The 72,089-nt window shown below is 33.1% G+C and overlaps 2 protein-coding genes across 4 annotated transcripts; one reads left to right on the plus strand and one right to left on the minus strand.

Moving 5' to 3' along the window:
- Positions 1 to 12,186: 12,186 nt before the first annotated feature.
- Positions 12,187 to 21,352, minus strand: LOC126695265 (protein argonaute 16). 2 transcript variants are annotated; one of them, XM_050391941.1, is made up of 23 exons: positions 21,171 to 21,352; positions 19,076 to 19,313; positions 18,784 to 18,986; positions 18,475 to 18,693; positions 17,947 to 18,083; positions 17,748 to 17,845; positions 17,565 to 17,662; positions 17,306 to 17,474; positions 17,085 to 17,201; positions 16,900 to 17,007; positions 16,708 to 16,770; positions 16,441 to 16,554; positions 16,193 to 16,358; positions 15,997 to 16,109; positions 15,700 to 15,837; positions 15,474 to 15,604; positions 14,782 to 14,847; positions 14,157 to 14,220; positions 13,625 to 13,736; positions 13,467 to 13,540; positions 13,016 to 13,110; positions 12,891 to 12,922; positions 12,187 to 12,804 (listed from the first exon to the last, which is right to left on the minus strand). In XM_050391941.1, exons 2-23 carry the CDS (start codon positions 19,298 to 19,300, stop codon positions 12,623 to 12,625), a joined length of 2,724 nt encoding a protein of 907 aa, XP_050247898.1. In that variant the 5' UTR covers positions 19,301 to 19,313; positions 21,171 to 21,352; the 3' UTR covers positions 12,187 to 12,622. The 2 variants fall into 2 exon arrangements, with proteins under 2 accessions (XP_050247898.1, XP_050247901.1); XM_050391944.1 differs by lacking the exon at positions 21,171 to 21,352 and adding an exon at positions 20,085 to 20,164.
- Positions 21,353 to 33,929: 12,577 nt separating this feature from the next.
- On the plus strand, positions 33,930 to 45,856 carry LOC126695266 (E3 ubiquitin-protein ligase COP1). Of its 2 annotated transcripts, none has more exons than XM_050391946.1 (13): positions 33,930 to 34,383; positions 36,384 to 36,461; positions 37,214 to 37,369; positions 38,715 to 39,071; positions 40,239 to 40,396; positions 40,502 to 40,567; positions 41,666 to 41,744; positions 42,300 to 42,413; positions 42,515 to 42,613; positions 43,689 to 43,793; positions 44,373 to 44,552; positions 45,268 to 45,378; positions 45,455 to 45,856. In XM_050391946.1, the coding sequence occupies exons 1-13, from the start codon at positions 34,051 to 34,053 to the stop codon at positions 45,623 to 45,625; spliced, it is 2,007 nt and encodes a 668-aa protein (XP_050247903.1). In that variant the 5' UTR covers positions 33,930 to 34,050; the 3' UTR covers positions 45,626 to 45,856. The 2 variants fall into 2 exon arrangements, with proteins under 2 accessions (XP_050247903.1, XP_050247902.1); XM_050391945.1 differs by having other exon boundaries at positions 33,932 to 34,383; positions 42,258 to 42,413.
- Positions 45,857 to 72,089: the final 26,233 nt, after the last annotated feature.

Below are 72,089 nucleotides of genomic sequence, written 5' to 3' on the forward strand. Positions count from 1 at the left end.
TTTATTATTCATTTGACAGTAGTTAGGAGAATAATAAATCTCACAACGGTCCAGTTTGAAATGTCTTAACTCTTAAAGCATATCAATATATCAACTAGAAGTCTCCACTTCCATGATCAAGACAAATCATCTTAGTTGATATGTTATAGTCTTTGCAGATGAAATGCCTAATTTCATCACCGACTACGAACTAAAATTCCAAATTTACAAAGAATTTGTGATTTATATCTTCTGTGACTAAATTACATAAATCACATACTATGCATCTCATGGACTATATGATAATATCCAAATATCCATGTTACCATTATTTTAGATAATAATAAAACAACTTTATTAATCATAACATTAAATCATATATGATGTCATACAATAGGATTTAAGGGCACTAATCCTAACATATCTTTCAATAGTAAAACAAAAGGTAAAAACTAATGGTTCTATGGTGAAAAGGAAAGGGTTATTTGGCATGGTGTGAAGGGAGAGAGAGATTTCAGCTCAGTGTAGCAGATATTGAATTAAGATTCTTGGGAAATATATATGTGGGGCATGAATAAGATAGTACCTACCATCAACACCCAAAAAAAAAAAAAAAAAAAAAAAAAAAAAAAAAAACCCAGATAAGCAACAAACCATGCCAATCTTTAAAGTGATCGGACTTGCCACTACTGCCGAACCCCAACAAACCACCAATCATTACCACCACGCCACATGCCCACAGAAAAAAATCCATTAAATCATAAACCAACAAACCCATTAAATCAGAAAACCAACAAACCCATTATTTCGGCACCCACGCGATCAAAACCCCATCGGAACGGAGCCCACACCATTCAAAACATGATCCCCACAGAACATCGGAACCCACTCGATCAAAACCCCATCGAAACGAAACCCACGCAATCAAAACCTGATCTCCATATACGCCGATCAAAACTCCGATCACCACAGAACCCACACTAATCAAAACTCCATTGGAAACCACCCGATCTCCTTCCGCCGATCAAAACTCCATCTGAACCCACCCAAAATCAAAACCCACCTCGCCACACCAATCTCCATGCACGACTCGCCACGACCCACACACCCCACAATGAACTCCATGCAAAACAACCTAAGCAGCTCTGGTGGCAAGTCTTGAACAAGAGACAAATTAAGTATAGAGTCACACGGAGAAAGAACCAAAGTGAGAGTGCTGAGAGAGAGTGAAGAGAGAGCGCTGAATAAAAAAACAATATTTATTTGTAGAATTGAGCTACAGTACCATCTTACATTTAAGATGGTACTGTAGCACAATTGCAAATTTTTTTTACAATTTTACAATTTGACAAGTCCGGATGGAGCTCACTTTTCATGCCTTAATGCTAAATTATGTTTAGATATGGCATTTAGAAGCCCAGCTGCGGATGCTCTTATAATGGGAAATGCTAAAACTAAGTCTTTAATGGGGAAGAAGGTTGTTTATGGCTGATTAGGAAGCATTTATAAACTTAAAATATGCAAAAAAAAAGGGAAGGGAATGTCTGAAGCTAAGTGGGTATGAACAGAAGTGGCTTATTTGTGGGTTAGTGGGGCTAACTACAAGCTGAAATTTTGACAGAATAACAAGAATAATAGAGGGTTTTTGTGTGTGTTTTGTGGGCTGATGTGCTTATCCTTTTATAGTGGAGTTTAGGGAGGTATTAATTAGCAAAAGTCCAAAAACATAGGACTAATCAGAAGGCAGAATAGCAGACTTGATTATCCTAGGATTTGGCTATAAATGATGAATTCTCTTTTTGGTTGTCTTGCCTTTTTGGGCAATGTCACACATGGATAAAATTAGCATAATCTTGCATTAAATGCTTGGATCTCTAAGGTTATATTCAGCCAATGAGGTTAAGACAGGCATTAAGAAAGGATGCTAGTGCTACAATTGAGATTTGGACCCTAGGAAGTAGGATTCAACACCCCAAGCCAGGTATCAAAGTTTAAGTCCACCTCAAAGGGTTCTGTTGGAGATCCATTTTTGCCCTCCAAACCACATGTTCCCAAATTTTCCCCTTTAGGATTCATGGGCTTAGCACATGAACTAGTTCTTGAACGTTTTTGGCATTTATAGGCTTGATTTGTTGAAATCTAAGCGACTTGGTTATGGCACCCTTCCGCTAGAGATGGAGCCTTGAGGAAGATGATGAAATCTCATTACTTATTGGACTTTAGTTGCTAATACAACCTCTAAACATTATGCATGTGATGGGGGCAGTGGCAGAAAGCTGATGGAACACCTTTTAGTTCATTCTTAGGGATTTGGTTGTCTCTAGCGGAACCTTGATCAAAGATAAAGGAGCTGGCTAGCAAGTTCAGTTCTTTGCCCTCTTTGGTCTAGGCCTATTCACACATGTTGGGCCCGTTGGCTGGGCTATAGTCATGTCCCTTTTTACTTGAGCTTGTTCTTCCTTTGTCACATGTTTAGACCTACAAAATAGACATCAATGACACTTATTGCCATGAGTTTTCATTTCTCATGGACTCTCATTGTTAGTTGATATTCACATAGTTTGGGTTTTGATAAATATTTGTAATAGGCTTTTGAGCAATGATTTTGTATTATTCAAAATAATAGCATGAGCCTTCAAAATACTTTGTTATTTGATATTTTGAAATGATGGATTCCATTGCATAAGTAATTTTTATGGTTAATAATCACGTTATAATTTAAATGATGAACTTGAATAATTACCGTGAGTTTCGAAAATAAGTATTATGAATGTTGTGATGTAAGATAAATAGTGAACATGTGTTCTTATATAAATTTTGTACGTACCCAAGATTCCTCCTCCCTAACTGGGCCTACTGTTTTGGGCTTACAATTTACTTATATTGTGGGTATTGGGTTTCCTACCCTGGGTAGCTCCCGGGCAAGCTTCAAAAAGGAATTACCCTCTTATCGTGATGCTTTCCTCTCCCTTATACTCTCGTGCTAGTGCGTTTGTTCTCTCTTTCTCTCTCTTCTCTTACCTCCCAATTGTCTAACCTCTTTTTCCTCCTTGCCCTTCCTTATTTATAGCTTTAGGATAGTAGAGGGATCATCATTGCCCCCTGATCCCACTTGTGTGGAGGGGCCCAAGTTGACTATTTTTGACAAGGAATATGCTCCATCAAAAATGGGGTTGAAACCGTTGGGACTGGTGCTAGCCTCTAAAAACTGTTTGACAGTGTGGTTCCCTAGGGCAATCTCAAGATATCGGTGTATTGCCGAACAAGGTAAGGATACTCCCTAAGCACCTTTTGTGCAAGGTGCGTTTGTATACCAAGCTTATGAGTAATGGGCCGATCCTAACTTTGGTCTTGGGCTTGATGATATCCAAATTTCCTTGGGCCTGGGCCCAAGGTAAGTGGGCCTATGGTCGTACACCATACAAATTCCATGAGCTTATAATATGGTATAAAATAAGGAGATACCATGGTTCTAAGATAAATAATCATAACTTTCCATAGACTTTTATAAGATGATTGCCATGGGTTTTGGAAATAGATAATTGCCATAAATTTCATGGGCTTGTAATATTATAGTAATAGGTTTAAGGACTTAAAACATTGCTTATCATTGGACTTTAAATGAAATACGCATGATATAATATTTTGCCAAGAATTAATAACCTTGGGCTTTTAAAATAGTGCCAACATAAATTGGGCTTTTGATATTGCTAAAAATTGCGCTTTAAATATTGCCAGCAAGAACTGGGCTTTTGATGTTACCAATGAAAATTAGGTTTTTTGATATTGCCTACGAGAACTGGGCTTTTGATGTTACCAATGAAAATTGTGCTTTTTGATATTGCTAATGAGAATTGTGCTTTAAATACTGCCAATGAGAATTAGGCTTCTCGATAAATAAATTGCCATGGGTTTAAATCATCAGCTTTGGTCATGGATTTGAGTTCCATTGATAAAATTGCCATGGGTTTAAACCACGGGCTTTGGTCATGGATTTGAACTCCCCTGAAAAAATTGTTTTGTCATGTATTTGAATCATGGGCTTTTCAAATATTGCTAAGTATGAACATTCTTGGGTTTTTAAAAAAGAATGAGATTTTAACTTGCCCAATAAAATAAACAATTTGAGGATGAGTCTAAATGATTGGCTTTGCAAAAAAATATTGGGTTTTATAACGTTTTATATTTGTAGCCCAAATTTGTGGTGGAAAGAAGAATAATTGTGGGCTAGTATGATAATAGGAAAAAATATTTAGAAAAGTCCGATAATTTGTTGGTGATGTTTGAAAATAAATAGGTGTTTTTTAAATAATATTAGGTGTAAAATAAAATGTACCCTAACACCCTTCAAACCTCTTAAGATTGGATCTATTCAAGATTGGGTCCCACTATTGATGATTATATTCAAATAATATTAGTCTCATTCCAATGGATGTTATCCTTACCGATTCCCAAGATAAACCTTTGGAAAATTGCATGTAAAGGAATTACTGAACTTTACATAGACAATGGATATAATCTATCAACTATCACATGTTTTACATGCTCATGTTTTGAACTTATATGTCTAGAATTTTGGTCGTAAATATTGTTGCATGCTTTAGATACGGTGGCTTCACTATTACAATACAAGTAAAGCTATATTTGAAACACTGAGCGTAGATTACATTAGGAATAATAATCTTCATTACTGGGAATAAAAGACATTGTAATGGAATAACAATTACTATCCATAAGTTTGGTTGTTATATATGGAAAGCTTATAAAAGATTATGTATAAGGAAATTTTATATTTTTGGAAATATATTAATTTTAAAACCTATTATATGCACTAAGGAATATCTATTACATCTATTTTAAAGAGGAATAGCAATTCTTCAATTTAAAGAATAGTTATTCCAATTTAATAACCAATCCATATAATAAAGATGTAACCAAATGACCGAATTGCTATTACATATGAATAATTATTCCATTATAAGAGCTTTTACAACATAAAAAATGTACCCCAAATGTCTTGCCTCAGCTGTGGACATGGCTCTATATTCAATATCACAATTCTCAATCATTTATCTTCCTTGCTTTCTACTATCAAAGATATAAATTCTAACTCTATAATGGAGTAAGAAAATACACATTTTTTTCTTTAATGACCACAAATGACACTTTTGCCAATAATGAATATCCAACTAGATCTGGACTTGTTAACACTCGCACTAGTAATTCAATTAGCATCTGGATACATTTTCTTTAGAAATCCAATAATCCTTTCAACCACATTATAGTGCCTTCTTAAAAAAAATAAAAAAATAAAAAATTATAGTGATCTAATTCAGAATTATCAATATCTCAAAAGTCTACCATAAGAGACCTCCAAAAAAGTGTCCCTCAAAAAAGAGATTCGGGTACCTATAAGGGCACCTCTCTTTTTGGGTAAGTGGGGGTGGAGTCGTCACTTATTTTTTTATAAAAAATAAGAAAAACTAAATACGTGACTGAATTATTCTCTTCATTGATTGAATAAAAAAAATACACATTTGAAAAATTACATGGCTTTGGGTCCTAGTTACAAACTACCAAATAACTACATGGCTCTTTGTCCTAGTTACATTCTACCCAAAATAAAAGGTAAAGACAAGGCTAGATCTACTTAGCCAAACACATAAATCTGGAGGCTAGGTTACGGAATGGGAAGGTATTAGGCACCCATTCCGCCCAAACAGAGTCTGGTCTTCTAGACTCTGGTGACTAATGTACCTTTTTATGCATGTTATGAATGATATGTTGAACATGTGAAATAAAAATTAAATCACACAAATTTATTTATGAATGAAGTCTCTTCTTTTGAAAAGAATCAGATGTGTTTTTATTGGTAAAAAAATTGATTTTGATATGCCAAAATACTAGATCTGTTTTGTGATATGTGGAGAAAAGTGGTTTTTGGAGATAAAAATCCAGATCTATTTTTATTACATAAAACAAAGTCTTTTGATTTGAAAAATATCAGATCTGTTTTTAAGAACTAAAAAAAAAAAAAAAAAAATTTTTGGTTTGTAAAAGATCAGATCTGCTTTATGATAATAATAAAAAAATAAATAATTAAAAGGTTTTTGGCAATATAAAAATCAGATCTATTTTTTATATGTTTTAAAAGAATGAAAAAAAAAATTAAGAAGAGAGTTTCACTCATGATTTAAATTCATGCAACATAAATTAAATAAAATAAATACAAACACAATCATGTTTTATCTTTTTCTTTATTTCAAAAATTTGCATGCATTAAGAAAAATCAGATCTGTATCTAAGAAAGATACAAATAATTTTTTTGATAAAAAATGTTCAGATTTGCATCTAATGAAGATACAAACCAATTTTGATTAAGGAAAATCTAGATCTACATCTAAGGAAGATGCAAATCCGTTTTATTTTGAAGAAAAATACAAATCTACACCTAAAGAAGATGCAGATCTGTTTTATTGTGAAGAAAAATTCAGATCTACATCTAAGGAAGATGTAGATCTGTTTATTTGTGAAGAAAAATTCAGATCTACACCTAAGGAAGATGCAGATTTGTTTTATTTGTGAAAAAAAATCAGATCTACATCTAAGGAAGATGCAGATCTATTTTATTTTGAAGACAGAGAGTTAATTACATGCAAATCTTTAAAACTAAGAAACAGATTATAGTAACAATAAAGGAATCAAGAACATATTTTCATAAACTGAATTAACAAGGTAGAATTTGAATATTTGAAACAATTAAACACGCATCATCATGATAAGAGAAGCATAAAAACAAAAGGGTTAGGAAGCAACCTCTTGCATGAGCACTCTTCTACTTGAGAGGATGTTTTAGGGTTCAAAGAAATTTATACAATTATCTTTGAAACCTAAAAACCCTAACTTCAACATAAAATCAAAAAGAGGATCAGAAAATATGAGTAATTTGAAAGCCTATAACGTATGCTTCTCAGAGCGTAAAAAAAAGGTGCTGAATTATAAGGTTCAGTCTCTATTTATAAAGGCCAGAAGACTCTAGAAAATAGGCACGGACGATTAGGATGTGAATCCGGATGCATCCTTTTGCAAAAAGTTCGAAAAAGGTGTGCCTTATCGTCACCCGAAGGCCATTGGGCCAAAGCCCAAAAGGGGGAAATTCGACCCTTTTAGAGTACCGTTCAGCACTCCAAAAGTGCTGAATTTGCTCTTGGACACCGAATGCTCTTTCATGTTCAGGTGTCGTTTGGACTCCTCTTTTAGGGTTTTTTGACAAGTCCTTGCACCTAGATGCGTTTTCATCCTTCGTCTATGATTTTTTTTTTTTAATCTCTTTTCTGGATAATTCAAGCTTTTTTAAGAACAATAATCTTGTAGATAAATACCCTAAAATAAATCTTGATAAAGTTCAGATTATTCACAATTTTATTGTTATCCAATCATCCCTTTTATTCCTATGCATGCATTCCTATTTTAAAAACTAATTATCAACCAATCACAAAATTATTTAATTAATTTTAATTGTTTAACCAATCAAAATTAATTTAAATTAAACATGCGTGGTTGACTCTACCTAGACACAATGCATGTTGACCATACAAACTTGATCATGCGATATCTTTCAATCCAATAGTCCAATTTGGAACCGTTAGAACCTCAAGATCATTTTTATGATATGCAATGAATGAATTGATGCATGTAATGCAAAAAACAAATTGACGCAAGTAATGCAAGAACAAATGGATACATGTAATGCAATCATGATTTTTAGGGTACATGGATGGTCATTCAAGTCATACTCCTTGATTAAATCATGGGTGCAAAATTGCGTGTCTACAGAATGCCCCTCATTAACAGAGCTTGAAAGCTAATGTCAATGTAAAATAAAGACACTTATTTTAGTGACCATGATTTAATTGAGATTGAATTTTCAAAGATTACCTAACCCTCAAATCTAAAACCTTGGAACATAGAACTAGCCTTATCTTTGGACAAAAAGAATGAAAACGCCGGACTTAGCTGGTAATTGATGACTTTGGAAATGATTCTTGGCATTTGGGGTGACCAAGAGACTTTTCAATCCTGATCTTGAAACTGGAACTGTCTGCGACCGAAGAGCTTCTCTACCTCGATCTCAACAAAAGGCAACCAAAGGGCTTCTCTACCTTGAAACTGGAGCTGTTTGCGACCTAAGGGCTTCTCTACCTCGATATTGACAAAAGGCAATCAAAGGGCTTTTCTACCTCGATTTGGACGAAAGGCAACCAAAGGGCTTCTCTACCTTGAAATTGGAGCTATCTGCGACCCAAGGGCTTCTCTACCTCGATCTTAACAAAAGGCAACCGAAGGGCTTCTCTACCTCGATCTTAACAAAAGGCAACCGAAGGGCTTCTCTATCTTGAAACTGGAGCTATTTGTGACCCAAGGGCTTCTTTACCTCGATCTTAACGAAAGGCAACCAAAGGGCTTCTCTACCTTGAAACTGGAACTATCTGCGACCTAAGGGCTTCTCTACCTCAATCTTGACAAAAGGTAACCAAAGAGCTACTCTACCTTGAAACTAGAGCTGTCTGCGACCCAAAGGCTTCTCTACCTCGATCTTGACAAAAGGCAATCAAAGGGCTTCTCTACCTTGAAACTAGAGATGTTGAAATGTCGATTAAGGGTCTTCTCTACTTAGATCTGGAGTTGTTGAAATGTTGATCAAAGGTCTTCTCTACTTCAATCTGAAATTGCTAGAATATTGATCAAGGGACTTCTCTACTTCGATCTAGACTTGCTGAAATGTTAATCAAAGGTCTTCTCTACTTTGATCTGGAGTTGTTGAAATGTCGATCAAAGGACTTCTCTATCTCGATCTGAATTTTTGAAATGTTAATCAAAGGACTTCTCTATCTCGATCTGAATTGTTGAAATGTTAATCAAAGGACTTCTCTATCTCAATCTGAATTGTTGAAATGTTGATCAAAGGACTTCTCTACTTTGATCTAGAATTGTTTCCTGCAAAAAGTCAAAATTTGTAGCTAGACTTTTAAATTGTGAGTGCTTTTTGATCCCATTGTTTTCAAGATTTATGATTTTCATTTGTCCCTTCTTGATTTGAATTTTTATCAAGAAAAGTTTAATTGACAAAAGATTCTATTTTTGAGAAACATTTGATTTTCTTGGAATTTGGAAGTTTTGCAATTGACATTTAAAATTTTGAGATTTTGAAACCTTGAAGATTTTGATTTGAAATTTGGAACTTGAAATCTGAAATTTTGAGATTTAGAATTTTGAAAATTAAAGTTTGAAATTTTGATCATAAAACCTGAGGTTTGAATTTTTTTGAAAACTGAAGATTTGAGTTTAAATTTGGGCATTGAGAATATGGAATTGAAAATTTGGAGTTTGAAAGATACCTGAAAACTTTGAAAAAGTTTTTTCTTTTTCTTTTTGGGTTGACTAAGTTTTAAGTGTGGGGGCCGAAATGGACACACATTACCATGGGTTTTTTTATCCCTCATGGACTCTTATTGTTAGTGGATATTATGGGCTTTGGTAGATATTTGTTATGGATTTTTGGGCATTGAGTTTTTTTTTTTTTTTTTTTTTTTATATTGCCAGTGACAATTGGGCTGGCTTTTAATGTTACTAATGAGAATTAGGTTTTTTGATATTGCTAGTGAGAATTGAGTTTTTAATGTTACCAATGAGAATTTGGCTTTTTGATAATTTGCCATGAGATTGAATCATGGACTTTGATTATGGATTTGAATTTCATTGATAAAATTGTTTTGCCATGAATTTGAATCATGGACTTTTCAAATATTGCTAAGCATAAACATTCTTGGGCTTCAAAAAGAATGAGATTTTAACTTGCTCAATAAAATAAATAATTTGTGGATGAGTCTAAATTATAGGCTTTACAAAAATATTGGGTCTTATAACATTGTATATCTGTAGCCCAATTTTGTGGTGGAAGGAAGAATAGTTGTGGGCTAATAGCATAATAATAGGCAAAAATATTTTGAGAAACCCAATAATTTGTTGGTGATGTTTGAAAATAAATAGGTGGTATTTAAACCAAAATAGGTGTAAAAAAATATACCCTAACAGTAGTAAAGCCCCTGTTACTCGGTCTATCACTCCCTCTTGCCATGGTCCATGGACGAGCTTTCCACGTACATAGCCAAAGTTCAATAATCTTCAATGTAATTTTTTTTTTAAAATAAAATTATTCTTCCTCTGTGAGAGAGAATTCGTGCCACATTCTTTCCAGATCCTCATCCATCCTAAACAGGGCAGTTGGATGTTGGTAAAGTAAATTAAAAGCTCAATTATTGGACCCAGAGGTTAAGTGTAGCAGCAGTAGTTAGACAATACCAACAAGATCTTAATGTCTCCTTCACGCTAGATTTTTTTGCACTCAACTTAGGTTGCGATTGGGATAAACTTGTATGGGTGAAGGTTTTTTTTTTTTTTTTTTTTACTATTTAGCTTATTTTTGCTATTGTTTATAAGTTATATTGTATTTTTTTGGTACTATTCATGGGTCTTATTGTACTATTTCAGCTAACTTTTACCTTTATTTACAATAATTTCAACAAAAAGTTTTTAATTTCAGCAAAATAAGTTGTTCCCAAATAAACTATTTTGATTGGAGGAGTGAAAACAATGAGAGGATAGAAAAGTGGGAGAATAGAAGAGATTTAGTTTTCTCTCATTTGTGTTTGGTTGAGATGATGGAAAAGTTGAGAGATAAAAAACTTATTTATTTAGTTGAGAAAAAAAAATGATGGAAAATAAAGTTGGTATAAATTTATAATTATGTTCCTATTAAATATTAAATAAAACAAAAAAGTAACACATTTTTTATTAGAAAAATTGTCTATGGGCACCTCTCTTTTTTTTTCTTTTTTTTTTTAAATAGCACAAGCCAAAAGAAGATGAGCACCAAAAAAAAAAAAAAAGTATTGAAAACTGAGAACTACAAGAAAAGCCAAGGGGGTTGGGTGGGGGGGGAATGGCAACACAACTAAAAAAAAGAAGGAAAAAAATGGCAAAAAGTAAGAACACACCCAGAAGAAGAAAAAAAAAAAAACAAAACAAAACAAATGGCAAGAAGTAAGAACAAGCCCAAAAAAAATAAAATAAAAAAGGAAGAAGCAAATTGTCAAGAACAATGTGCATGTGCATGTGCCCATGGGCATTTTGGTCAGCTCAAATTGAGACTTTCTCCCCTCTAGTTTTCTCCTCATTTTAAGAAAAAAAAATTTTTGTTAGGTCCAAGGAGAAAGTACCTGGGTCTCATCACTTATTTTTTCTCCCCCCTCTCAACCAAACAACTACTTAAAATGCTCTCTCCACTTTTCTCTCATAAATTTTTCATCCTCCTAAAATCACTCCAAACAAACACACTCTTAATGTTGTTTAGAACTTACAAGTTTAGGCCACATATAGTAGGAACAATAACTATTAACATAGGTCAAAAAGAAGGGAAAAATTACCATATTTAATGGGTTTCCACATATGATGCTTTAACAAGTTCAATCCAACTATGAATGACCAATTTGGCCATATGTGCATTCAAATTATGATTTTTTTTTTTTTTGGGGTGCGTTGGGGGGGGGGGGGCACCAACTCAAAACCTGACCCAATCCCACAAGTTGGATAATGTTGGAGATTTCTCTGCCAAAAAAGATGGCTTTGATTGAAAAATACGCCAAAGCCAATCCAAACCAATTCATGCACACTCGACCAAATCTCTTGTGGGGATAATCCAATATGAAATGACACTTTAATATTATGGGGTCCTACATATTATAGCTTATTGACACAACATAATATTAAAAAAATAATAATATTTACCCCTATCAATTTTCACCTAGTCTATAGTCAACACCATAGCTATAACAGTAACCACAAAGAGCCACAAGAACTATACTTCAAAAGCATGGTATAAGATATTCGAAGGAGTTTGGCTCGCCGTGCACATGATGTGATGCACATTACTTTAATGTCACATTAAGGTATTTGCCATAAGTAATGTAAGATCGCCTCCATTTAAGAAGGTGATGTGATTAAAGTGATGTGTTATATTTTGTAATCTTAGATTACAATAATATTAGAAAAAATTAAATGAACCAAACACCTAATGTGACATTAAGGTAATGTGCATCACATCAAGGGTACATCACGGCAAACCAAAACACCCCTTAAGTGAGAACAAGAGAGAATATACCAGTGATATTGAGTTTGGAAAGTTAGAGTAATGAAGATCACGAGAACCAGATAATTACAGATTTCCAAAAGCGTAGTGGCTAAGCATTTCCAGGGTTCAGACATCTAATCCCAGACGGAATAGTGAAACAAAATAAGCCTAGGGTCTAGGTGAAAACACAAATGTCTTGGCAAGCACTAGTAGTCTAGTACCATTACAATGTAGAAAAAAAACATCTAAACGATGTAGAAAACATCTAAACATATCCATTAACTTAAACAAAAGGTTTGCTTCTGAGCTCAATTACCTATCATCTCTGCACTCCACCTGAATTAGGGTTGCCTGTCTATGCGTATACCCCTATGCCGCCCAAGTATGTACAGTAACAAAAACCATATGAGATTAGCAGTATCTACAAAATGCTGTTAGCAACTTAGCACAGACTCAACAGAAGAACATGGAACCCTGGACATTCTCATGCAACCTAGGGAGCTCTTGGACAGGCACACCCCCTACATTAGTGACACTTCCACTTCTTGGAGAGGAGGAGGCTTCTGGAATGTCTTCAAACTTAATGAACTGACCCATCTGTTGTGCAGCAAGGTGGGCATAACATATTGGTGCCACTGAAAAACGAAAATGACAGTGAGATGGAGAAATAAAAGAAAAGCAGCCACTAAACCAATTGAAAAGCATAAATTGATGAAATTACCAATTGAAATTGCAGTTGTACTCCTTTGGTACCTGAAATAAGTAAAGTGTGTTCAACTACTATTGATAGGTTATTGAAATTGACTCATATTAAAAGCAATTGGAGCTTGAAACTTGAAAGCTTACACATATGATAGTGAATGGATCAGATTTTGCAATTGATCAGGTGAGAAACCAATCTCATCAACCAAGACATGATAGTGTGCTGGCCTAGAAGTTCCCTGTTATTGACAAAAAAATATGGAGAGAATGGATGGATGCTTGAATGAGAATATGTGACTCATGTAGGAAGGAGAAAAAACAGATCATGTAAACCTTTTAACAATTAGCATTAAAACTATACTTTCCACTATCATGCCTATGTGTCCCATCAAATATCAATTTCTTTAAAAGATCTCAACATGGGACACCAAACATTTATCATAGACCAAAAAAAAAAAAAAAACGATAAAAGGTTGAGGTAAGACACTAAAATTTTTTTTATGATCTGCTGCATTCTGTGTTTAATGATTCCCTCAAATAGAAGAAAGTTGCTGACACATACTAATTGCTCTTATCAAAGCAAAAAACAACTTACAATCATCCCTGCTTGAGCACACATGTAGAAATCATAATTCCTTGGGTGCACAATTTTTGTGTCCACAACAGTCCCTGGAGAGAAATCGAGAGAGACTGTCAAGGCAGCTAGAGGTAAGAAGATCATAAGTACATAAAAAAATATAGAAATTAACAGACCAGGTGGAACATTATCAGGGGAACTAGCTTGAAATAGCTTTGTATGATGATTCTTCTGAGCCACGATCACTGTGAACTTGGGAATGTTTTCCTCCCCAAGATGCTGGTATGCCTGTTATTAAAGAAGAAAACTATGCTAATGTTGAAGATCAAGAACGAAACTCATATACCATAATCAGTAGGAAACTAAGACAACCTAATATCCGTAATCCCTTCATGAGCGCATGCGGGAATTGAGGCACAAACCATTAAAGTTCTTCAGAACTTCAAAATGATTAATTTATGATAAGCTTTTGGAGATTCAAACTCCAGACAATCAATTAGTCCTTCTAAGGTAATTGTTATCCATCATAAGCCCCCCTAACAATTTATGTTATAACATGGTAACAATCTGCGTGACAATATGGTGCAAAAATATTGAACTAATCATCTTAATATAAGAATCCACAAGGAGCACATCTATTTGCACTAGGAAATATTAAATATGAAAATTCATGTAAAAGAAAAGAATAGCTCATAGTTGTCAAAGAACCTTTATGATTTGATCCAGCTCAATGTTCAAAACCTGGTTAAATTGTGATTCACTCACTCCATCCCTAAAAGAAGAAAAAAAAAAAAAAAAAAAGATGTCTTCAGCAACAAGATATATCAAGAAAGGAAGAAGTAAATAACAGCACCGAAAGCAATTTAAACGTGTCATGCATTGGGTACAAAGCTAAGCCACAGGAAATTTACATCTTCACTATTGAACTTATGCATCCTAACATTTTTTTTTTGGATAGGTATGCATCCTAACATTAAAAGCAAACATAAATCACAGTTGCTCCTCTATTTCATTCTGAAACTAAAATGAATGAGGCATAAATAAAACAGTGTTCCCAAAATCTGCACCATCAACACCCCCCCCCCCAAAAAAAATAAAAAACTGTAGAATAAATAGATGAGGCTCAACAAAACAAATCAGATGTAGGAAAAAAAAATTCCAGGAAAATATTCTGATAGATTTAAACCTGACTTTAAACACTTCAAATGTTCAATATATCTGATATTTTAAATGTGATTCTGTAATATGACAATTAGTCGATAATAATTCAATATTAAACATTGGAAATGTTTCCAAGGGATAAACAAACCAAATCACTAGCAATCTGTAATACCTGAACACAATAATCTGAGTTGGTTTCCGCCCCTTGCTTGTTTTAAAGAAGTCCACAAGCAGTTCCCTGCAATGCAAGGAACATTTCTGTTTTAAGCAGTACAATGGAATTAACATATCCAAAAAAAAAAAGATCAAATGTCTTTGTCAATCTTTTTCTGAATACACATGAGATTTACAAATAAGGACTTAAAAACTTCAAAAGAGAGAAATGATCATGTAGAAGATTCAAAGCAAATCAAATGCAATGCAATAAAGCAGGCATCTAATATTTGGTGGACAGCAAGTAATCTGAAAGTAAAATAGAAATATAACATCATTTAGGCATGACCACAGTATGATGGCAACACTAATTTACCAAATGGGCATCAATGTTTATTTATCTAAGAATATATAAAATAAAACTATTGGTGTAGGAAATTAAGATGAGTAATAAGCATAAAAATATAATTTTTTTGATCTTGATCTCAATATTAACAATTTTTTTAATAAAACACTTTGAACATAAATTAAGCAATAACTTTTTTTTTATAAGTAAAGGAAATTTTATTCAAATATTTAATAATGAGTCACCCAAGTATACAAGAAGTATACAACAGGGGACCAAAATAATCAAATACATAAATTACAAGCATCCATCATCACTACCTGATGATACCATCTGGAGATAAATTAAGCAATAACTTGACATACCTGATGATACCATCATCACTACCGTCCTCTAAAGGCTTGTATAAAGCATCAATCATCTCCACTTTAGGTGACTGTGTTCTTACAGATGCTCTATACCTTGAAATCAGCGGCCAACTTCGAGAGCCAACAACCTTAAAGTTCCAACAAAGTGAAACAGAAAAAACATGATAAGCAGTAACCTAACAGACAAGTTAATATCTTATAAGAAAAATATACGAAAAATTACCGCAGCAACAGATGGGACATCTGATCGCCCAGGAGACCCATGCGAGACATCCATCCCCAAAATCAATGTAGGAGTATCATTTATCAGAGGAACACGTGAGGAGTGCTCTATTGCCAACAAAGAATTTATTCCTCCAAGCTATGATTAAAAAAAAACACACACACACACAAGGAATACATTTATTAGAATAATACATGAGGAGTGCTCTATTGCATACAAAAAATTTATTCCGCCAAGCTACGCAAATAAAAAACACAAGGAATCAATGATGTATAATATTACAGTTTCCATGTTTACCTTAGAATTGATCTTAAGAAGCAGATTAGTAAGGTACTGGTCGTTAACCTTAGCAGGGGAAATACATTGTGTGACTATACCAAAGTCGCTCAGACTTCTCTTCTTCCAAGGCCCTTAATGTAAACAAAATAGATTGATTGTAAGATTAAAGGAAGGGGATCCTCAAAGGAAATGGGGGCAGAGATCAAAGTAATACCATAAAGTTCAGAGTTTTTCCTCTCTGGCAATACACAAAGGATGAATTCAGGTGCGCCAGGAAGCTTTGCTTGTATCTGTTCAAACATCTTTTCAACTCTGACAACAGGGCTGGCCCTTCTAAATTGTGAATCTTCCTCAATTAGTGTATATGGTCGTTGAATAATCTGCGTTGATTAAAGAGATGATTAAATAAGAGTAAGGTTGATAAACATACGCAGTAAAAAACAATCATGTGGTGTAGCCTACAATGCCCTTATTCCTTCCGCAGTTGATAAGCTCCCGTGAAATATGACTAGTATCACAGCGTGCAGAGAAATTGACAACTACCCAGCGGTCAATTTGAGTAGGGTCCAAAAGTTTCTGCACAGCCAGGAGAAAAAGAGTATCATCAAGTACTAAATTAGCAAATCAAATTTAAAATTATGCACAGCGAAGGATAAAATAGGCTCTTTCTCTTAGACAATGCAATTTAATAATTTTCAATTTCAAATGCCATGGACATCAAAGCAATACCTTGTTATTGAAATTCCATCGCCCATTACGAGGGATGCAGTCATCGCTGTTACCAACCTTCAACTGTGAATCACAAAGACAAGTCCATCAGAGAGGATACTGATAGCTAAGTGAAGAAAAGACACTCCTTTGCATTGTCTCCTATCTCTCTCTGTCTGTCTCTCTCTCTCACACACACCAAGAAATTTATACCTTTGGAGTCTCAAGGATGCGACCCTCAACCTGAGTCAATTGTTTCTCTATAGAAATACCACACTCAGCAAGCACAGGATCATCGTCATATTTGTAGTTTGTCATAGCCTGCAAGATAAGTGAACACATGCATTGTATCATCCAAAACAATCAAAATAGGCTTTCAGGTCTTAAAGCAAACTTACATCAGTCAGAGTTCTAATTCTCTCCTGAGGCTTCTGCCTTGATTTTTCAACTAATGATGCCCTCTGCGTCGAAGATAATGCTTTCGTATAGCGTTGAAGGGAAATTAGTGTACAGAGCTAAAACAACCAAATAAAAAAGAAAAAAGATCTTAGAGAGTTGAACTAACATAAAGATAACACCAATAGTGTGTATACGTATATCATGCAAAATACTTGCAGACCTCCAGTGGCAGATAGTTGGGCCTTTTTGGCTTGCCGACATCAACACATGGCAGGTATGCAGAATATTTAAGTTCTATACCACAGTGTCTAGCGAAATAATCATAGACAGTGATATCCACAGTCTGCCCTTCACTTGCACCGTCCCCATTTTTCACTCTCATAGAAAAGCTTGGAGAAAAGCAAGACAAGAGTAAGCATTTCAGATTAAAAGAATAAGGACATTAGATTGGGGAAATATTTTCATTACAAAGCACATACTATTGCTGATTGCATGGTTTCTCACTCAGGCCAATTATTTTGAATTCCATGTTTCGGTGCAATGTCTTTATCCTAACATTTTTCAGCATTCTCTTAGCCTGTACATGAACAAAAGATTGAAATTTTGGATTAAAGCCAACACTAAAGCCAGAATCTTTTTCACAACAATTAGCTGATCCTTACCTTTACCCAGTCAATATAGCGAGCTTCCCGTACATTCTGGTTAGCTAATAGAAAATCAATCAGAGGTCCAGGTGTTAGGATCATTGTCGTAGACACATCTGCAGATTGAAATAAAGGAAGAAATGTTAACCAACTCAAGATATCTAAATAATATGAACTTGAAGCTTACAATAACCAAGAAGAAAAAAAAAAGTTATACCCATATTAAGAGACAAGCCACCCTGTGTTGGACGGAAGCTGGAATGGAAGCCCCGAACACCAGTAACACCTCCTCCAACACTTGTGAAGTTCCGTGTGTCGTCATGAAAGAAGGACTGCCTCACCAAAAGACAGCCCCTGTACACATTCAACAGAAAAAGTTCAAAAAATCAATCACAGTTATAAAAATTCCCTGTTCTTTCAAACAATCAACCATACAATAATTAGCCGAACAAAGACAGAGATAATGAGGAAATGAAAAGAAACAAGTTTTCAGTATAACACATTTCAAAAGTTTTTATTCACTACTTCTCTTAATATTAACCGTATCTCTTCCTTTTTCCAAGGCCAGTTGTGACCATAACAAACAACATAACAATCAAGTGAAAAGGGAAAAATAGTAATAACAATAGTCATTTTTAGAGCCCCCAAAGGCTATTGGCAGAGACAATTAACAGAATAGCATAAGAATATGCTTCAAAACAACGTAAAATGAAAATATATACCACAAATAAAAAGACAGAGGTACCTGTTAGCAGCTTGCTGCCTCAGTACAATATCAAGGACTCTCAAGGCATCCTGAGCATTAACATCAACATCAGCTCCTCTGAGAGCAAGAGCAACTGACTTCAATGGTATTTTTGCAGAATAACTAATGTCTACGTTGAAAGTCTTAGACTGAAACGTCCGTTTAGACCGCTTACTTGGCCCACTGGGGCTCCCACTGCCACCAGGACTCCCAATATCGCTACCACATATCAAGGAACAGCAATGTAAGTTTTGTAACAAAATAATTCCAATTCCAAATATTGGATGAAACAATGGCAAAGATATATACCGTTTTGCAACCTCATCAAGCACCACTTGGAACTCAAACTTGTTCTGTGGCAGAGGACCAACAGTGTACAGACTTTTCTCCCCGTCATAACCAAACCTTTTACCAGCAAGTTCAGAAGCATAGGTTTGGTAAACCCTATCAATTACTTTTCTCCCAATGCCTCTGCCTTCAACAACTCTCTTTTCTTCCCCAGTAATAGATACCTACAAAAGTATGGCATATAAAATTTAACACTGAAATGTAATAAGCTATCCTTTCAAGTAAACTGAAAAGAAAAACAAGACAAACATACACTATACTGGTAAAACACTGCATCTGGATTATCAACATGAACTTTAAAGTGGTTAGAGAGCAACTGTATGGGCCGACCAGTAGTCCCAACTCCACGCCTGCTGGTAATAGTATACTTAGTAGTGGTCACTCGTTCTGGCTTAACATTGGGAGGTATGGCTGGAGGCGGCGGGGGCAAAGGTGGTGGTGGCCCACCAGCTTCCTTAGAACCACCTGATTTCTCCATCTAGGCTAGGGTCCTGCAAATATGTTACGCCAATAACAAGAATTTGAGTAAATGGTCAAAATTCCCTTAATTGTAGACGCCAAAAGCTGCCTCCAGCACAAAAGCAAAACAAGGAAATAGCACCTAAAGAAGAATCATTAAGAAAGCTATTTTATGCTAAATTATGTGTTATTTTGGCTAGGATTTTTGAAGTACTTTTCTGGCTTGTGCCAAATCCGATTTTGGCTCCCGTGAACAATGAAAGTACTTACAAAATCCAAATCACAGCACTAGAATAAAGCAGTCTAAGAAGTTCACACATCAATTAAAGTCAAATAAACCATTGAAGAAAAATCAAGCAAATACACAAAACATCAATAACCAGAAAATTCCCTGTTCTTTCAAACAATCAGCCTAATACAATAATTAGTTGAACAAAGACCATGATAAAGAAGAAATGAAAAGGCATAAGTTTTAAGTATAACAAATTTCCACAGATTTATTCACACTTCTTAGTATTAACCATATCTTTTCCTTTTTCCAAGGCCGGTTGACCATAACAAACAGCACAACAATCAAGCATATCATCCTTTATCTGATGGCATTGTAAAATCAAAAACCCACATACACATGAAACAATTTCTATAGATTTTTTTCTTTTCTTTTTCAACATTAATAAGTTCTTAATGTGGAGGGCTATCATTTTTATTTTCAAACACCATAGTTTAATTCTCAAGCATAAAAATTATGAGATTATCACATAAGCTTATATCTAGTACAATGTATGAAACTATGAATAAAGTACCAAATAGATTTAAGAAGAGGCTAGTGAGCTAAATCCACAGACATGAATCAACATTAGACAATATTCATTTAAAACAAAAACAAAAACAAAAAAGAGAGAGGGAGAGAGAGAGAGAGAGAGAGAGCAACTAAAGGGGTTTAAGATTTTTTTTTTTTTTTATATGTCAAATGCTTTACGCAGAGTCAACAGGTTTATTTAATACAATTTGTAATAATAAATAAATAATATATAAAACATACGCTGCATTCAAAATATGGAGGAAAAAAAAAAAAAAAAAAAGAACAAAGAACAAATAACAGAATATTAGTTTTGGCCAACCACCTGAAAAACAACAATAGAAACAAGAAAAACATTTTTCCAGTACTACAGAGAAAACAAACAGACTACCTAAGAAATATGCTACATTATTATTTTTTTTTTTTAAGATAATTAATAAGTTGGATCATGAGAATAAGGTGTAGATTATCATAATAAATTTGTCTTAGAATAACAATGCACTAAAGTACACACAAAAAATCCACTCGTGATTTAAGTCTCCCTTAAACGGCTTTAAAACAAAAGAAGAGCCGTAATTTTCAAATCGAAAGAGATATTCATAAATTTCAAAGTCTTACCCATAACTTGAATTTCAAAAAAGAAAAGATAAAACTATACAACACTTGAAAATTTTTGTAAAGGTCTAGAGAGAGATATGAATAGCAGCAGTAGGACAGAAAATGAGCCATATTGGAGACCTCTAAAATTAGAAATACAACGAAACAAATTACAATTTATCCCAAAAAGTAGTAGGGAGCACCCAAAAAAAAAAACCAAAACCAAAAACACAAGATTCAAGTAATCAGTATTATAGAACAATCACGTTACATATAAAAAATGAAAGCAACAATGCAGAGCAACAAAGACAAATGCAGCAAAAAACAGAGAAATATCAGAAACAAAAATCACCGTATAACACTCATTGAAGCAGATTCAAGGCCAAAACAAACACCATAGAAGCAAGTCAAATGCTCCGAAGAAAATACAAGTATTAAGCCGACTTGTAAGTCGCCGAGTACAAAACAAACACCATAAAGCGAAGAATCGTACCGTGAAAGAGGTATTCGGAAACGCAGAATCAGAGTTCTAGGGTTTTTGCGGGAGAGAATTGAAGCGATTTATGGAAAGAAACGAAAACCAGAGCGCCACTATGCTATAGCCTCCTATGGAGACTCAATGTGGGAGGCTCTGGAGGGAAAGAGCCACTTGTTTTGGAAATATTATAATGACTACCACTTTTCTTGCTATTTATAAATTTGAATTTCACTATAAAACAAAACAAAACAAAATCATCCCCAATGCTATAATATTTTTTCGTCAAGATGTGCTCGCTCGGTTTTCACTCAATCACCACCGTTTATTTCTTTGATCAGCACCATCATGTGGACTAGTAGTGGCAGTACCTTTTCTTTTTCTGAAGTTGGAAATTGAAAATTGAAATCACCAGGTGGGACCCATCAAAATAATTCATTTTATCGGGAAGAGGGAGGGCTTAGAAATTTTAATTTTATTTACAAATCAATGATATTGATCGGAATGGGTGATTCATCAACGGTCCAGATCTTAACATTAATTATAGGTGTTATGTGGGAGTGGGAGCGATTGTAGTAGTAGTAGTGGTGCAGTGTGATAATGCTCCGCGATGCAGGATATTCTAGCTCTACAGAATCCCAAAAGGTTTCCAACTCTTTGAGCGTGAAATGCACGTGCAAGCTCAGCGCCTGAAGAGTGTGAATTCGAAAGGGTTTAACGAGGGTTTAATGGGCTGAAGAAGTCTATCACTTTTGTCCAAAAAATAAATGGGCTGAAGAAGTAAACACCGGTCGCGATCCTAGCCGGTTTCAGGATTAGGGGGGGCTTAGAAGTCAATGTCATTATGAAATTAATATAGGGCTATTTTGGTCATAAAATTAAAAAAAAAAAAAAAAAATAGCTCAGTGAGTCCATAGTTTGTTGCTTTCAAGTTTCAACCGTCTGGCTCCGCTCGCTGCTGAAATATCGGCTGTGTACTGATTTTGGTTGGTTAACTAACAGCCAAGCCATCAAAGTTTATGTGATGAGTCATGAGAGTGATGATCTGGATTTGTGAATTTTTTTTTCCCCTCTATGGTGACCCTCACTGTACTGTAGATCCCATGCATCTCTCTAGTAGCAATATTGTTTTCTTTGCTGAGTACCTACCCCAGTAGTAATTTTGTTTTAGTAATTTGAGTCTTGGTAGTATTCTATTATATCAAATAAATAATTATTAAAAAAAAAAAAAGACTATTAGTAATAGTATATGCTACTTTCTGCTTTTTTTTTTTTTTTTTTTGAGGGGTTTAGTATACTACTCTTGATCTTAACTATTAGTATACTACTACTCAGCAAAAAAAAAAAAAACTATTAGTATACTACTATGGTAAGGGCCGTATGGCATCATACATTTGGCAATGACGCACTTTTTTAAGGCACGATGTGGTGTACCAAAGAATTATTAAGGACAATTGGCGTGGCATAGAATTGTGGACAAAATGAGGAACAGGGTCGACACAGAATCGTCAGTAGGTGTGGTGGGGATAGCCTCAGGCCTCAAGAATCAAGCCAAGAAAATTGTACCAAATAAGGAGCACCACCACTACACCCTTTACACAATTGGTTGATTTCAGGGTAGTATAGTATGTCACTTTGTTCCTACTTGTAAAGTTGTACTTGTCTTGTATACATACTTCTTAATATAATAATGGTCAATATTTTTTTATATTTTTTTTATTTTTTAAGAATAATGATTAGGTCAATTTATGCGTCTAGACTCTAAGCGTGGGTTTGGATTCACATCCACCGATCCACGGTCACGTTTTGCTTCTTTGCGCGTTTTCATCTTTTTTTTTTTTTTTTTTTTGCGCGTTTTCAGCTTCTTTTTTTTCCTGAACGCGCGTTTGGCACTGTTCATTGTTCATGAACAGTGATTTTAGGCTTATGAACAGTAAAAAACAGAGTGTGCAGAGGGACCCTAAAGGTTTAGGTGGACTAAGAAGAAAACGGTTCTAAATCATCTTCTTCTTTTTTATTAATTTTTTGGTAATGCCGTAATTCTTGTTAAGCAGTTTCTACATCAAGATCAGATGATTATCTTGGTGTTTCTTCTCTCTCTCCAAAAAAGAGAGAAGATGAAGAGGACAGATAGATAGCACTAAAGTGTTACCAAGTGGAGCGATTTGCAAATTTTGGATAAGATAGTAAGATATGAGGCAACGAATTCTTTGCATTTATTATTATTATTATTATTTTGATAGGAAATTCTTTGCATTGTGTGTGTACTTTGTACTGTATGGGAAAGGCAGCGACAAGTACTGGTGAACCGTTAAAAATATCGGTCCTATCATTTTGCTGGAGTTTACATACATGCATCGGTAGCTAGATAATATTTACTGACTATAATAATGCAATTATTATTTTCCATTCCGAAATTGAAGAAATATCTCTTGTTCTTTGGACTTTAGTTTTGAAATTTGAGACAATAATTCATTCATTTTATGTGATTAACAAAGTAAACAGACTAATGTGAATGCACAACTATATTAAAACCTGACATGATAAAGCAGCTAGTTGAATAGCTCAGGGTTTTGGAATAATTCTTCTGTCTATCTAAGGAGGGGAAGGGCTTATGCTTGTAAAATGTGTACGGAGTACGCTGTTCTCAACTCCATCCTCCTAGCATCGATTAGTCAATAGGGGAGATGCTTAGGCTCATGTCCTTCATTAGTTCATTTTTTATGTAGATTTTAATACTTCTTAAATTAAATCTGTATCCAAACAAAAATTCCTAACTTATGATCATTAACTATAGATCTCAAAATCTAGTTAGGACAATTTTCTATTTCGAACATTTGGAGCTATTAATTCATATTCTTATTTTATCTTTCAAATTAAGACACTCAGTTTTTGTTTAAATATCTTTCTCCAAAAAAAAAAAAAAAGTTTTGTTTAAATATGCGTTGAGTGACCAGTAGCCAGTAGGATCATATTGGTAGCTAGGTTTGGCATTTTGACAGCTAAGTGACCAATTTAAGATCATTGGCATTTCAAATTGGATTTTTTGATCACTATATCTTTCATTTCTGAATTAATTATTCGACGTGTGTGCAAGATTATTGACACAACTATCTCATAGTAGTTGATGATGCAAATTATGGTGCAATTTTGACTTGAACAATGAACACCTTTAATGAGAACAACAATAGGAAGCACACTGGTGTTTTGGTAGCCTAAATGTCCCTGTTGCCTAAGTCAGAGATTACCATTTTTTTGGAAATTAACTTAGAGCATTTACCAGTGTTCAGTGTGTTACCTTGCTATGACATCCCGTTTATTGAATAATCGTGGCATTTTACCTGAGATTGTTAGTTTTTATTTTATTTTTTTTAGAAACAGGACTTTGAATTTCATTAAGGAAAATCAGCTGTGATCAGCAAAAAGAATAGAAAATAAGTGTGAAGGAACATTCTCCATCCACATCCAATGATTATATTTTCAAAATTTACATCTAATAAAAAAAATATAAGATGAGTTTAAATGGTTTTTTTTTTTTTCAAACTAATTTAGAGAGAAATATTTTCTATCATCTAAAGCCTTTTTGGTTATCTTTGCCATTATATAATTTATTAATTTATGTCATTTTGTCAACTTTGATCCTACTGATCAAATAAAGTGGCATATTTTTAATGGAAAGCAATAAATGTACTACACGTTTCACTATATAATACCTACAAACTAATGTGATAATAAATGTGATTGGTGAATTTTATATTTGTAATTGGTGACACATCAGTTTGTAATTTAATGCTATTCTCAAAAAAATTTGTAGTTTAAAAGAAGTAAAATTTGTAGTACCAAAGCACTACTCATTTTTAATATTAAATCATCTAACATGGACCAATTTTTTTTTAATTTCTTTAAAAAAAATATTTATCACAGCACACCCCTATCATGATAGTCATTCTACAAGTAAAATTTTTACCTTGTATAAAAAATAAAAAATAAAAATTGGGTGTGCATGTAACACCTCACCTCCCCTTTTTTTAGCTCTACCAATCATATATCAGATTCCTTCTCCCCCTCTCACTTTCTGCCTCATTTATTCTTTATATTCTCTCTTTCTTGCCTCCCTATGGCAGAAACCTCCATAAGATATTGCAACAAAACAATGAATCGTGTAAAAAAATAGCCTACTGTAATATGAAAATGGCGCTCGAGTTTTATGTGACTTTGAGCAAGAGTTGGCTAATTTATCATTGGATTTGTTGTCTCCTATTCATAGGAACCGAGCAAAGCAAGTAGCCTATCTCTTCCAAATTTGCTCACATCAGCATTGGTTGTTCATTTTTAAACAATCCAAGGAAGATCCCTCTAACCTCTTTATTGTTGTGTTCATTTCTTCGTGGTGAAGGCTTCTCAATTGAATAGTCTTTAGAAGTCTTATTAAAATAAGTCGATAGTCACAAAAAAATTGTCAAGATAACAAATTGTTATTAGTAGGTAAAAAAAAATAATATTTGTTTTTAAACCCAAACATTACTCATTAGATTTTGAATAACATTTTTAGTTTGGATTTCTTTCTTGGAGTTAGAAATAAACGACACCCCAAAAAGAATTTATTTTAGACTCAAATTCATTTTATTTTTAGGAGATAGAGGAGACATCTATCCAGTGTTTATTTTCTTTTATGATTTTGGGGTAAGCAACTCTCTAGGGTCATGATTAGAAATGCCCATTCATAGCTGTTGCGCTTGCGTAGCAACGGTCCAGAACTTATCATTATGTAAATTAAAGTTGCAAGGATACTCTTCTCAAAAAAAAAAAGAGTTGCAAGGATGTTCCTCTCAAAAAAAGAAAAAGAAAATATGTGTGGGAGGATGGAGATAAGATCTGGATTGGTAAAGGTAAAATAAAGGGTCATGATTTTGTAGCGGTGCCAATGTGATTATGGTCCTACTCCTATTCCTATTCCTATTCCTAGCCATCTCACCTATACCGGATAGGGACTTATACGTCATTATGAAAAATAGATAAGGTTGTTTTAGTCATAAAAAAAATACCACAGCAAATTGTTCCTATTTGCTGTGGAATAGTTATATAACAAACAGGCAAGAAAGGTGACGAATAGAGAGTGATGACCCGAATGTGAAGTTTCTGTTTTTCCTTGTGATGAGGCTCACGCAGTTACAGTGCATCTCTCTTCTAATGGTAATATATGGTATGGAACCATTGCATATTTTGTACTGCATTTGGCATGGAATGAAGCCTCGGATTTTGACAGGGTGTGGCATTGGCATGGCAAGGAACTGAATTATGGACAAAATAAGGAACTGACCATTGAATTGTTACTCAGATAGCCTCAGGCCCGTAGCCTTTAAGGCAAGAGAATTGTACCAAATTTGATCACCACTACACCCATTCATTAATTGACAGCTTGACACAGTTCCTGTTTTGGTATTATTTTTTTTTTTTTTCTGACACAGTTCTTGTTTTGGTTTATTCATAGCAACTTTAGCTGTCTGTGCTACGTGACTTCTGTGTTTGTGTGTGGGGGGTTTGGGGTTGCCTTTGCATTGTCTAACTTGTATTTTGGAAAAGTGATAAAAAGTAAGATTTTAAAATTTTTACATAAAAGCTAAATGTTTATTTGGTTTAAGTAGACTCCATAATTAACTATGTTCTAAATGTGGGGGGGGGGGGGGGGGGGGGGGGGGGGGTGGGGGATATTTCTTGGTAATTTTGGGGAAAAAAGATTTCTTGGTAATACTTGAGCATTTTCTACATCATAATCATATTATTATTGTTGTTGTTATTATTATTATTATTTGATGTTCCTACTCTCTGTTGTGGATGCTTGAAAATAGAACTACCAGCGAATTGCAAATTTGGATGAGATAGTACTATTTTAAGAGCACTAGTATTGTAGGGATTTTGTTAAAATGCTATATTTACCATCAAAATATAGCAAAAGTGGGCTGCATTAAATATTTTGGTAAAAGAAAAAATAATATTTTATTAAAAGATATATTATTTTATTATGTTGGTGGTGATGGTTGTTGTTTATTATAGTAGATATATTATTTTATTGTATTGTTTATATTATTTAAGGTGATAAAATAGATAAAATAGTTTTTTGTAGTACTAAATTACTAAATTTTTTCCGCCAAGAAATGCTATGCTCTAAGTTATGATGAAACCAATTGTTTGCATTGTGTGTACTGTGGGAAAAGGGAAGTCTTTTATTGAGAAGAGATGACAACTTTTTTTGTTGAGAAAGAGAGATAAGACATAAGAGATGACATCTTGACAAGCATGCAAGCTTTTTTTTTTTAGAAGACTTGCATGCAAGCGATGAAATGTTAAAGAAGTTAAAATGATTCTTAAAAAAAAAAAAAAAAAAAAGAGTTAAAAATCTCCGTAACAAAATACTCCTATCATTTCTTTTTTTAATTTCCTATGAAAATATCATTTTGCTGGAGTTTACATGCATTTGGTATGTAATATTTACTGACTAATTCAATTATTATTGTCCACTCCAATAATCAAGGGATATCTCATTATCTCTTGTTCTTTTTAGACTTTACCTTTGGGAAAATGCAGGAAAGAGGGAGTTATCCATTTATATGTGATTAGAAAAAAATTAAATGAAGTAAACTCCTAATAGCCAAAGCAACTAGCTGAATGGACTCAAATTTCTTGTAACATATCTGGGCTATTCTCATCTTCATCCCCAAGTTATAGACTCCTTCTGTTGATTAGTCAAGGGGTCGATGGTTAGGGTCTTGCCCTGTCATTTTTTTTATCCTCCCAGTATTGATAACTGAAGGGGATATGCTTAGGGTCTTATTATATATCTCATAAAGAACAGATGTCATGATTTTCATCGTTAAAATTTTGACACATATTTTACTTTGTCAACTATTAAAAGAATATAAAAATTTTCACTTCAGTTTTGTTATTTTCATATCTCTCTTATATTATATTGTATATGTTAAGGTATATAAAAGTGGTATTTGTTATTCAATTTATATGAAACTATATGAAATTAATTACTTTGCCTATATTATATATTATTTAAAACAGTTTTTACACTCTAATGTGTAGCCCCCTTTAATTTATTTAACAAAAAAAAAAAAGACTTTGATTTAAAATATTTAAATAATATTAATTATGATTAATATAATTTAAAGGATAATGTGGGAGACTGGGCCGAATTTACTCCGAAGAGCCTAATCCAAAGAGAATGTTCACGAAAGCCCCACATGTGGTATGGGCTCGACCTATTTGTAAGTATCAGACAGTTAGGGCCTCATAGAGGGGGGGACCGTGTGGACCCATTGCCGAGGTGATCTGAGGGATCATCCTTCCAGAGGAGACATAATCCACCCGAGGAACTGCCAGATGCTTTATCGAGGACACCTCTACGCTTGTCATCTCTGAGAAACACAAAGGAGATGCAAAGGCCAATATAACAATCACCTCCACATTTATGAGCTCTTCCTACTTAATGTCAGCTATATTAAATATTGAATGACTGGCCTAAATAGTAGAAACACCCCAAAATTTTATCTTTGTGAACAATAAATGGCAAGAGGAGGTGCTAATAGGACAAGTATCCCTCTAAATCCAGCTAAGAGCAGGACAACTTGTGGAGGAGAGATAGCTATAAAAGGAAGGGGAGGACAATAGGAGGGAAAATCTATAAAAAAATCCTAAGGAAGAACAAGAGAGAGAAAGAAAGAAGAGCCCAAACTTATATTTCCTTCCTTTTTTTTTCTTCTGAGTGTGCCTTGGGAAACCGATATTCATCAATATAAGATCTCAATTCAGTTATATCCATCTCTAATCATCTATCTGATCTTTCCAATATGGAATTTCCCCCTTTTTTATTAAGAAATTAGTTGTGTTGATCCTAAATTCTTAGCAACCCTAGTGTGCTTTGTGTTTTTGACCCCCACAGATAATTACACATAATTATTTTAAATAATATTAATTATGATTAATATAATTTAAAGGATAATTACACATGACATAAAAAAAAAATCCATCTTGAATTTTATAAAACTAACTTGATTTCTTATATACAATAATATAAATTGCAATTTGCAATCTTACAGTTTGGGTCATTTTGATTTTGCCCTTTAATATTTAAAAATTTAGATTTGAACCCCTAACACTTGGTAACATTTTGCAAAAAAATATTTACATCCATGTTTGATGCTAAGGTGGACGTTAAGTGCCACCTTAGCTAAAAAACAATGTAGTTTTAACGTATTAAAACTTAAAACTTCATAAATTTTTTGTTTAATTATTATTTTACCATCTTTTTAATGGAGATGTCTAAGATTCAATCTCCCCTTGCAACAACTATTAAAAGTAGAAAGATGGCAAATTAAGGACAATTTTGGACTTTCATTATCATTAACATTTTCTCTCCTTTTTTATCCCCAATTTGAGTGGGGAAAAAATGGTGGGCTCAAGTGGAAAACTCCATTAATTTCATTTTATTTTCTCTCATTTTTACCCCAACCAAACATGATGTAGACTCTACCCAAAAAAAAAAAAAACTTCCCGACTGCCATACTCAGCATTTAGATATCAAACCCATCGTGAAATCCACATTCCTTAATCTTATAAGTTATAACCCAAGGAGCAATTTAGTTTTAAGTTTTAAAAACAACCAATGACAAGATATATCTTTGGGCTTTCCGATTTGAAGAGATGCGAATGATGGGGGTTGGAGATTGAAAGGGAAGTGATTGAGAGAAATAGATTTTAAGGATTATATTTTTGAATGATATGTCATGTTTGATTGGACTAGTGATTATTAAGTTTGTAGGTTTTTTCTTGACACTTTACAAACACGTCCACACCAAACATGGATATAAGGTGACATTTGGGTATTGCGTTGCATTTTTTGCCTTTTTTTTTTTTTTTTTTTTTTTTTTTTTTCTTTGACGTGCATCTGGTACTGTTCATTGTCCATGAACAGTGATTTTAGGCTTATGAACAATGCCAAACGTGTGAACAATAACCTTTTTTTTTTATTGTTTTCAGCTTTTAGTTTTTAGTTTTCAGCAAAATAAGCAGTATCCAAACAGACTCTAAGTGTTTTTATTCAAATCGTTAATAAGGTTACATTAGACTTAGAGGAAAAAATCAAAATGACACAGTGTAAATTACAATTTACTCTATATAATAAATTCTGTTAATGACATGCTTAAACTACAAATCTTCTATATATACACACACGTGTGACCTCTCAAAAAAAAATACACACGTGTGTTATTATATAGAGTATATAGACTTTAAAATTATTGATAAATTTAGATTCGCCCCAGAAATGGAAAAATATTTCTAACTACAGTACTGCTATTTTAATTGCATCCTCAATGACATGATCCACATTGGAGCATCAATGAATGCAAGGCCAAAATTCCTTAGCAATAATAAGCCAATAACTAAACTTAGCTCTCACCACAACAATTGCCTTTGATTCCTCATTCCTCAAAGCTCAAACCTCAGTGCCCACACCTACATGAGTTCTTTCGCATAGGGCACAGTTAATACAGCTCCCTTGATAATGATAATCACTTACGGTACCAACACCCCGATGCCCTTAATTTAAAATCCACTCCTTTCAGCTTTACGCCATCCACGTTTATTTGTAACAGGTTACACTTTATTGGGGTGGAGATGTATGATACACTTAGGCTGTGTTTGGTTTGTGTAAAAGCATTTCCGGAAAATATTTCATTTTCCGGAAATGCTATTTTCCGGAAAGGAAAATGTTTCCATGTGTTTGGTTGCATTTCAAAAAATTTTCCGGAAAATATTTTCTGGTGTTTGGAAAAGAAGAAGGAAAACACAAATCCAGAAAAACACAAGCCACAACCTAGAAAAAAATCATCAACGACGACAAATCCAGTCCGACGACCGCGCGATCGCGATCTCGCCTTCTTCGAGAGATCGCGATCTCGGATCTTCTTCTCTCGCGCGCGGTCGTCGGTTCTTCCTCTCCCGCGCGCGGTCGTCGGATTGGATCGCGGTCGTCGGTTCTTCCTCTCTTGCGCGCTTGCTCTCTCTTTCTCTCTCTCTCTCTCTCTCTCTCTCTCTCTCTCTCTCTCTCTCTCTCTCTCTCTCTGTGTTTCCTCTCACGCGCGCGCTCTCTCTCTCTCTCTCTCTTTTTCCGGAAATGTTTTGAAGTGAAAATGAAAGTGGAAAATGATTTCCGTGGTCAAAGGCATTTTTTTCGGTCAACGAATTTCAATTTCCGGAAAATAGAATTTTCCGGACCAACCAAACAGCCTCATTTCCGGAAAAGCATTTCCGGAAGTGATTTTCACCCAAAACAAACAAACCCTAAATTGCAACTACAATTCTGTTTCTTTCACAAGATATCTACAATGTATTCGAATCATCAATTTTGAAAACAAAAATGTATTAATGCATTTCCATCAAAAAAGAAAATCAAATTTGGATTGAGTAAGAATATGATAAGAAGGATATATAGAAATGATTACATTACAAGTGAAAATAGTCTGTTTACTGTTTAGTGTGTGTGTTGGATTTACTTTCACTGAAATTTTATTTTGGCTATTTATTAAAAATAAATAAATAGAATACATAAACAAATAAATTATATAAACTAAATTAAAAGTTTTTTTTTTTTTTTTTTGAAAAGAAACTAAATTAAAAGTTAATCCACAACTACTGCCCAACTTAGTTTAGTTGTACAGTTGTACTTGCCTTAACAAGTACTCCATTTAATTAACCTGGCTCCTTCTAGCGTGGTAGCGCAATTACGTGATCACCATTAGCTGATAAACTATTAGTATTGGAAGAAAACAAAGTGATGTTAATGGTGTGTGAGAAAACTAACACAAACGTTTTAATGCAACTTTTGTGAAAAAGAATATTGTAAATGAAGCATCCTTGTCAGGAAATAATTACGGCAGATGGAGTAAGAGAGAAACAAGAAAGAATGTTTCCTCAAAAAAAAAAAAAAAAAAAAAAAAAAGATATTAAAGCATACTTTTGGACCTTTGGGGGTGTTTGATACATGCACTTAAAACACATATGTTTTGTTGTTTGAAAACATGTGTAGAAATACGTGTGGGTGAAAAAGTGTGTGGAAATACGTATAATGTTGTTTAAAAACTGAAAACATGTGTTTGAAATTATGTACCAAACAGGCCCTTAATGTTTGATTTTGTTTTTCCATTGGTATTATCATAGGTGTTATATTTACACAGTTTTACTCAAAAGTGACTTATATTAGTCAATGTATAATTATATAAATTTACAATAGCTTGCTACAATAACTGTATAAATTTATACTAATACTATTTATTTTATATTTTCGTTGTGTTTGGCTCGATGTAAAATGTTTTTAGAGGGTAAAATATTTTCAGGTGTTTAGTTGTGTTCCTAAAAATCCTTTGAAAAACACATTTTTCTACTAGTTTCTCACATTTGCTCATCTTCCAAACAAATATAATAATAGAAAATGTCAATATATAAACAAAAGAAACAAAAAACAAAACAAAAGGAATTCAATCTTTCTTAAATTAGACACTGATTGTGAGAGAGGGAAAGAGAGTGAGGTTAGATTGTGACATGGTGGTAGAGGGAGGAAGAGAGAGAAAGCTGGAGGAAGAGAGAGGAAGATGGAGGAAAAGTTTACCTTGATCAGCAATGAGAGGACCGGCCACAAATGACAGTGGAATTGGAGAGGGGTGGCGGTGAGCATTCTCTCTCTTTCTCTCTGAGTAGAAGCTGAAAATGGGTGTCATTTGTTTGAAGGTGAAATATACAAGTATAAATGGTTTTACAATGAAGGGTGTGAAATTTTACAGTCAACTGAAATTCCTTTTCAATTTGACTGAGTTTTTTGGCCAACCTAAACACAACCGATGGTGTAAAATATTTTCTGTATTTCTTTTACACCCGAAACAAAAAACAGCCTTAGTTTTTTTTTTTAAAATTTTTTTTAAGGATGAAGGAAAAAAGTAGATGGTGGTTATGTGTAAAGAAAGAAAAATAATTTTAAAAAATCAAGAGAAATTGATATTTTAATGAAATGTAATGTAAAAAAGATAATATGATATGAAATGTTTTGAAAAGTAAGTATGTAAAAAAAAAAAAGTTATGTTAAAATAGACAAAATTTTTTGTATGAGATGAGCCATATGCTCTTAACATTTAATCTGGTGATAGAGTGTGTTTGGCATTAACTTTAAATTTTAACTTTTAGTTTTTATGTACAGTTTTTTAAAACTTTTTTTTTTTCTAGCTTTTTATCACTTTTTCAAAAATTTTCAATGTATATATATACTTTAGTAATTAGTACATTTTCAATAAAAATCTAGATAAACTGTTCTTAATTAGACACCAAAGTTGTTCCACTTATCTAAAGGTGGCGTTTGGATCCGAATAATTTACGTTTTGCGTTTGCGTTTTCAACTTTTTTATTTTATTTTATATTTAGCCGTGAATGTTGACTTTTTGCATGAATAGTGCACCTTACGGGACCAACAAACATCACTTTTTAGTAATTTTTTTTATTAAAATAGGTCCTACAATACTATTTACATATTTAAAAGTTTTCAGCTATATACACACTTACCCAAAATATAATATTGAAATTAAATATATTGAAGCAAAAGTGAAAATTAAAAGCCAAAATAAAACAAAATTTAGGAAGCGCTGAGCCTGATTACGTGGGCGGTTCTCACCCTCACAACCTAAACTATGGGCCCCACTCCCACTCTTCTTCTTCTTCTTCTCTCTCTTCCGCTCTCACATTTCAATTCCAAACAAGCTGATGATTTCCACACAGACACAGTGAGAGATATAGTCATATATATATAGTGAGAGAGAGAGAGAGAGAATTTCTACACGCATAGAGAGATATGGAGGAAGTTTCAACGGGGGCTGTAGTCCCCGCGGTGGTGAAGCCATCTCCGGACACACCAAAGCGATCGCCATCCCCAGCCGCGGCGGCGGCGGCGGCAGTATTAACTCGTGCTGAAAAAGAAGCCGGCGTTGAACAGTGGGACGAGCTGGACAAGGATTTTCTGTGTCCGATATGCATGCAGATGATCAAAGACGCGTTTCTCACAGCTTGCGGCCACAGCTTCTGCTACATGTGCATCGTCACCCATCTTCGCCACAAGAGCGATTGCCCTTGCTGTTCACAGCCCCTCACCATCCAAAACTTGTTCCCCAACTTCTTGCTCGACAAGGTTCCTTCTCCACTAAATCCTAATTAACTTCGGAATTTTGCTTTGACTAGTCCTAATAATGGTTTGGATTAATTTAGTGTATGATTGATGCTTAAAAACGAGTTCCGATTGCCTTGTAATGTGGCCAATTTTGCTTAATTTATAGCTAATTAATAATTGAATTGAATTGGATTCAAGTGCTTTGCTCTAATCTCTTTTCTCTTCTCTATATCAAATAAATTTCAGAGGTAAGTGAGGAAAACAGTTTCGAATTACCATTGACTATGCCTGATACTTTGAATTAGCCGCTTAAGTTGTTATTCGAGAATTAGCTTTGCTTAATATGAAATTCACCAGTTATAAGAGAAGAGAGAGAGAGAGAGAGAGAGCGAGAGTTTATTTCAAATTCACTAGTCGTTTCAATTTCGTATTTTTAGTCAGGATTAAATACAATGAACTTGTACTTTTTTATCCCTCATTCAAGTCATTTAAACTAAAAATTGAAATCCAAATCATTTACTAGCAAATAATTAATGTTGAAAAACCACTGTCAGTTGCCTTTGTAATGTGGCTTGGATTGGCCGATTGTGATTCATTTGATCGTGGTAAGTCCTAACTTTTTCTCTTTTTTTTTTTACCATAAAATAATGTTAGATGTAAGTGAGCTCAAAATTGTGAAAGTTTGTGAAAGTTCTTCAGTAAATTTTGCAAAAGAAGGAATTACTTATTAAGGTTTCTATGTAGTATAAGCTAAACGTGCGGACACGCCAAATTTGAACCTAATGGCTTAGTTTATGTAACTTCCTTTCCATGTTTAGTTGCTTTTGTGAAATCACTATAGCTAACAACATCGTTACTTGTTTTTTTTTTGATAAGTAAGAAGAGAATATTATTAGAAAAGAAAAGTAAGAGAAACAAAAAGAGTTCACGGTAGTGAACAATGGAAAAACAAAACAGCAAGACAAAAAGCAGCCCCTAAACTATTCTAATAGAAGAAATAAAATCCGTAAGGGTAGAACAATCTGAGAAACCCCAACAATGAGACCAATCAAAGAGGGTCCTCTGGCAAAACTCAAATAACTGAACCACAGTTTTCTCCTCATCCTCAAAGGCCCGCCGATTCTGTTCAGACCAAATAGTCCACATTAAACAGCCTGGGACCAAATCCCATATATCAGAACTATGCTTCCCAAGCCAATAAAACCAACAGAATAATAAGTCCTCAACTGAACCTGGCATGACCCAAGCGATCCCAAACAACCAGAGCATATGCATCCACAAAGAATGAGTTATCGGACAAGAAAGTAACAAGTGATCAACAGATTCCGCATCACAACAGCACAAATAACATCGATTCACCAAAGGGCGCCCACGAAGCATAAGGTTATCCAATGTTAGAATTTGACCATGAGCCGCTGTCCACATAAAAAAAGCCACCCTTTTAGGAACCTTAACTTTCCAAATACCCTTCCAAGGGCAGGTGGAGTGAGCTGCATTACGAATCTTATGATAGAAAGATCGAGCATCAAACTTCCCACTGCCATTAAGATCCCAACAAAGCCTATCACACCCTCCACCCCTAGGGATTCGGGTTTGGATGAAATGAAGAAGAGAATAGGAGGCCGCCAACTCCCAATCATTGAATTCCCTCTGAAATCTTAAACTCCACACTCTATCATTATCACCCACTGAAGGGCTTAACACATCAGAAATACAAGCCTCCTTATTAGCTGAACACAGAAATAATTGATGATAAAGACTTTTAAGAGGGACATCCCCAGTCCATTTATCATGCCAAAAAAGAGTACGAGATCCATCCCCCACCACAACAGAGAAATGATTAGCAAAAGTTTCCCATCCTTCACTAATACTCCGCCATAACCCACAACAAACCAGCATCATTATTTTGGATTATATGTGTAGTTTGAACACATATAATGCTTTGCATTATTTGTATCTTGAAATTAACTACTTCAAAATGCAGCTTATTGTTATACGGTTTCTCTGTACCACATTTGTAGCTACTGAAGAAGGCTTCTGCTCAACAAATATCAAAAACTGCTTCTCCTGTGGAACATCTTCGTCATTCATTACAACAGGTCAGTTTTCAAAGGACTAATATGTATTTTTATGATTACATTTGCTTATCCTGCTCCAGTTTGCATATCGAGATTGTCTTATGGGGCCATTTATTTTATGTTGTGATCCTAAGGGTCCAGTCTATTTTCTTTTAGTATCATTCTATATGGTTAATTAGCTTTATTCTTGGATTGATTGGGCATATGCTAGGAAGCATAGACACTTCATTTACGGTGCTGTACCTGTGTCATATCTGTGTCATACCGGTGTTGTACTGGCTGTTTTATGTTATAATTTTATCCGTGTCCGTGCTTCCTAGGGCTTATGTAGTTCTTTCTTGTTTCTATTTAATTAATGATAAATTTCCTTGTTATTGTCCCGATATGAGATTGTAATTTCCTAAAGTGCATTACTTTGATAGGACAAACAGAGGGTGATGACCTTTTTTTACAGCAGCACTTGTATATATATAAATTGTGTTTGTGAGACATCCTAAGTTCATAAGCTTAAAATGAATTCATAAAATCTTACTTATCAAAAAAGAAAAAAGAAAAGAATTCATAAAATCTTGCATATTCATGCTTCTACTTTTATATTGTATTTTATTTTATTTTTCTCTAGATATTTGTAATTTTAGACACATTCTTTGATGGGTCCCTTGTATACTCCTCATGTTGTGTACTAGGCTTTGCCCATTTTGTTTTAATAAAAATTCTTACCGATTAGGAAAATAGAAACTTTATGAATTATCTTTTTAATGAAAATGTGGCAGGGTTGTGAAGTATCAATTAAGGAGCTAGACACCCTCTTATTGCTCCTTACAGAGAAGAAGAGAAAAATGGAACAAGAAGAAGCCGAGAGAAATATGCAAATACTGATGACCTTCTTGCACTGTTTAAGGAAGCAAAAAGTTGATGAGCTGAATGAGGTTTGTTGCCTTCAGTTTGGGCCCTCTTTTTACAGCTTAGTCATGTTGATTTGGGCAAGTAATTTTTGCTACCTGCTTTCCCTCTTTCTTTGGTGTCTTCATAAACATGTATTATGTTTGGGAACCTATTGCATTGTTGGCCATAAAAGGTGGCATTTTCCCCCATAAGCTGATGGTTACTTACGCTCCGTTTGTTTCGATAGAAAATATTTTCAGGAAAATATTTTCCCATTTTACAGTGTTTGTTTTGTAGTGAAATATTTAGTCAAAAGTAAAATATTTTCAGTCAACCAAATCAACCTAGACAAATTTGTGTAAAATATTTTACACTTAAAATTTTGGTAAAACATTTTACATTTGCTCTCCTCCCTCTTACCTGATACTTTCACTTCCTCACAACTCAGTCCCTCTCAGTTTTTGCTCTCCCTCTCTCACGACTACTATATCTTCTCACTCTCAAGTTCTCCCTCCACTTTCTTCTTTTCTCTCTGGCAGTCCATTGGGACTCCTACTGGTGAGCGGTGAGGTGGTTGGCGTCGATGTCTCCAGCATAGAGGTTGCGGCAGTAAGTGTGGTGCCAATCGTCAATCTGGGTTGCTGTGTCTCTCTCTCCTCCCTTCTGCACTCTTCCTCGTTCCTAATATCTTTCAGGCCACATCTCTCAAATCTGGATGAGTGGGTTGTCAGTAGTGGATTTGGTTTTGAGTTTGGTAGGTGGATTTAGTTTTGGGTTTTGGTGGCTGGGTTTTGTTTTGATTTGGCGGCTGGGTATGGTGTTGGGTGATTGATGGTTTGTTGTGGTGGTTGGGTATGGTTTTGCTGGGTTTTGTTTTGAGTTTGGCGGCTGGGTATGGGTATGATTTTGGTGGCTGGGTATGGTTTTGCTGGGGTTTGTTTTGAGTTTGGCGGCTGGGTATGGTGTTGGGGGTGGGTTCCAGTTTTGATGATGGCCGGTTGGTGGCAACAGCAGTGATGGCCTTTTATTTTCCTTCTTCCCAATCTGGATTTGGTACTATTGTTGGTGGTTTGTGTTTGCACTCAGTGGTGGTTGATGGTGGCTGATTTGTGCTTGCATTTTCAAGTGTCTAGGACAATCCAAACACTTGAAAATGTTTTACTGAAAATATTTTACTGTAAAATATTTTACATTTGAAAATATTTTACATTGAAACAAACTGAGTGTTATTGATGTCTTTTAGAGATATCAGGTGGACTCATCAAATTAGGTGCCCTCACTCCTGCCTATGTGTTTTTTTACTTTAGGTTAACCAGCTTTTGGTCAATCTTCACTGAAACAATAACATTAATTGATATTTAGGTCATAAGAATTCCTTTTCTTTTGTAGGTACAAACTGATCTCCAGTTTATTAAAGAAGACGTAACTGCTGTAGAGAGACATAGAATGGAGTTGTATCGTACAAGGGACAGGTATTCTGTGAAACTGCGTATGCTTGGAGATGATTCTAGTGTGAGAAAACCGTGGCCATCATCAATAGATAAGAACACCAGTGAGCTTAGCTCTGGTTCACTAAATGCACGTAAGGGGTTGGCTACATGGAATCTTCAAAATAAGAAAGTAGACGGAAAGTCTCATGTAATCTCTCACGGACTACAGAAAAAGGATGCTTTAAGTGGATCAGACTCACAGTTCATCAACCAATCCAGTTCATCTGTAGCAAGAAAAAAGCGGGTCCATGCACAGGTTTGTTATCTTATTTGGTTTCATCCATAGAAATATTATCCTAGTTGTTTTCTTTGTTGAATAGTTATTGTGCCTGGCAACCATCTTTAATCTGTGAACTACAATGTTAGCTAGTGCTAGTGGGTAGACACTGAAAAGTGAAAAATGTCAAAAACCTACTATATCACCTTGTATGTTGGTTTTCATATTAAATGCTATCCGAAATCTTAATGTTGTTATGCATGGGATCTCCTCTCTTGTATACTTGTGCTTTGTTGGAGTCCCCTTGGGAGTGGCATGGGCATCTTTTTAATCTAATAGTTATATAGAAGCAATAAAATTCTTGCCGAACTAAACTAAAAAAATAAATACCGAGGTTCAGGTACAGTCTGATTCTGCCTGCAAATGTTCAGGATGTATATTCAGAAACTGTTCTTGGTATATGCTAGTTTGGACTTTATTGTAAAACAAGTGTTTCTAGGGTGATTAGGTTTAGTGCATATTTGCAATGTGACGTGGGAAGCCCAAGGAAAGATTTATTTTAATTTACTTTTGGGGTCAACTGTATTTTATTTAAGGCTCTAGTATCTTTTTAGGTTTAATATTATTTTAATTTAAATTCAAGGGTATTTTTATGATTAGTCAATCAAGGTTTTCTATGCCAGTTAGAATTGGGCTTTAGTAGCCTATATAAGCAAAGTACTTTACTCCTATGAAGGGGGATTATTTTGATGAATAAAATTTCTATTGAGATTGTCTCCATGGTATGGTGTTGACTACAACTTGGGTGCTGACTTCTGGAGGTTTACTTTTGCTTGGTGCTGACTCCAAGCAAGCCTAGGTGTTGACTCATAGGGTTCTATCCTTTATTTTCATGCTCTTCAATTTCATGGTTGCAGTGTTCTGCATCACATTGATTATTATTGCAAGAATTGTATAGTTCAAACTGCCAAGAAGGAAAACAACGTATGTCCCATGTTAAGAGTTAGTTCTAGTTATTTTTTCATATTAGCATGTTAATAAGGGTAATTTTGTCATCATGATATTAACCCTAATTTAAATATATGCTAAGGTATGGGCTTTCTTTCTTTCCTCTCGCTTTGTCTCTCTCTATTATTCTCACTTAACCCTAAATCTTCATATTTTTCTTCTATTGAGAATCGTTCATATTTTCTTCTTTGGCTACAGTTCAATGACCTACAAGAGTGTTACCTACAAAAGCGACGTCAATTGGCAAACAAACCACATAACCAGCTAGAAAAGGATAAAAGTATTATACCGAGAGAGGGTTATAACGCTGGCCTTGCAGATTTCCAATCAGTGTTGTCTACCTTCACTCAGTACAGGTATGTTTTCAATCTTCAATTTCTTTTTGAGTTAGCTATATTATCGTGTTTTATTTTCATCTACGAGTAGTTCATCTGCAATTTTCTTTTGATCTTTTGAAACAGTCGATTGAGGGTCATAGCTGAACTTAGGAATGGGGATCTATTCCACTCAGCCAATATAGTATCAAGGTGAGTTAATTGTTTTGCACATCATGATTGGCCCTTTGGATTTGAATGTTTGGGTTGATAAACTTGTTTGGTTTGGCCATTTGAAATTATTCACAAAATAATTTATACATTAATTGGTGTACCTGTATGTATTTAATAGTAATTGAAGTAAAGTACTAAACTTTGAGATTACTTTCACTTAAAAACCTGTTCTATCAATGCATTGACAGTTTGGTAACTTAGAAGGCAATGAAATAACTCAACAATATTTATTCTTACTCCGTTTGTTTCGATAGAAAACCTTGTGTAAAGATAGTTTTCTGTGTTTTCCAGTATTTTGTAGCATAAAAAAAAATTAGTAAAAGGAAAACTATCTTTAGTAAACAGAAAAAGTAAGGCTTATTTTTAGAGATTGTTTGTTACTAAATTTTTTTGGAAAACAACTCTATCTCACAGCAAACTAAATAAGGGAAGTTAGAAGATTATTTTTCAACTCATTTAAGGTTGTTACCAAACATAGAAAAATGAGATAGTTTTATAGAAAATACATTTTGAAAAATGACTCATTTTTTAGAAAACATTATCGCCAAAACAAACAGAGCATTAGTGCATTTTTGCTCCCCAAATATAAGTTCTAGTGTGAGACATGCACATACATGTGAGAAACAGTGTATCGTCATGTCACAAATGACTAAGAAAGCAAATCCCTGCTCTTGTTGTGCTATTGTGTCTTCTTAGTTGAATATAATTTTATAACTTAAAAAATCAATATAAAATCTCAGCTCTTTGTTTAATCTTTAACACGACAAAATAGTTTTGTTGGACATTTACAATCTACCCTGGTAGTTGGAAAATTATTACTGTTAATGGAGAAAAGAGTTGTTCTGTTACAAGGACCAGATAAAGTTGAAATGAAAGTCTGTTGCGAGTAATGATGGTCTGTAATTGAATGGAAGATAGAGCAATATGAAAAAAATGATTCGTGTAGGCGTGCAATATGAGACTTTGTGGATGTTGCTTCTTAAATTTTTGATGTAGCTTCTCTGTGTGTGTGTTGTATAGCTTTTTCATGATTATTACAATCTGCTGGACTTTAGAATTGACCATGTTTTATTGCAGCATTGAATTTGACCGTGATGATGAGTTGTTTGCTACCGCTGGAGTTTCTCGGTGCATAAAAGTTTTTGACTTCTCCACGGTAAGGTTTTGGTTTAAAGTACTTTTTTACTTTTGCTTTTTGGTTCTATCCATAATTGCTGAGCATAAGTGGGATAGAAAGTTGGCTTAGACTGGATGCACAGGACATACAAGAGACAATGATGGGCTGGTTGGCTAACACTTCTCAAAGTTCTTTGACTTCATTACATAATCCTTGTTAAATATCTACTATATTTGAAATTAGCTGAAGTAATCATTATGTAAATTGATCACTTGAAGAAGGATATTCCCTAGTTTTGGTGGCCATTTCTATGTCTTCCAATAAATTTTCATATTGCTTTCTGCAAATGGAAGTTCTGATTATTTTGCCTCAACTATTGGTGAATCTCCGCTGACGGGGGCCTATATTGTGTTTGATTAAGTTGTTCATTTAATGGCAACAGATTCTACTTCAGGGCTCTAGTGTTGATGTATCAGTTTGATAAAATGCACTATTTACTATATATTTCTCTTTAGTTGGGTTGGTGACTGTTCTCTAGCTATTGCTTTCTAGGTTGTGAATGAACCTACTAATATGCACTATCCTGTTGTGGAGATGTCAACACGTTCAAAACTAAGTTGCTTGAGTTGGAACAACTTTGATAAGAACTACATTGCTAGTAGCGATTATGAGGGAATTGTGACGGTTTGGGATGTAAATACTCGGCAGGTAATGATTAGAAGCATGATGGCAAATCTTGTTCTATTACTCATATAGTCTGCTCTTATTCCTCTAAGATTCTTATCTCAGTAACATGTACCTTTTTCCAGAGTGTGATGGAGTATGAAGAGCATGAAAAACGTGCATGGAGTGTTGATTTTTCACGTACAGAACCATCAATGCTTGTATCTGGTAGTGATGATTATAAGGTACTGTGCAACATACCTTTCTATCTTAACCAAGTCTGCTGCTTTAGTTATCTATCAAGTAGCATTTGATAGCATTCTGAGATGACAAGTTGAGGAGATAATATGCTCTGTTTGCATGTGAAATTAATGCATTGAATGTGTTAGGAAATCCCACATCGGTTGGGCTTCAGACTTGATTGGGTATTAGTTCTAGTAGGCCTCTCCACTAATAGTTTGTTTAAATGCATTTTTACACTTCTTCATAATCAAAATTGAATGTGAGGACTCAGTTGCTGGTAACTTTTACTTGTATCTTACTTGACTGATCTTGTGAATGGGGTCTTATGAATAGTGACTCCATTTCAATGTTTTTAGAGTCGCTGTCTTTTTCTACATAAATCTTTATTTGTAGTCTTTTCTTTAATAAAATTATTCTTACTTATCAAAATAAAAAATAAAAAATAAAAATTTCCATAGTGTGAAATTGGTGGACATGAGTGTATTGTTATCAATGATCCAATACACACCGATTTTGGACATTGCAGTAAAGTACTGTAATGAAACTAAGTGCAATATGCATCTGGTTTTTGGTTTTGCGTGTTTGATGTGCTCTCTTCCATGGGTGAGCTTCACTGATAGTCCACACTAATTACGTGACTCCTATTTTCCTCCAGTTGGTATAAATGTGCCATTTAAGCATTTGGACTGCTTTATTTCCTTTATGTGTACTTGTACTTCCTTATGGTTAACTGGAAGGCATGAAGAAAGTTGCCTCACATGAACTAAGCATAAGTCTAGTTTGATTCCTAGGCTTATCGTCAATCCATCATACCAACATTAGCAAAATCATAGCCAGAGGTAAAATGTAAAACTTTGCTCATTGTGTGAGGAGAAAGTTAGTAGGTAATAATTGATCAAGCAAATACCAATGACCTGGTTAAATTTTATCTTTTGTCTGTACATTTAGATTCTGGATTAAATGTTGAATTTTTGAATACTTCATCGTTTATGTCCTTTTCAACATGTGATATCTAAGCAGTTGTGGACCCTCTCTAAATTAACCATATGCTGCATCTTTTCTGTGTATGACAAACAGGTCAAAGTTTGGTGCACAAAGCATGAAGCTAGCGTTCTTAATATTGATATGAAAGCAAATATATGCTGTGTCAAATATAATCCTGGATCTAGCAATTACATTGCGGTATGTGCCTTTCATTTACATTTTTGAAGACAAATGTATGGTGCTAAGTCATTTTGCATTGGATTCTTGTTGATTTTCACAACAAATCAATGTGGAGCTGAACTAGTGCTTTGGTCAGCACTGCTGACAATGTGTAGTGCATTACATACCCCCTTCAACACCCCCCCCCACCCCCCCACCCCCCCCCCCCCCCCCCCCCCCAAAAAAAAAAGAAAAAAAGAGAGACAATGATCAGTGTAATAGTGCTATTCTTTGGTTTGATCCACATGTAAAGTTGTGTGCATGCTCATGCATAGACAAGATCAGCTATTTGACTATTTTTGGTGGATTTGGTGTTATGGGGATAAGCCTATTGTGCAGCAAAGGATCCTACTTATGTTGTAATTGCATTTTAAAGTCGGGTAATCTGTTGATAACTATTTTCCAAATTGAATCCCATAAACAAGAATTTCACATTCTACTTTTATAATTAAAATCAGTCATACATTGCCTTATCCAATGGCATGGACATGTTTTCTTAATATTTGATCTCCTTTGGAATCTAGCCTCTAAAACATTCTGTTTTTTATTTCCCTTCAGGTTGGTTCAGCAGATCATCAAATCCACTATTATGATTTAAGAAACATCAGTCATCCAGTCCATGTATTCAGTGGGCACAGGAAAGCTGTTTCATATGTGAAATTCTTATCAAACAATGAGCTTGCTTCTGCTTCTACAGACAGCACATTACGGTTATGGGATGTGAAGGAAAATTTGCCAGTAAGTACTACATGCATACATACGTAGCTATCTATCTGTCTGTCTGTGTATACACACACTTTTTAAAGTACCGTACTTACCCAATCTTAACGGTTCATCAATTATTATAAAATACATATATTAAATAAGGTAATATCTTATGTTAACAGTTAAGATTAGATGTGTATGGTACATAGCCGAGAACCATGCACCTCAACTAGTTGGCACCTCCTGTTTGTTTCCAAGACATCCAGGTTCAAATACCCCCTCCCTTGAGGTGTTATTTGACCTAGAGCTTATTGGAAGACGGCAGTTGCAGTGTGCACCAAAAATTGTCAGTAACTTTATGCTCCATTGAAGGCTTTTAGACAAATTAATTGTTAGTAAAACAAAGGCTTTACATAATTTTGTAGCCATCGATAGCCAGAAGATTTAACTTTTGGTCTTCCTTCTATTCATCCATATGAACTCTAGTTGATGAGTTTCTTACAATATATGAATTATTAAATACTAATTGAAAGGAAAATGCATGACTCCTCGCCTTTTTCCCACTTCAATGGAAATGGAATTCAGCAAACTAATGGCGGTTCTGAATTTTTGGCTGTGGGAGGCATTGGTGTTTTTATTTTATTTTAAAATTAATTTATTGTTGTTATTATTTTACTGCTGTGATATTAGTGTTAAATTAATACAATGACAAAGTCTTCAAATTTCCTCTTTGGAATGATGTTTGCAGGTTCGTACCTTTAGAGGACACACAAATGAGAAAAACTTTGTTGGCCTTACAGTAAATAGCGAATACATTGCATGTGGCAGTGAGACAAATGAAGTATTTGTCTACCATAAGGTTAGTAATATCCGAAGCAGCAGTCTTCCAACATGTAACCTTGAAACAAAGCTAAGTTTTGGTGTTCACTCTGCAGGAAATCTCCAGGCCTGTGACTCGGCATAGATTTGGTTCTCCCGATTTGGATGATGCAGATGATGATATGGCATCTTATTTTATTAGTGCTGTATGCTGGAAGAGCGATAGCCCTACCATGCTAACTGCTAATAGTCAGGGCACGATTAAGGTGTTAGTTCTTGTGGCTTGAGAAGTTAGAGGGAAAGATCAGCATACTATGAGAGCAGCAGTGAAATTAAGCTGAAAATATCTGTTTTACATCTCAATGTAATGTTTCTTTTTTTGTATATGTCATTCTTTTTTGCTAAATGTATATGTCATTTAAATGTGGAGATTGGTAGGTTTTAGAGGCCATGGTTGTGTAAAATTTATTATTTATAGGTCAAAGGTAGTGCAGCTGAAATTATATTTGCCCAAGCCATTGATCTCTCTCTCTCTCTCTCTCTCCCCTGAACCTGACTAAATTTATACAGAAAATGAAGAATGACCGTAGAATGTAGGTCAATTATTTCTTAGCAAGTAAGGTGGATTGAAGTTTTTTTTACGTGGGATCTTAGTGAATAATGTGGGTCAAAGTTTGTATAATGTGGGATAGGTTTGCAAAGTTATTTAGGCCATGTTTAGGTTTCGTTATCAACGCTCATCCAGAATCTGAAATGCTTAGAATAAACTAAAACTCTAGAAAGCTTGTATTTCTGTGAGTTGGATCTATAGGTCAAAACCAAATCTTGAATGTCTCATATTAATCCTGCGCATATGTTAGTGTACACATCCAAAACAAAATGAAAAAGCAAAATGTGAGTAGACTTTATGTTTGGCCAAATAAAAAATAAAAAATCGTGAGTTAAAAGTGAACAAAAACGTAAACCTTTTCCTCTTTTTGTGAGTTTTACCTACTTATAGAAACTTCTTTTTGTACGAATTACGAAACTAGCTAGCTGATCGTAAATTGTGAGTGAACATGTCATTTTGTCAAGGAAAAAACGAAGCATTGAATTGTGCAGACTTTGTAGACCACAAGTTCTGCGGTTATTCATTATTGTGGCAAATATAGAAGGATAAAAACTGTCCACGCTCATTTTTTGAACTGTTAAATTACATTATTAAAAAAAAAAGGAGTAGCGTTTTACACTAACACAGTTTTACACACATTCTCCAAAGCAACTAAAATCGTGACTTACATGATTTTAATAAAATGAATATTATTTTACACTAACATATAAACAGAATTATACATATCCTTCAAAGTAACTGAAATCGTGACTTAAAATGACGGGTTGTTTTGGTTAGTTTTTAGGGTAAACACAGTTTAACCAGACAAAATCCGATTGTGTTATTGGAATTGTGATATGAAAGCTTGCCTCTGTCTATTGCATTATTTTGTACTCATACCGCGCGGTCTTGTCCATTGCATTATTTGTACTCATCCCACGATGTTGAACAGTTGAACCTAACCTAGCGGAAAAGGCTGTCGTACTTGAATGAACCTCATCTAAATATACATTTCATAATCTGATGGTCATAATTGTATACACAAATACTCACGGTTGAATCAAACAAACATATTCGGATTTTGGACCACTCAAGGCAAAATAGAAAGATAAGAACGAGACCAAATATTTCTTCTGGCTTAAACATGTAAAGTACAAGTTGAAAAATAATAATAGAAGAGAAGAAGAAGAAGAAGAAGATGAGGACGATGATGATGGTAACAGAATCACCACTCTTTGTATTGATTGGTGGTTGCTATCCTTGCCCGGTTTCTAATCCCAAGCAAAGGTATAAGAAATGTTTAACCGCTTGTATTTTCGTCACACGTAGAATTCCATTTACCACAAAAAGTAAAAGAAAAAGCCCCTTTTAGTGCATGAAATAGAGGGGTTTAATTCTAACTAGTAAGACATCGTCTTGACATTTTTTTTTTTTTTGTGGTACGGATGAAGGCGAAACATAAACAAAACGAACTGCTTTTTCATATTGTTGATATTTAAATCAACTGTACATATCTTACAAGAAACATCATCATTTCATACCTCAATACAGTGACATATTCATGCAGAAAAGACACTACAAAAATCATGCTAAAGCAAGCTCAGAAGGGATAGAAGAGGACAAGAACTTCCATGAACTCAACTTAAAATTTTTGCATGTTGAGCTTTTTGAAGGATGAAAAGAGTTACCTTGACCTAAATCATTAGTTTCCCGGGCTTGCAAGGTCAAGAAAACTCGAACAGCCTTCATGGAGTTCAAAAAAGGAAGGAAGAAATATAAGAAGAAAAAGCTCAGGAGAGATAACGCCATGACATCTATGACATTATTGTTTGTTTTATCATGCTATAATCCTGACCCAGATGGGCCATGAACAAAGCCACCATGGCTTCATCCACCAACTGAACCATGGTTAGGACCCAAAGTGTGGTGAAGATAGCTCTTGGACTAGAATACTGTTTGAAAAGTGCCAATGTGAGGGGAAGGGGGGGCAGGTAAGGGAATATATATACACATATATTGAAGACTGTTCTCAGGCTCTCAGCCTGAAATAAATGCTGAGGGTATCCATTGGCTGTTTAAATTTTAATTGAAAATGGGGTTGATGTATCATTTTGAGGAAGGGACAGGTCACACAGGAGGGATAATGAGAGTTTGTTTTCTTGGGATTCAGAATCAAACCCTCTATTCCGACTTTTTTTTTTTGATAAACCTATTCCGACTTTTAAAAATAATAATAATAATAATAACTTTTTTGTATTTATTTGAAGTTGTAACTGATATTTTTTTTAAGGGAAGTTATTATTTACCCCTTGAACTATCCTTCATATTGTACTTTACATTATAAGTTTTTTGAATGTATGTTTTATACTCTAGATTATGACTCTTGTTGTACTTTGCACTCCAATATTAAGTTTGTTATTAACTTAGATGAAAAAATATGACATAATATAAAAGGCCTAATTCTCCATATTCTCAATCCTTAAAAACAAATAAAAAATTATATTTTACCACTTTAAACTATACTCTCGATCACACTTTGCATCCTAAATATTGAATTTTCATCCAAGTTAACAGCAAACTTGACTTTAAAGGTGCAAAGTGTAACAAAAGTTATAGTTTAGGGTATAAAACATTCATTCGAAAAGCTTAAAGCGCAAAGTGTAATTTGATGTTAGTTTAGGGTGGTAAAATGTAATTTATTTTATTTTTTTAAGGAAACAATTTAGATACAATACTTTCATGTTCTGCACCTTAAATTTACTTGATAAAATTCAATCACGTGATTACTTTCTACCTTTTAATTTTGATTGGATTTCCACTCTAGAAGAGGGTACAAAATAGAGAGAGATAGTGTTTGAGTTCAACACTAATTTAATGGGTTTTCTCACAGAAAAATTCTTGTTTTAACATTATTTACTAATTTTGTCAAAGAGCCATATGACTAAATTTTAATTAAGGAACCTAGGTATTAGAATTTAAGTTTTACCCATTTTATATTTCTCTCATAAAAAATAAAATTAAAAATTAAAAAAAAGGAAAGAAGATGCTTCTCTGGTACCTAACTACAAACTAGAGAGTGAGAAGATTTTTGCTTGTCTATTTCTTCTAATATCTACAAACAATGCAATCGCAAACGTTTCATTTGTTTTGACGTTTTTTTTTGGGGAAACTAGTTTACCTTGATTTTTTTTATAGGGGAAACTGTTTATTATTTGATATTTAGTTGTGTTCCTAAAATGCTTTGGAAAATATTTTCTTGTGTTAAGCAAGTACGAATTATTATTATTATAATTATTATTTTTTTCAATTGGATTGTTAGGAATTTCTGTACTTGAGACCCGCCATTTTAAAGAATTTTTTGTAATCTTTCTAAAAGTGGAGGGCTTGCATCAATCCTATATCATTTCACAATGAAGAGACTTATAATCATGTTAGAGATATATTAGACATGTTAATTCAATGTAATTAGTTTAAGCCCACACTTACTATGTGTGTAAGACAAGTCTTCTAATTGTACTAGTGGTCTTGGATTTAGTCTCTTATATATAATTATATACTCATGTTATGGTTCATTATAACACAAGTTTTATAATACATTCTTAAGATAAATATGTAATCCTTAAGGGTTTCCTCCGTAAATATAAACCGACAAAATTGAACCACGTAATATTTAACAAATCCAATCTATATAAAACTTAGCAAAATTTGCCAATTGTTTGACCTGTTTTATTCCTGTTGGTCTTGCAATATCTTGCTGGGCTCAGGTTCAACTTCAACCCATGAGCAATCGGTTGGAAGGTTTTTTCCGTGTTTTTTAAGATGGCTATAAATTTGTCTAAAACGGATAGTCAAATTTTCAATTACATTTTCATCAAAGTTGTTCAAACTCGATAAACTACTCTAGGAGTTAAACCATGAATTAATTGAAGAAGTCATTTTGAAACATATTTCACAAAAACGAATACCTGATTGACCTCACTCAAACCTGGTCCAAATTCTTGATTTTCCGTGTTTGATCATAAGTTTGACTTTGGGTTTACTCTTTAGTTCAATCATCACAAATGGGTCGGGGTGGTAATTCGCGTTCGCGTGTCAAGTTGACTCATGAGTATTCGATTATATGGCTTAATACTAACCCGACACATTTATTAAATAAGTTAGAATTCCTCATTTCTAACATGACCCGCTTATCAGATATTATCAAAGCAATTTTTTTTTTTTTTTGGTATTAACCCAAGTGATTTGAATTATGAAAAGCCAAACATAATTTATTCAAAACTAAAGTATATCTCAATATCACAAATAATCAATTACAATATGTCTAACAAAATAAACCACAACAATTAATGAGTTTATATACTTAGGGTTTTGAAAGGTATATTGGAAAAATGATATTTTGTTAAACGGGTCATACAGGTCAAATGGATTCCGTAGGTTGGACATGAACATAGCATGTTTATTAAATAGGTTAGTCATGTTAATTTGAATATAACACAAACCTATTAAGCCTTAACTCATAATCTGCTAACTTCGTGTTGTGTTTCGTGGTTCGCGTTGGATTTTGTCACCCTTACAAATGAGTCTTGCAATTTTGAAATTCAACAAATTTTAAGTACTAATTGATTTTGGAAAACGTGTTTTTGGGCATTTCAATTTTTACAAACAAATATTTTAAAAATCCCAAGGGATCAAAATCAGGTGATGACAATATGGCGATAAAATTATTGAAAATTACACTAATAAGTATAATGAAAATAATAATGCAATAGCATAAATAAACCAGTTAATAAAAACTATCAATTAAAATTACACACCCATATGCAAAGTTACAAACACTTGAAACCTCTAAATGACATTTGAAAGTTGTTTTTGTGCGACTTTCAAAATTTTTGAGGCAAATCATTCTCATTTTAGAGGTTTCAGGTATTTTCATCATTTTGATGATTTTTGAGGTATATTTTTCATTTTGGTGGTTTTAACTTTTAAGGTGTATTTCAATAATATTAGAGGTTTTGGAGTCATTTGTCATTTGGGAGGTTTCAAGGTTATTTTGTAGGTTTTGAAATATTTTAATCATCATTTTAGAAATTAGTATAGGGTATTTTTATCATCTTAGAGATTTTGAGTAATTTGATAACTTGAAAGGTTTTAGAGGTATTTTGGAGATTTTGAGTGTATTTTGTTTATTTTGAAAATTTAAGAAATATTTCTATCATTTTAGAGGTTGTTAAGATATTTTGGCCACTAGATTGGAATCAGGATATTTTTTAGGACATTTTTGTAATTATGAAGGCTTTAATGGTATTTTAGAGTTTTTGAATGAATTTTTGTCATTTTGAAAATCTTGGAATATTTCAATCATTTTTAGGTGTTTTGTTCTCTTGCCTCTCAAAATGTTTTACAGTTTTTACACCCTTAAAAACCGTAAAACATTTTCAGCCCCAAAGAGGATTTTTTTTCTAAATGATTTCAGTTTGACCAAGTTTTTTAACCAACCCAAAAAATTAGGTAAACATTTTCCAAAAAATGTTTTATGTTGAAACAAACGGATTTAAATAAGAATTATACAGTATGATGCTTTATTAGAATGAAGTTCTATTTGGGGCTAAATCCCCCCAAACTTGGATGTAGGCATAGTTTTCTAAAACCCCTTCGTTTTGTCTTATTATATTTAGCCCGAAAATTTAATTTAAATATATGGACAACTCAGAAACTTGAATACAATAGTAATTTTTAAAAACAAAATGTTAAAGACAAATCCAATTTTTTCCTTTTTTACTACAAAAAATATGATTGATACCACATAAACAACATGAATATTAAATTATTTATTCAATTTTTTGTGTTGTGTTTAAATGTTGGCACGTTAGTTTTTTAAAGTTTTTGTAATAGAATATGAATTTGTTTTAGTATTTTCCATTTTAAAATTACTCATGATTTTAGTATGATATTAAGCATAATCAATTCTTTCAAAAAAAGAAAAAAGAAAAAGAAAAATTACTCTTTTGGACCAAATTGAATCAACAACGATTCAATATGAAATTTTAAATTTCATTCATTAGCCATAGCTAACCTTAAAAAAACTTTGTTGAAGATCAATATTATTACTTGTTTGAGCATAAATCACTTTTTTTTTTTAATTTTTTTTAAGTGTGGAAGCTACTTATGTTGATTGCAAGTGGTTCAAGGTGGAATTTGATTTCATGGATTAAGGATGGGGGTTCGAAAATACCTCACTACGAGGAATTGTTTTTGGTTAGAAAATGCAAGTAACAAGGAAAAATAAAAATAAACCGATTGAAATTCATAGGTACTATACCAAGATTCAATTTGAAGGTATTTCTAGTGCCAATATCTTAAAAGTTAAATCAGATAGTAAAGAGAGAAATTCGAAGCCTAATTTATTAAAAGTAAACTAATTCGAAGGTTCAATGTAAACGGATTCAAAGCCTAAAAGCCCTATATAAATATCAAATTAATTCGAAACAAACATATTTCAGAAAGCATGAGACTAACAACTAAATACTTGAATCATATTTAATTAAACTGGATCAGAAAGTTATAAGGAAACACTTACAAGTATATATTATTCATTAAGCCCCATGAACCACAAGAAGATCTCCTAATAAACTAAATTGCTATGATCTCAATAAGTATGTACTCCAGGGTGTTTATGGTGTAAATTTTTTTTTTTAAAATTAGGCCTCTTATTTATACTTGAGACTTCAACGGTTATTGTGGTATTAGACTCTAGGATGTTCACATGTTGTTTTCTTCTCAGGCTTAGAAGACACTATGTTCACATGTTGTTTTCTTCTCAGGCTTAGAAGACACTTTTTTTTTTTTTTTTTTTGAGAAATAAATACAACATGCTACTTACTCCGCAGTTCGAACCCTTATCCCCTTAAACCCCCAAGCACCTTGTACATGGGGAGGTGCCAATTCAGTTACAAGGCCTTTGACAGCTTAGAAGACACTTGTTTATTTTTTATGGAATAGAAGACATTTGTTGGATTAATAACAGGTGTTTGTAACTTTAGGTATCTGTTTCAAATTTTCTTGTAAAAATCCTATCTGTCATCATCGCAGACATTATTTTTTACTTTGAAAACTATCACAAAGATTGCCACACCAGTTTCATATTTCTAATGTTTCTCCAAAAAAAAAAAAAAAAAAAAAGTTTCATATTTCCAATTGTATGCTCCTTATTACGCCATTTGTCATGCTCTTAATAAACCAGAAAATTTTCAATTAATTCCATCATTACTTTTTTTTTTTTGTTATAAAGACTTACAATACTTAAACTTTCAAAAGGATCTAACTCTTGAAGGCTTAAGTAAGACTTTTAAACTCACACACACAACTTAAACTAAACAATGTGAGACAAGAGCCCCACAGGTGGATTAACTCAACACTAGCCGAATTACAGCCATTTTTTTTTTTTTTATATAAAGACTTAGAGCATCCTTATCAAGAATTCTAAAATTTTTAGCATTTAGCACTTTAAAAATCTACTTTATTTATTATACCATCCCACTTTAAAATATATCAAACATCAAAACTTCTATATTTTTTACCATTTCTTTTAAATAATATAAACTACTCATTAAAATAATAATAAAACAACTTAACACAAACAACCAGCCAACCACCTCACACATGAGAATAAAAAACTATTTTTGTTTTACAATTCAGGCTACAGTGAGCTTGTATTAATACAAGCTCACTGTGCAAGTATGCCAAAAATTTTACGATTTGAAAGCTTTGATGGAGTTGCTTTTTTGGTGTTTTGATGCTAAAATTTAGCATATATCCATTTTAGCATCCTTGATAAAGATGCTCTTACAATACTTAAATCTTCAATAGGGCTTAACTCTTGAAGGCTTAAGCAAGGCTTATAGCCTTGTAGTGGATACAAATTTCAACATTTTAACTAATATAATAAAAATATAGCCACTTAATTTTTGAAATAGACTATAGTTCGAATTTTTATTTAGACTTTAGAGACAAAAATAATAATAATATGACACTGGAGCATTCTTACTTGTAATTTGACAGTATGGCCTATGAAGTTTGACCGTTGAAATTTGTTTATTCCTGAATGAATCCTGATGAAGTAAAGTTCTGCATATGCTGCTTACCAATCCAAAACCATTCACATATTCTCTTTCTCTCTCACTTTCTCCTGCTAACACAGTAGGAAAGAGAAAGCACAGCAACAGAACCCTAGGAACTTAGCTACAAATGGGTCTCTCCCACGAGCCCTATTTTTGGACTGTGCCTTTTACCCACCTCCCAAAATCATACAAAACAAAACCTAATTCCCATGTCTTATGTAAGTAATAATTATGTATTGCAGTCTCAGAATTGGGGCCTGCATTGTGAGGTCAACGTCAATCACATTCTTAGATGAGGCACCTATTAATTGGCCCTTTGAAATTGAAATGCCCTATCAGCCTATCTAATAAATTCACACGGGTCGGACCTTTAAAAAAAGAGCAAATTTGCGAAGGCATTTAGTTCTGATCCAAAGTAATATATACTAAAAAATGTAATTGTTTTCTAAAAAAATGTTCTCTTATGGAAGGTTGACAATTAATTAGTTTTTTCTACGACATCCAAAAAAAAAAAAAAAAAAATTGGTTGACATTTTTTTTTAAGAAACAGGGTGCAGATTTTCTAATGATTTTTTTTCAAGGTAGGCCTCTTGAAATCTTTGAACAACTTATTATTTTTTGGGTGTGTATAGTCCCCAATTTCACATATTTCAAATAATTAAATGGAATAATTTATTAAGGAATTAAAAATTTTGAATTCAAGATCTTGTGAGTTCTTGAAAACTAGTAGACCAATTCCTTAGATTGATTTTATAATGATTAATGGATAAAACATATGATGGCTGTTTAATCGACTCCATGAACCAATAAATTTAATTAATCTTTTGAAAAAGAATATTTTATAAACATGAATATCTGTTAAAACAAAAATAATACTTAATCTAGTTGCATTATACAAACTGATTGATTTGGCAAAGTTTACCTTTGGTATCCAGTGAATGTGAATATTTGTCTGGCAAAGTTTCTGGCTAATATTTGGCCATTTTCGATCGGGATGAATGCTGCGAAATCTGCGTAAAGATTTTAATTCCATAATAACACTTGAGTGCATCGACTGACCAACTTTATTATCTGATTCCAACCCCCGTGAAGCCTACATCATGAAACTCCTACGTAATGCTTTGTCAATCCCATTATTTTTGTTGTTGGGGGTCCACTTATTCATCGCACATTCACACTCATACTCTCACATGCACGGTTGTAGGCACTGAACTTGGTCCATTAATTATATTTTATATATGGACTCATTTTAGTAATAAGAAATCAGATCATCCTTAAAAGGTTTTGGTTTATTTTCAGTATTTTTTTAATAGAATGTCTCATTTTATTTTAAATACATAATGATAAGTGGTGTTAGATTTTAATATCCACATTTTATTTAATTAGTGAGTGATGTGATAGTTTTTTATTAAAATAAAAGAAGATTCCAGTTAAAAAAATATCGAAAGTAAGCCAAATCTAATATAAAAAAACCTCCGCAAGGTAGGGTAATTGGTGAAGATGAAACTTAGGAGATTCAGCTTCAATTCATCACATTATTAATCTATTAATCTATTAGTATACAACTTCCTAATATGCAAATCAATTGGCAGGAGGATATCATGTAATTGATTCTTAAGAAAAGCAATTTTGGATTGGACATGATTCCACCTTTTGATATTGTCGGGGGCTTCTTTTTTTTTTTTTTTTTTTGTCGCCAATATGATATTTGGGAAGTCAAGACCAAGTCTCGACTTTGGACTTGGAATATGACCTAAAGGTTATCGGTGAAGTGTGAAAGACACATTTTTGCTCAAGGTCCAGGTTGCATCCAACAAAGATTATAATTAAGTTCCAAAAATACCTCCTGCAAAGATAAGCTAGCACAAAGGATGGTCCACCGCATTAAGTGTTTAAATAATAGTCCAGCGGTAAATAGGAGAAACGTCCAGTTGTAGATGTTTGGAAAATTAATAAACATATTTGCATAGTAAAAATTATGCATTCCTCCATAGTCGGTTAATATAAAAGTGGGTCCGTTATAACAAGTACACAAGAGGAAAATGGTTCAGCAGTGAATATGACAGGCCTCCAGCAGTAATGTCTGATTAGTCAATAAATGTGTTTACATGATAAAAATCATATATTTTCCTCATTATTATTAAGTCAACATGAAGGAAAACTTCTATAATATCCAAGACATTATAGCCTTCATTATAATAGCAATAAACAAGGATTAAAAGCTTCATAATTACAAATAAAAGAGGAAAAAAAAATGATGGAATGAAGAGAGAGAAAGAGTCTCCATCTAGTGCAGCAAATGTTTAAATAAGATCTCTATGTGCCATGTCATGCCCATAATGATGAATATATGTGTGTAGTAAGTGATGGAGTGGTATTTAACCATTTTCAGGTATGGTGTAAAAATGGGTTGTTTATGACTATTTTAAGGTGCTAGGATTTTATGAGGAGATGGAATGGGATGTTTATGGGTAAATGTACATAGGTATTTATGGCTCAAAAGCTTCATAATTACAAGTAAAAGAGGAAAAAATAGAATGGAATGAAGGGAGAGAAAGAGTGTCCATCTAGTAGAACAAATGGTTAAATAAGATCTCTATATGCCATATCATGCCTATAATGATGAATATATGCATGTAGTAAGTGATGGGAATGACTTTATGGAAAGTATGAGTGAATATATGAAATATGGAAGAGAGATGAAGTGGTGTTTAACCATTTTCAAGTATGGAGTAAAACGACTATTTTAAGGTGTTGGGATTTTCTGAAGAGATGGAATGAAATGTTTATGGGTAAGTGTACATGGGTATTTATGGATCAAAAGCTGATTTATGAACTAAAGGACCGATTTATAAGCTGAAAATAGTATGATGGGTGAGGAATTTTATGATAAGATAGGTGTTTCTTTGATGAGCTGATGGCAGTTACTTTTATAGTGAAACTTAAAGGATTGATTAGAAAAATTTAGAAGAGACCAGGTCTGACAGTAGTAAAATCTCAGAATATCTCCTCTAAGATTTGGCTCAAAATGGTGAGACTTGCTTTTAGAGTGTTTTGCTTATTTGGGTAATGTAGCTGGAGGCTGAGATGCTCCTAGTCTAGGCATTAAATGCTAGGATTTAGAGATTAATTTCGTCCAATAGGATTAGAGCAAGTATGAGGACTGGAGATCTTGCTTGCTGCAACTAGGATCAGAGCTCGAGAGGGTTGGTTGACACTTCAAGCCAAGTGTCAACCATTGATGCCTCAGCTAGAAGCTTTTGCTGGACACCCCCTTCTGCCTTCCAAATCACTTTTCCCTAATTTTCCCCTTTTGGGATTCATGAGCTTGGTTCATGAATCAATTACATACATTTTTAATAATAAAATAAATTATTTAGTTGAGGATTTCATGAGCTTGGAGGTCTTGGTTATGGGTCTTATGGCTTCTTTGAGTTGTGACCAAAACTTGGTGAAGAAGGGTATTTGTTGCCCATATCTTTTAGGTGTTAGCCTAGCCTTTGGTGCTATTCACGACAGAGTTGGCAGTGGTGGAGAGGCTAATGGGACGGGGGCTAGCTCCTAATTTGGTTTGGGAGCTTAGTTGCTTCTTGAGATGCACTCCAGCGGAAGGCAAGATTGAAGGAAGTTCTTTAGTGGGGTCAGTTTGCACACTTGGGTTGTTTTGGCTGAGATTTCATGTTAAGCTTGGCCATGAGGCCTGAGTATTTCGATGGGCATCTAACTTGGTGGTTCTCTCCACTTGGGCCTATCCTTTTGCTTTCTCATTGTGAGCCTTACAAAATGGACATAGCTACTATATATTGCCATGGATTTTTATTTCGTGTGGGCTTTAGTTGTTAGTAAAAATGAAATGTATTTATAAGCTTTAATAAATATTTATGATAGGTTTAGGGTGTTAATTTCCATTTGGCTTTAAATAACAATTTGTATAGTTTCTCATAATTTTTGCCATGAATTATTTTGTAAATGATATTTTCTTTTTGACTTTTAAATAGTAACCTTTAATGTTTCTTGTGAATAATATTTACCATGGGTTTTAATAGAGAAAATATTTATGAGTTTCAAATAAAATATGGTAACAACCACTATAGTGGAATAATGTGATATTCTCATGGGTTTTTCTATAGATAATCATGATGGGCTTATAAGGTAAATAATTACCATGAGTTTTGAAAATAAATATTATGAATGTTGTGATATAAATAGTGACCATGAGTTCTTATTATATAAATTCCATGAGTTTATAATATGATATGAAATAAATAAATGTCATAGGCGTAAGATAAAAAATCATAACTTTCCATGAACTTTTATATTAGTAACACAAATTCATAATTCTCCATGTGTTTTGGAAATATGAATAGTATTACGTAACATAAATAGTTACCATAGGTTTATAATACGGTATGAAATAAATAAATGTCATGAGTTTAAGATAAATAATCATAACTTTCCATGGGCTTTTATATCAGCAATACAAATGCATAATTCTTAATGGGCTTGATATATGTTTGCCATGAATTTTGAAAAAATGAATAGTGTTACGTAACATAAATAGTCACCATGAGTTTTATAAGATAGATTCCATGGGCTTGTAATATTATAGCAATAAGTTTAAGAACTAAAACATTGTTCACCATTGGATTTTAAGTGAAATACTTATGATATAATATTTTACCAAGTATTGATAACCTTGGGCTTTTTACTAAGAGCAAGACTTAGGTACAGTACTTAGGTGCTGTTCCTTAGGTTCTCCATTTAAGATTTTGCCATGTGGATTTTTTCTCATGAGAAGGAAGTGTATTTTTTAGTTAAATAGTCACATGGCTAAATCTTAAGAGAGGAATCTAAAGAACAGTACCTAAGGTACTATACCTAAGTTTTGTCCTTTTACTAAATAGTGCCAAGTAGCTAGCTTGAGCTTTTAATAGTGCTAACGTAAATTGGGTTTTTGATATTGCCAATGAGAATTGGGTTTTTGAAATATTGCCAAGCATAAGTAGCCTTGGCTTAAAAAAAAATGGGATGTGTGCATTGGGCTCGTAAGGTTGGTTTTGGGCTAAGCTAAATATTGATAATAAAATTGGATAAGATATGAGTTTTTGGGCTTTTGTGATTGTTTACATCATGGCCCAATTTAGATAATGTGATAGGAACTATTTGTGGACCAATGGGATGAGAAATATTCATGGAGGCCCTAAATAATTTATGGGTGATATTTTGGTATTTTTTGGTGAATAAATAAATGTAATTAAATAAGATTGTGGCACGTGGCATGAATGAAAAAATTGTGCCTCAATAGATATAAAACTTGGTTCCATTGTTAAGCTGTTTACTCGATCATGATTCAATTGCCATAGAAGGCTGGTGCGCCTTGAGACTAAACTTCCAAGCTTGCTCAACTGGCAAATGCTGCCTAGAACTATCAGTTGTCCAAGTGGCTTCAAATGTAAAGGTTTAGGGAATTTAATTTTAACATTGAGATGTGGCCTATAGCTTATAGAGCAAATTTTTCTGTAAAATAGATTTGGTTTTCAAAATGAAATGACATTTATGAAAGAGTAAAGAGTATGAAATTACATTTATAAAACACGAACAAATTTGAAGAATGATGTCTATAGATTGTGAGATTAGAGTCATTGATTATTTGGTAAAGTCATATAATTAACATAAGTTACATAACTACATTTGGGAAAAATCCAATGTCTCTTGCTCATTACTCATTAGCGCATTCACAGAGACAATAGCTATGGCCCATCAATTCCCCCATTTGCAACTTGCAATCCCATACCTAGGGGTGTCAAATGAGTGGGTTTAGGGTAGACATAATTGGGTTGGATACATAAAACCCATTTACTCATTTATTGCTTATTTAACTAATTACTTCTAACCCAAACCCAACCCAACCCAATTATTATGGGTAAAACTCAACCCACCCAATAATCAAAATGACCAAAATGCCCCTAAAACTTAAAAATGACCAAAGTACTCCTAAAATCCTTTAAAATTACCAAAATATCTCCTAAACCTAAAAAAAGACTAAATATGATTTTTTTTTTTAAAAACCACTAAAAATTACTAAAATACTCCCAAAATCTAAAAAATGACCAAAATACCCCTGAAACCTAAATATTGAACAAAATACCCCATAAACCTAAAAAAATGACTGAAATATCCTTGAAACTAAAAAATGACCAAAATATCTTTGAAACCAGAAAATTACCAAAATACTCCCTAAACCTAAAAAATGACCAAATACCCCCTCGAAACCTAAAAAATGACCAAAATACCCCCTAAACCTAAAAAATGACCGAAATACTCCTCAAACCTAAAAATTACCAAAATACCTCCTAAACCTAAAAAATGACCGAAATACACCCTAAACCTAAAAAAATGACCAAAATACACCCGAAACCTAAAAATTGAACAAAATACCCCTTAAACCTAAAAAATGACCAAAATACCCCCTAAATCTGAAAATGACCAAAATACCCCTAAAACCTAAAAAATGATCGAAATACCCACGAAATCTAAGAAATGACCAAAATACTCCGAAACTTAAAAATGACCAAAATACCCCCCTAAACCTAAAAAATGACCAAAATACCCCCGAAATCTAAAAATGATCAAAATACGCCTGAAACCTAAAAATTTACCACCTAAACCAAAAAAATGTCCAAAATACTTTTGAAACCTAAAAATGACCAAAATACCCCTAAAACTATAAAATGACCAAAATTTCCCCCCTGAATCTAAAAAATGACCAAAATACCATTGAAACCTAAAAAATGACCAATATACCTTAAAACCTATAAAATGACAAAAATATCTCTAAACCTTTAAAATGATCCAAATACACCCAAAACTTCTAAAATGACCACAAATAATCCGAAACCTCTAAAATTACCGAGAATACCCTGAAACCTCTAAAACAACCAAAATAGATCTAAACCTCTAAAACGACCAAAACACCCCTCAAAATATCTAAAATGACCAAAATACCACTAATCCTATAAGATGAACAAAATACACTTGAAGCCTCTAAAATTACCAAAATAGAGGTTTGGGGCATTTTGGATGTTTTGAGGGTATTTTCGTCAAATTAAAGGTTCTAAGAGTACTTCAGTCATTTTTTAGGTTTTGAGGGAATGTCACTAATTTTTTAGGTTTTAGGGGTGTTTCATTAATTTTTAGATTTTGGGGCTATTTCAGTAAGTTTCTAGGTTTTGGGGATATTTCAGTCATTTTTTAGGTTTTGGGGGTATTTTAGTTATTTTTTAGGTTTAGGGGGTATTTTGGTCATTTTTTATGTGTGGTTATTTTTTTGGTTTTAAGGGAATATTTTGGTCATTTTTTAGGTTTAGGGGTTATTTTGGTCTTTTTTAGGTTTTGGGGGTATTTCGGTCATTTTTTAGGTTTCGGGCATATTTTGGTTAATTTTTAGGTTTTGAGGGTATTTTGATAATTTTTTAGGTTTAGGGGGTATTTTAGTCAATTTTTAGGTTTAGGGGGTAATTTGGTCATTTTTTAGGTTTAGGGGGGTATTTTGGTAATTTTCAGGTTTCGAGGGTATTTTGGTCATTTTTTAGGTTTAAGGGGCATTTTGGTCAATTTTTAGGTTTCGGAGTTATTTTGATCATTTTTAGGTTTATGGGGTATTTTGGTAATTTTTAAGTTTCCAGGGTATTTTGGTAATTTTTAAGTTTCCAGGGTATTTTGGTCATTTTTTAGGTTTAAGGGGTATTTTGGTCAATTTTAAGTTTCGGGGGGTATTTTAGTCATTTTTTAGGTTTTGAGGGTATTTCACTCATTTTTTAGGTTTTAGGGCTATTTTGGTAATTTTTAGGTTTAAGGGGTATTTTGGTCATTTTTTAGGTTTAAGGGGTATTTTGGTTTTTTTTTTTTTAGGTTTCAGAGGGTATTTTGGTCATTTTTAGGTTTAGAGTATATTTTGGTCATTTTTTAGGTTTATGGGGTATTTTGGTAATTTTCAATGGTTTTGGGATATTTTAGAGTTGGGTAATTTGTAGAAATGATACTTGTATTATAATTAGGTCTAATTGGGTATCCAGTTAAAACCCAATAAACATTAATGATAATTAGGTTTAATTGAGTTAATGCCCATTTAACTCAATTAATAATTGGGTGGGTTTTTTTTTTTTTTTTTATGTAAGTAGGTGGGTTTGGGTTGATTTTGCCACCCCTACCCATATCCAACAACTAAGATGTTGCTAAAGTAATTTAGTGACGTTCAAATAAGAAATTCACTCTGATTACCTCTCTTACCTTTAAAAAATAAAAAAATAAATACATAACCGAGCTTTTAATAAGGGGAGGTCTAAAATCTCCGCGTAAGCCTTAACTACACAAGTTAGGGTTAAGTTAATCTGATCAATTGGTTATAAATGGGCTCAAATTTCCGAATTAGATTGGGTCATAGGTCCTTCTTAAAGCATTTTGTGGCCTTTGTTGGGTCGAAATGCCCATATGTTTGGTTAAAAACCTCAAAACCATTTATTTGACTAGTATAGCCGTGTTGAATTGAATCAATGAATCTACTTAAAGCCAATTAAAGGTAGAAAAATCATAAAGGCAAACCCCATAAAAATGGGATTCAGCCCCCCAAAAAAAAAAAAAAAACCCATAAAAATGGAATTTGGAGGAGGATTAAAAATATAGGAAAACAACTCTCCATTGGGCGTTTGCTCTTCATTCTATTGTATGTCCCTGCCCGGTTCCAACCTGGCAACCTGCACATTGGTTTGGGCCAAATTGAGCTTAGAAACAGCAAAACGCAAAACTATTGGTTTGGGCCAATGCACGTACAAGTTTAACAAAATATTATTAATTTTCTTGTTTATTTCTTTTTTCAATATATAAAATATAACAATGATGGTAATTAATAGTAGACATTTATTATGATTGTGTTGTTTATGGAACTATTCAATTTTTTTTTTTTTTTTTTTTTAAATTTGAGATAGAATTTTTATTCTAATTTAATTTAATTGTATATGTGTTTGAAACTTTATCCGGAAGATTTGAACTCCGATCCCATTTGAAGAGAATGACTCAAGATTTTAATGGAGGGTTTAAATATATAATTTAATTGATAATTAATTAAAATAATATTAGAATAATAATATGTAAAGTTGTGAGCACTTGATAATTTCTTAAAAGTACAATATTATATTAATTTTGTAGGCATTATTACATCCATTTTGTGTTTACTCCCACACATGCACATAAATATGAGAGTTTGCAAATTTTCTCTAAAATATACTTATTATGCAGGGGCGATGCCACCTTATGGCCAAGGTGGTCCCAAGACCACCTTGACCTGAATTTATATAATAATAATAATAATAATAATAATAATTTAAAAAAGTTACCCTTCAAAAAAATTTTGGGAACACTCTTAGTTTTTTTTTTTTTTTTTTTTTTTATGTCAATAAAATTAAATTTTGCTCTATAATTTGTTCTACATTTAGTGGATGAATAATTGTTTGGTTGTGTACATTGAAAGAGATGTAGCTTGTAGCATTGATAATGAGACTATTATGCAACGATTTCAAAATATGAAAACTCGTAGAAGACAATTGTAAACTTTATGTATTTACGTGTCTTTTATTGTTGTTATTGTCAATATATGAATTTCTCTTTTTATTAGATTGTATAATTTATGTTTCTTAAGGAACACTCTAAGAAAAATTCCTAAAACCGCCACTGTTATTATGTATATTTTCCTCTTATAGGGAATTAAAACTAATGTATGCAGACATGAAGGCAAGAGAATCCAAGGGTTAGGATTGATTGAGAAGTGTCTTTTGAAGAATTTAATGAGTCAAATATATGTGGAATTATTAAAGGAAAGAGAGAAATTCTTTTGAGCTAAAGTTGGAAAAAATCTTGACATGGAAATATTTTGAACATTTTGGTATTTTGGCCATATCTTTTTACTCTGATGTTGGATTGACTTAATTCTTGCAACCATAGAAAGATGAATTGAAGATCTAAAACTTTGTAGTTTCCAAAACTTTAGAATCTACTATTTTCAAGGCCAAAACTGGCCTGGCTGTTGATTCACTATTGAAAAATGAGAATTGACATTTTTTATATTCCTTTTTGGGGAGCATATGTTTTAGGGTTTTGAATGTTATGCATATTAAAAGGATACACGAGCAGCCACATTTTGGCTACTAGAAAACATTATTTTTCATCAATTTTTGAGAGTTCTTATTTTTTTTATGGAAGCTTAATCAATAGAGAACCCAATGTTGTAAGTTGTCCACTATTCAATCCAAGTATGTTTTTCACGTTTTGATTATTAAAATCTATTGTTCTCTTTTCATAATTGTTTTGTTAGATTGATATTTCATTTCTAATTCTTTCATAAGTCTATTCTTGAATCTTCTTATTGTTAGAATGGGGTTTTATAATCTCCATAGTAAAACGTGATAATCTTGTTAGATATTACTTTTGCTATAGTATTGCCTCTAGGGTATTCAGTATTCTTGAGTTTTTCTAGCAAAATTATTATTTTCTAGATTAAATTGTTGGAACAATTGATGAATATAATCAATCAAAGAGAGTTTTATTAATAAAGCTTATTTCAAAATTTTCCAATCAGATAGTTGATGTGTTTACTTATCCAATTGTGTACTAAATTGGATTGGTAGTGGACACTTAACAATATTGGTGGACGAACCCTAATGCCTTAGTGATTCTAATTATTGAATTTACCAAACTTTCTTTATCTTAGTTTCAATCATATTTTTCTATATATTATTGGTGCTTTTGACATGTTTTTGTTTTCCTATTCTCAAGGGAACAACAACCTTAGTTACACTACAATTTCTATTACAATAAAATTTTCGTTTGGGAACAATTTATCTAACTTTCTTGATTCATTGATGTATTTCATTCCATTATTCAATAAAGTTTCCGTTTGGGAACAAATTATTATTATTATATATACACACTAGTTTTTTTTTTTAAAACCTTTTACTGAAAGTACCGTAAATAAATGGTAAAAAATTAAATAAAATAAGTAAGTGACTCACATGAGATCTGCAAATTGTAGGAAAAATAAGCAATGAGTTAACTTATAAGTGTATCCCAAACGAGCACAGATATATATATATATATATATATGAATGATTTTATTATTTTTTTCATAATAAAATAAGTGACGACTCCATATACATACGTACACAACACATTACCCAAAGGATTTCAAAGATCATTAGGTTTAGTAAAACATCGGGATCCTTACAAAAATAAACATAAAGACTTTTACTTTTATAGAATTGATATATATATATATATATATATATATGAAAGTAGAATTTTGGTTATTATATATTACAAACAAAGACTCATTTAGTTTTTGTTTTTTTCGTTAACTTTTGATCATATATAAAATAGACCGAAACAAAAATGTTTAAATGGTCCTAAATTGAAAAAAATCAAAATTACAGAGAAAAGTTTAACATAATATGATATTCTTTCTATTTTATTTTATTTTTAAAATTTGATAATTATGATAGTTAATTAATAGGTATTTATTATTATATATTATATTATTTTTTTTAAAATATGATGTATGTAAGATTCTAATGGGTGGTGTAAATATAAAAGTTTTTATAGAGAATCCTTGTAAAATTTAAACTCAATTAGAAAATAATATGAGAATAATGAAGTGGAAAAATGTGGGTGTTTAGAAGCTTATATCAAGACTATAAGAAGTCAACAAAAAGTGAAAAGTTTCATATATTGATTGGGTTCTTGGATTGAATTTATTGAAACTCAATTCCAATTTAAAAAGCCTTGCACTTGAGCCGCATAGTTAACCTAAAAGAGTTTAGCTTTGTTGGCAACCAAAGTAAAATTTAGGATTGTCCAAAGACCTGTTCAAACTGACCCACCCACTTGATCCACTAGGATTCGAGTAGTTTTGATAGGAGGTGGTTAGTGGTAGATTGAAGTCTCTAAAAACTGATCATTTCAATTTAAGTGTTGGTTTAATCAGATTGAAATCCGACTTAGATGATCCAACCAACAGGGATTTCAAAGGGTTTTCAAATTAGGTGAAGATTTGATGAACTACACCTAAATTTGACCGCATCTAACAACCACCCATTGAAGGCCGAATGGTCAAGATCGTGGCTCTTTGTAGTTGATAATGGATTCTGTAGTCCTCCACCTGACATGGTTGGGTTGAGTGGTAGTTTAAGTCCCAAACCAACTCGACTCGACCCGTGGACAGTTCTAATAAAAATGTTGAAAGTTGTTGATATTTTGCAATCTTTCATTCTTTCGTCTTCTCTTTTTTGGTTTTTTGTTTTATTTAATATGAATGGTTTGACACAAGGAAAGGAAAGAGGAGAAGAGATTCAATCTACTTACTCCATGCATTTCATAAAACATAGTTAGCTGATTGTGTCTTGATGATATATCCTTTTAGGATGTATATCACTATATTATAAAGGCAAAAACTTGTTACACAAGTTAATGCATACACCTTTATATCCACATGCAAAAAATTAATTGAAAGAGTGTGTGTGTTAAACACTACTTTATTATAAAACCAATCGATCAAACTACCTTCAGACACATATTTTACAGGATTGTCCACTTAGTGAAAGCTAGCTAAGACACTAGCCAAAAAAAGTAAAGAAAAAGCCGAGACGCCTAAGTCCAAACAGGATTTAAAAGTAATGGGATGATCATTGGGTATTACATAAAACCGCTTCGAGGATTTTGACTCTGAGATTAGGTCCCTTTCTTGGACAATAAGCGACTTTAAAAAATAGGGTTTAACTCTTTTCAACAAGGATACGCTTACCAAATAGAGTTCTATTTTGCCTAACTAAATGCATAAATAGGAGCTAGTTATTCAATCAAATAATAAGACAAGTTAGATTCTCAAATTCCGTCTCAAAAGAACTGTTGCGTTGGCTTTGAATTACTAGTTTTACATACAAAATACTAATAGTTTATTTTTTTGCTCCTTTATCTATAACCAAGTCAAAATTGTTCGGTAAACTAAATAGATTCTTAATCATATAGAAATAGAACATGATTCTTACGAAACCCATCAAGCTCTCCAATTATTGGGGTTGCCTTTGACATTGCTCCACGTACAGGAAAATTTAGGCACAAGGCACTTTTCTAGGGTCAACTTTTCCGGCATATATTTCAGGCAAAAAGAACCCTTTTTTTTTTTTTTTTTTTTTTTTTTAAGTTTTGACTACCTTACCAATAAGAAGCCTTTTGCGTAGTGAAAAACATGTTAGTGTTCCGACAAGCAACTTTGCAAATGCAAATTATTCAAATTTAAAAGCTTTTGACATGGAAACTGAATTTGGTTCAAGACAATATTCCAGCTTGATGAATCTTTCAAACAAAGTTATTACCGACGCTATATATATATATATATATATATATAAAATTTTATATCATTTGAAAGGATTGGCATGCTGAATTAATTTCGACATGCTCCAATTCAACCAAACAATTATGAAACGTTCCAGTCCTGACAAAGTATTCTTCTGGTCCTTTTACGTGACTTGTTTAAACCGAACGATACCAAACATGAAAGACTTTAAAGGGTCGTACCACAGGCTTTGATGCAAATCATCAATGATATTTTTGGTGAAGATATTGTTTGTTATATATATATATATATATATATATATATAAAATGTGTAACTCTTGTGAAGTTACACGATGCAAATCATCAATGATATTTTTGGTGAAGATACTGTTTGTTATATGTATATATATATAAAATGTATAACTCTTGTGAAGTTACACTTGGTGTAACTTCATAAAAGTTATACATTTTATGGACCATTGATTACTATTAGATCTAATGATCAAAAAACACTTATAGTAATGTCATTATTACTCTCTAGAAATTAGTGATTTAGACATTAATTCTTATTATTAAAGAAAAAAGAAAAAAGAAAAAGAAAAACTCTCTTTTTTTTCTTCCATATTATCATCTTCTTCCTCCGTAAAATATTCATTGAATAATTTAGTTTTAATAAATGGAAGTAACCATAATTTGGTTAAGCTACATGTACTCTTATATGTATTTTCTTTAGTCATGGCCATCTATAACCTAAGTCATAATTTATTGAACAGTTCATGCGGCCATGAGCACGTGACAGGAAACTTCTTGAACAATGGGCTACACCCTTGACAAATGTTGATGATATTCAGGAGGTACAGTCTCCATTTTGGGCGTAATAGTCTTTCCTCATTGCTAGTGAATTTTCCATAATTTTACTTTGAATTTTTTCTATATTAGAAATTTAAGAAATACTACCTTGGAAAATTGAGAAGCAGTCCATAGTCAGAGTTAGATGGGCTTCAGCCAGAGACACAAATCATAAATGAGCAGCTGGGGAAGATTATTACAAAGGGATTCCTCACTGTCAAGTGTCAATAGCCAACCAGCAGTCAATGGGGAAAAATCTGATTCCCCATCTGTTGGTGAGTAAAAACTGTTATATGCATTGCATGTGTGGGTTTGTCATCCTAAAAATTATGAAATAACTCCATATCTTATGTCTATGTGAGCGTCTTTAGCACAAGTTAGTTGTTAGTAATGATTTAATTTTCTTTTGATTCCTGCTGTTGAGAATCTTACTTTGAAGTGTTTAAATTGCTGAAGAATCAAAAGTACATAGAGAACTCTATTGTGCTATAAGCTGATATTGAACTTTGATTCCTGGGATATTATAAAAGAGATTTTGTTTCTATTCCCATTAATTAAGATTAAAATAATACTCTTTTTTGTTAGGGGTTCCATAATATTTAGTTTCAAGAGAGAAAGTATGACTCTAAATTTAAGCATGTCTTCTTTTACCAAGAGTGTTCCCTTTTACTAAATAAATTAGTTATTAAATAAAGACGTGTATATGTTAATGCCTAAAACACTAATTTCTAGGGAGTAATAATGACATTACTATAAGTGTTTTTTGACCCTTAGATCTAATAATAATCAATGGTCCAAAAAAAGTATAACTCTTATGAGGTTAGATTAGGTGTAACTCTCTCTCTCTCTCTCTCTCTCTCTCTCTCTCTCTCTATATATATATACACACACACGCACATACATATTGGTCTTTAAATCTTAGAAGCAATGAGCTCAACGCACGCATGGGGAGGAAAAATTTGGCTACATGTTGAATTTATTAAGCAATGAAGATTTCAAAGGAAAAAAAATTAAAGTTTTCATAGGGACTCCACATATTGTCTGATTTGGCCTTGTATGGATGCACAAATTGCTTTGATTGAATAGACATTTGGACATCAAAATCAAATTAGGTCATGATTAATGATATTTATGGACAAATTTGTTATGGAAATTATGCCCTAAAAGGGGACCAGCATGAATCATCATTTATTAAAGTGATAGATTAGAAGCCCAAATCACATTAGAGAAGTTAGTTTATAAAATGGTGCCATTGCTGACCCCATTGCTAATTTGGTCGTTGCCGGCATTTGAATATGAACCAACCAAATTGGGCAACATATATAGGAGGGGACCAGCATGAGGGAATCTATGAACCAGGAAAAAAGAAAGGAAAAACAAAGCTTGGATTGATAACTTATAGAAGTTGCATTTCAGGTAAGGCAACTATATACAAATGACTCTCACTTGGGACAAAGAATTCAATGAGAAATGATCTTACAACATACTATAATGCAGACAAGGATCGATGATAGCAAAATCACACATTACTTTACAAAAGTAATAACAAATACTAGATTCCATGCCATGACTTGACCCTTTTCTCTTAAAGATACCCTAATTAGAAGAGCTATTCTTAAATTCAAAAGGTTGACAAATTCATGGTTACGAAAACTTTTATTTTTTGAGAAATTGGTTACGAAAACTTAATACGCATCTTTCTTTGAAAATGATGTGAGATTGATAAAACTTTTGGTTAGATTCCATATGTGACAGTGACAATAATGTGAGCTTGTGGAGCCGAAAGAAGTTGAACACATGCAAGTTGTTAGCACTTTTCAGATTTCACCCTACCTATTTTGGTAAGAAGAATAGTAGTTAAATATTTTTTTTAATTAATAGCATAAATAAGTTACTGACCAGGATATTGTATAATCTTGAAATATACAATTCTTATAGTCATTTACTTTGAGAACTTAAGCAACTTTGTCTTTCTATCCTAAAGTTTTTATTTTTATTTTATTTTTATTTTATTTTTATTTTTTTAATAAAGCGTTTTGCAGTTTAATAATGGAACCCATGAGGACTTTGGATTCTTCTAATGCCGCCTTCATTTGGTGGGATGTGACTGAATGTGTATAAAAAAAAAATGTTTGCCACAGAGCATGATTCAGTCCTGGTTTGCTACGCATGAATGAGCTTTTAAAAATCTTAAAATCTAAATCACGGAGAAATAAAAAAAATAAAAAAATCTAAATGCAAGATTGGCATATACTAGGGCATAAAATGGTGCACATAATGTGCATCTCTTACAAACACCAAGAAGAGTGGGAAGATTTTGCCAACTAATAATGTCCTTTCTAGTGACTGCTTTGTTGAAATTAAATGTGGTTCGTAGAATGTCAAATTTTGACATATGCATAAAATTTATTATCTTCTTAAAAGTTAAGAAAGTTTGAGTATTTCTACTTCTAGAACAGATAAATCATCCCCACTTTGAATGTATAAACGCAATTAACAATATTGCCGACAGGATACTACTTTACTTTTTAACTCTAGTAATTAAAATAAAATTATTGAATCAACACTTGGAAACATTATCAATTCGATGAAATGAAATTTTCTTTAATTTAAATTAATTGTCATTTATTTTTTAAACCAAAAATTTATTTTCCATTTATATATGAAAATCTATAAAAAAAAAATACCATCATAGAAACTTCTGATTATGATATTCGGGAATACAAAATTACAAATTTTCTATCCCACATTTTGAGTTATATTTTATACTTCATTTATTACAACTTGATATATATTCATTTTACATTTTTTATAAAATAAAAAACTTTAAAATAGGGAAAAAAAATCAAACATATAACATAATATAATTGGTAAAACATAAAGTGAAATACAAAAAAGTAGGATAAATAATTTTTATTCAATCATTTGGAGTAGCAAGTTACTTTTGTTGCTACTAATTTTTGTTAAATTTAAATTTTCTAACCATGCCTTTTTTAATTAAAAAATTCAAGTTAAAACTATGATGTATACAAATATATCCTGTAAAATATCATTTATACTGTTAACCAACCATCACTCACATTGAAAGAGCGAGAGAGATAAAAAAAAAAAAAAAAAAAAGGTGTGAAAATGAAAGAAAGAGTATTTCAAGTAGATGCAAGGGGAGCAGGTGACTGAGCAGATATCCAAATAGCGTATAGATTATAGAGAGTAGAGAGGCACCCACAGAACAGGAGCATAGGTGCAATGAGTAAAAGACAGAAGATGACAGACTTTGATGGTACACTTTTTAGTGAACTGTTGCGTGGGATTTGCACAAACGGACGACGGACGAGAAAAAAAGTACGTGGCGCACGGGCCTAGCACAATCTACAAAGGACACCCTTTCCCTCTCTCATCAGCATATTCCTTCGAATGTGCCCTTCCACCCCCTTCTAAAGTACTACTACTAATTATTAACCACGATAATTTTTTTAATTTTTTAATTTTTATATTGTTTTTTTAATATCCACAACTGGAAATTATACAGTGTTACATGTTCATCTTCTCTTGTTTTGGTTTTGGGTCCATTACATTATTCTCTTTGAGCATATTCTCATTGGTTTTTTTCTTCTTCCTCTTCCAGGTAAGGTTTATTTATTTATTTATTATTATTTTTTTTACTTCTTTTTTAGGATCCACTCTTGGAGAGGTTCCCTATTACTAGGGTCTAGGGGTGGATGTATTATTGCTTGGTCCAAAGACCATTAATGCCATATTAGTATTTGGCTAATCAAAATGCTATAACATTTGAACTACACTAACCCATTTCTGATTCT

This window comes from Quercus robur, chromosome 8, assembly GCF_932294415.1.
Source record: "Quercus robur chromosome 8, dhQueRobu3.1, whole genome shotgun sequence".
NCBI lineage: Eukaryota > Viridiplantae > Streptophyta > Magnoliopsida > Fagales > Fagaceae > Quercus > Quercus robur.

Excerpts from the sequence above, each read along its gene's own strand:
- LOC126695265 (XM_050391941.1), bottom strand. The coding sequence starts at position 19,300 with ATGGAGAAATCAGGTGGTTCTAAGGAAGCTGGTGGGCCACCACCACCT. Across the intron at positions 17,202-17,305 it reads CCAACTATCTGCCACTGGAG|CTCTGTACACTAATTTCCCT; the intron begins GTCTGCAAGTAT and ends TGGTTGTTTTAG. Across the intron at positions 12,805-12,890 it reads TACAACTGCAATTTCAATTG|TGGCACCAATATGTTATGCC; the intron begins GTAATTTCATCA and ends TTCGTTTTTCAG.
- LOC126695266 (XM_050391945.1), top strand. The coding sequence starts at position 34,051 with ATGGAGGAAGTTTCAACGGGGGCTGTAGTCCCCGCGGTGGTGAAGCCA. Across the intron at positions 39,072-40,238 it reads AAAAGCGGGTCCATGCACAG|TTCAATGACCTACAAGAGTG; the intron begins GTTTGTTATCTT and ends CTTTGGCTACAG. Across the intron at positions 44,553-45,267 it reads ATGTGAAGGAAAATTTGCCA|GTTCGTACCTTTAGAGGACA; the intron begins GTAAGTACTACA and ends TGATGTTTGCAG.